Genomic DNA, 72,089 nt, shown 5'->3' with positions numbered 1-72,089 from the left:
TAAGCTCTCTACCAGGACATGTAAGGGTTTCCTGAAGAGACTAACTGAAGACAAAAGAACTGCACCAGGAGTCAGTGACTGACCATAGTACCATGGGATGCCATTGTCATCAAACGTCCCAGAGACAGAAGGGTGGAACCATAGAGTGAGGAGAGACAAAACAGGAAGAGGTGAAACAGAAAAACCAGACAGAAGCAATGACAAAGAGCAGCATATGCACAGCCATCGTTTGGTATTCACGGGGGAACTGGATTTCCCTGCAGCTATCAAACTCCACGGATATTCGCATCCCTAGCTAGAGAAGCGTGGTCTACATAGAACCCATGCACATCTTCCCTCCAGATGCTATACCATGTTGTTGGGGAATACGAGGGAAATACCTAAGCATGCTCAGTCTGGAGGCAGCTTTTCCATCCAGTCACTGGAGCCCACAAATGAAGACTCTGCAGACAAAGTGGGATGGGATGAAAGTTGGGATGCTCAGCGACTATCTCTCCTTCCTCCTAAAGGGACCAAGGTTACTCTGCAGAGACTGAGTCTCTTACACAGAGCCAGGGAGGCAGGGAATGTGTGTAAATACACCAACACACAGGAAGTTGTGGAGCCCCAGGAAGTCACAGTTAGGACATAAGAAGGTTGAAAATAGGGTTCTGGACCTGACTCTCATTACATGCTATAAATAAGGATTCATTTCATTTCAGTGTATCTAAGGCTTTTCAGTGAGATAATATGAGCATGGTAGCAGGAAGCCAAATCTTCCTACATCTCCATGGCTGGGGCCATACACTCAGGAAGCCCAGGGTTCCATCCCATGAGACTCAGAAACTGGGCATAGTGGGGCCCACCTGTAATCCCAGCACTCTGAGGTAAAGGGGAGAGGACCTTAAGCTCAAGGGCAGCCTGAGCTTTCAGTGACTTTGAGGCCAGCCTAGGCTACGTGAGAACCTGTCTCAAAAAAAAAAAAAAAATCATGGTGCTGGGAAGAGCTCAGCAGTTAAGAGTCCCCTGCTCTTCCAGGGGACGCAAGCTCAGTGCCAGCATCCATGGCAATGGGTTCACAACTTTTTGTAACTTGCTCCAGGGGAAACGATGCCCTATTTTGGCCTCTGAGGGCACCTCCACCGACATGCAAACACTCACACATATACATGCTATCACGGTAGGGAAAGTCACAGTGGCATGAAGGAACGGCAGGAGAAAGACATGCTGGTCTCCATACCTCCATGTGCAGGACACAGAGAGGAACGATCCAGAAGTGGGACTGAATTACAACCTTCAAAGGACCACGTCCAAGTTCCTGCCAGCTAGATTCCATTTCCAGAACATTCTAAAACCTCCCATCTCTTCGGGTCCTGTCTAAAGGTACTGCAGTTCTCTGGGGGCCCACACTCAGGTGATTCACAGGAAGAATGATGCGAACATGCCCCTCGGTTGTCGCCAGTCCACACTGGTGGTGTTTGGGGACCACTTGAAGAAATAATACCCAACCCAGATTCCTACCATGCATAAATCAGTGGCTCGGTTTCCCATTCTTCCTTTTGGCTCTCAAGCTTCCCCTCCATTGAAATACCTTTATAATAAACACATGGGCAATCTAAGATAAACAGACTCTTAAAGAGCAACCCCCAAGGTTGACCTCTGGCTTCAACACGAATGTGCACACAAGTGCATTTACATACATGCATATGTACACATATACAAACACACATCCATACATACACATACACACACATCTACACACAGAGACTCACACACATGCACATATGTACACACATATACACGAGTATACACACGAGTAGACAGATGTTCACATGCACACACACATACACACATACACTCGTCTCATTTCTTCTCTGTTTTCCCATTCACATGTATTCATGCACTCTACCCACCCAGGCAGTCTATTATCCTCCACTTTACTTCTAACACCCCAGAAGAGTGTGACTTTTCCTGGGAATATGTGAGCAAACATATCACCCTAGATATAGAAATCAGTAAGAAGCCAAGGAAGCAATTCTACTAGTTCAAGTTTGCCTAATTAATGCCATTGACAGAGATGGTTCAAAGGGAGTTGCATCTCCAAAGAGCCCACACTGACTTGGATGATGATTCATGAAGGATGGAGCCCTGGAACCCTCTGCAGGACTTGCAAGCAGTTCAGCAGATTGGACCTTATGGAGATGGTCTTTACTGCTTATACAACCTGGGAGTAGCAAAGTTATGTAACCCTGTAAGTTTCAGGGCTTTCTAAGACTTTTGAGTTGTTCATACTGAGGCCTAAAGAGAAAAAAAAAAGTTCAAAATCAGTTCAGAGAATATTTCTGTACAACACCAGGCATGTCCCCACACCAGAACTTTTGCACCAGCAATATTTCCCTTCCCCTGATTATTGCATATCTCTCTATCTCTCTCTCTCTGTCTCTGTCTCTCTCTCTCTCGCTCTCGCTCTTGCTCTCTGTGCTCTCCTTTTCACCTTTGCTCAAAAAAAAATCACTTTTTCAATAAGAAACCCTTCTGAACACTAATTTGGAAGAGCTGTGTCCTTCTTGTTGCTTTTGGCTTTGCTTTCTCGATACACCTTTCTAATACCAGAGTTGCATTTTTTCCTTCACTTATAACTTCCTAGCATACTGTCCCCTCCTTTTATGTGCTGTGCTGGCTCTTCATCCCGTACATCTCCCTGGGATGTGAACTCTAGGCCAGTGGGAATTTTCACTCCTTCTTTCCCTGATAAATCACACAGAGAAATGCCAGGTGCAGAAAAGGTCTTCAGTAAACAACGTTTTTAACAAACAAGCGGGAAAACATTTTGCTGGAGATCGGCAATCTCTCTCATCAGACTCTATGTTTGCAGCCGCTGGTCAGAGTCCCTTGTCTGCAGCTCGGGGATTTGAAATATGAAGATGTTTCATTTTGCTAAAACGGTTGTCATTTTTTTCCAGTCTTATCTGCTCTGTGTGGAAACCTTCTTCTTGGGAGAATTCCGCTGATCAGTTACCACTGAGAGCAGCACTATTTTTCTTCCCAGTCTGGACTGAGATAATAACCGTGCAGGGCCACTCGGGACATTTGTATCCTTAGCTGCAGAGTCCCAAAGATAGGCAAGGTTGTACCTACAGTAACAAATGGCCCTGAAAGTTCGGTGGTTTCAAAAGCCCAGAGTTTGGGGCTGGTGAACTGGCTCTGTGAGTAAGAGTGCTTGCTGCAAAGTGTGAGGGCTTGAATTCCCATCTCCGTTATCCACATTAAAAGTAAAGAAGCAGGTGGAGCTGTCCCCTGTAAGCCCAGCACTGGGGCATGAAGAGCAGAGACAGGAGGATGGCTGGCACAGAAAGAGATCCTGTCCCGAGGGGAAAAACAGAGTGTAACAGACCTTCACATATGTGGACAACACACACACACACACACACACACACACACAGAAACACATACATATATATATGCACACATATACATATACATACAGAGAAAGAAACACAAATATATATGCATACACATACGTATACCCAAACACATACAGAGAGAGAAACACACACACACATATATATATGCACACACATATATATACACAAACACATATATGCATACATAGAGAAGTTCACATATATATGTACATGCATACGTATACACAAACACACATATATGCACACAAAGAGAAACACATATATGCACACACGTACATATATACAAACACACAGTGAAAAGCACATATATATGCACATGCATATATATACACAAACACACCCATATATGCATGCACGCACACACGGTCCCCCAAATGCATCCATTGATAGTTTATTTTCCACGTGTATTTCTATCTGAAACCTGCCTCTGGTCAGAAGATCAGGACGATTTTTGCATCAATTTAGAGAGTATTGATGCATTCCCCACTGCCCCCATGTGTATTGGAAGGCATTTAGCATTTCCATTAATATGAATTGACAATATTGATATTTATCAACACCACTCTGTGCCAGGTGCTGTTCTGGGTGCTGTAGATCTATCAAGGCAAAGGGACTTGGAGTCTGGCTCACTGGAATTTGGAGTCTCAGGAGAGTTGGATGCTAATGATGCAAAGACATCAACAGTGGTAAAGGCAATGAAAGAAGCTGCAAGAGAGAAAGATGGGAACCACGTCAAACAGCGTGAAGTTAGCCTCAGTGGTCAACTTGACACAACCGAGAATCATTTGAAGAGGTTTTCGAATAGATGTCTACATTACATTGGTCTGAGAAGATGTCTATGGAGGGTTGTCTTAATTAATATCATTGATTTGGGAAGACCCAGTCCACTGTAGGTGGCACCAAACCCTAGGCAGGAGGTCTGAACTGTGTGGGAATGGGGAACTAGAACTGGGCACAAGCAAACTGAGCATGCGTGCATGCAAGCATTTCTCTCTGCTCTTGACTGCGGATGTAACGCGACTGACCAGCTGTCTCAGGCTCCTGTTGTGACATCCCCTCAGTGAGGGACTGTAACCTGGATCTGTAAGCTACAATAAGCCCTTTCAGCCATAAGCGGCTTGTTTCTGGGGTGTTTTATTGTGGTAAGGAGAAAAAACCAGAATAGACAGGGATTCAGTATCAGGGCAGCACCAGAGGGGTAGCGAGAGCCCAGACTAGCGCATTCCACAGAGGCCGTGTGGAAACTTGTTCCCCAGCTATGAGGAGTGGACAGAATTTATAAACGGTGGGACTTAGCAGGGGGTATTTGGGTCTTTGGAAGTGTACCCTTGGAAGGGAGGTTGGCATCCCAGCTCCTCCCCGGCTCTAACTCCCTGCTGGCTGGCCATGAAAAGCACAGACCTCTTCCGGCCATGAGCTCCCATTCCATGTGTGTGATGTGAGGCAGACACCTATGAAAACAGAAGCCAGCATTTGCTCCTTACGGGTTGGTTGTTTCAGGGAAGGTGGCCATGTTGTGTCAGTCCGGGGATGGCTGTGACCACACCTGGGACAGGGTCTGAGAGGCATGCTCTGTCCCTTCAGTGAGAACAAAAGAAGAAGAAACAGCTAGAGTTGGCGTTACATGCCTGTGTGTGACTGAAGAAAATATCTGTCCTTACCAGAGATGTTGGGGCCCAAGTCTAATGGTCCAGACTCAGCCAACGCCCTTCAATAGGCCACTTACAGAGACAACGAGGAAAAGCAGGAAAATAGATATATACTCAGTGTAGTCATATTGGCACAAATCGAAATCTGGCAACCCCAAAAAAACTCTCAAGGCTGCCTTTGGAATCCTGACGTGAAGCAAGACATTATCAAGGTGTGGTCCTGCCAATCACTAGCCAGTCCTTGTCTCCCCTTCAGCATCTCCTGCAAGGCGGTATAACAAGTTGTCAGAACTGTGTGCACCCTTTTCCTGGGAGACAAGTTCCTGCCTGGCTAACACCAGGCTCCAGCCTTCTCCTTTTATTCCCAAAGGAAGATTTGTGGGGAAAACTTCAATATCTTAAGGCTGTGGTTTCAATAGCCTAACAGTCATGAGAGATAGAAACCGGTCAGGCAGATTTAGGGAAAGGGGTACCTCAAGAACATCTTGAAGCCAACCCTTATCTGTGGCCAGAACCTGGACATTCCCTTGGCTGGTTCTGTTCTGACCAGAGACCAGTGATGTCAAAAGTGCTTAGCGTTCTGGCTCGCGATGCTTCCTGCCTTTTTACACACCCCAAATGAGCTCCTCAGTCTGGAAGCAATACAGGGGGCTATGACCAAAAACACCCCACAGCTGGAACAACTGGACTGACCCACTCCTGCCTCTGTCCGGTAGAAAGCTTTCCTAACTCCTAGCTGAGGAGTGTTCCAGTTCCTTTTTCTGTAGCTGTGGTGTGACCCCCTGGCAAAAGCAGCTTAGCGGGGAGAGAGTTTAGCTCACAGATCCAGGTTCTTGTCCATCACCGTGGGGAAGTCAAGGCAGGAACTACACACAGCTTGGCACGTCACCTCCACAGTCAAGAACAGAGAGAAATGTGTGTGTGCTCGCTTGTTTGCTGGTGCTCAGGTGAATTTCTCCACCCTTGGAAAGCTCAGGATGCCCTGCCTGAGGATTGGTGCCACCCACAGTGGGCTGGGTCTTCCTGCATCAATGAATTGAATTAAGAAAATCCCCACATACAAGCCAACAGGCCAAACCAACCTAGGCAATCCCTCACTGTGACTCTTTCCCCGGGTGGTTGTCTGGCATGTCAATTCACACTTAAAGCTAACACTTAAAGCTAACCAGGGACCCTCAGTGAGTGCCCATACTTAGGACTTAATCCTGCTGTAAAGGAGTTTGGCTTGCTTCCTGTCTCTTAACCTCTCACCCAAAGTAAATTCCTTCTGAACACTCACCCTCTCTGTCTGTGGTCCTGAAACTCATTTTTCAAGATCATGAGGTAAAGACCTGGGTCAAATGTGACTTTGGTGGTGGTTGCTTTTCCTCCTCTCTGAGCTACTCACTGCCCACGTGAAACAGTAAAGATTCTGTCACTCTTAAGGGTCCCCCACTTTCCTCAGTATCAATATAGCCAAAGGGAGGGGTACAAATCTCTTAAGAAAAATTAACAATTCTGTCAGGTTAGTTACCACCCATGTGTGGGAGTTGAAAACCCAAGTGTGGTTATTTATGCACATCAAAGCCTGGCCAATTTTCCTTCTTGTTAATTAATAGATGGTAATAAAATAACCATTGATTTTAATTAATACATTTATTGATGTCATTTCATGTCCACCGGCACATATACATGCATTTTGCAACTGCTGTTTTGCAGCTAGGGCTGTGCCATGTCCCATCACTCCCGGTCATTTTGCAAAGAGCACGCCATTCAAAGGCTGCCACTCACAACCGTGCATCTCCTCCTCTTGAGCTAATCCTGAGACGTGCTCCCACTCAACAGATGTGAGCATTGTAACTTTGAATAGAATGCACCAACCGTTCCCCCAAAGCCCTCCTCCTAAGCGCTCCTCACCTGCTGGAACAAGCCATCACCCCGCAGGGGTACCAGCATCCAGCGTGGTCCGGCTTTATGTTTCTGCGAACGTAATGAAGGAACAGTGCTTAATTCTGTTCTAATTTGCATCTCCCTGATTACTGACCACATAATCGGTTTCAGATCGAACTAAAGCAGCGAGTGGTCCTCAGTGAGGGACAATTTTTTTCCCCACTCACGGGACGATTTGGCGCTGTCTCTGGACACGTCCGGTTGTCACGTGGTGTCGGTTGGTTAGAGACCCATGGATGCTGCCCTGCATCCCACAGTGCACCTGGCCAAGAATGTACTCAGTGCCAATGAAGAGAAACTCGGGACCCTACAAACTGCTTAATAAACACTGCTATTGTATCTAAACCGTGGAGCAGAGACACATCACTTTGAAGCAGTCTTTGGGGTTATTATAAAAAAAGGTCATAATGAAACATTTCCCAGCTAAACCTCGGCTTTTATACACACGCTTTGGAATATTGCCCTCCGACAATGAGTGCTTTGAGTCACACTGGCCGAGGGGGGCATCCTGTCATGGCAATTAGCAATATGGCTGTCTCCAGTGTGGTCATATGGCATAATATAACTAACCATTGCCATCTTGAGGTAGAGATTGTCTTGGTCCAGTAGCTATGGCAACAAAATAGGCAGAAAGTTACAGAGGTAGCCTGGTCTATGGGAATAGTAGCAAAGCTGTTGACTCTCCTTGGTAGATAAAGGAAGGGGAGGGTCAGAGGCACTCAGCTGGGAATCCAGCCATTACTTCCTTCTATCCTGTCCTAGCTGCAAGTGGTCTTGGGAGATGCCAGGGTACCCAGGACATGGGATACTGACTAAAAGGGGGACCCCACACTGCCCTTTGCATAAGGTTGTCTGTGATGCTGGGATGGTCCTCTGCCATGAGGCAGCTGCCTTGGGGTCATCTCTGCTCCTGTCAGTCACCCTCACCTGTGCTCTGAAGGAAGTGCAAGCTGGTTTTGGGGGGCGTCATTGCCCTGGTCTTTCATCGTTGGCCCGTCTGGGGTGAAATGGACATTTGTTCACGACTCCGCTGGAGCAGTTCACACAACAACGAGTAATTAATAACCCAAGCTTCGTGTAGCAGGAATCTGTAAGTTATACAGATCAAGACCACACATTGCTCAAAATGGCTTCCTGGCCTTCCCTGCCCCTCCTCCTCCTCCCCGCGGTGAGTGTGGTTTCTTCACTGTGCCACCTCAGACACCCCTTAACTCCCTTTAATTCTCCAGCAGATTTTCTAAAGTGCCGACTCAATTATTCAACTTTCCTGCCACGTAATGAAAATTTATTCCCCTCCAATTTCCCCCCCAAACATTTTAAGCACAAGAATTAAACTGTTCAGGAAATAAATATTTATGAATATTATGCCCAACCCCTGATTCTCTAAAAAATTATGAAGGCAGGTGCTGTACCAAGCCAACAAAAAAAAAATGAACCTTGAAAACAAATTTCATTGCCAAAAAAAAAAAATCTCCCAGATTAACGTCTATGAACAGGAACCTGGAAAGGGCCTCATCTTCCTTGGTTCCATTTAATAGAATCCCACAAATAATCAAAAGAACAAACATTAATAAAGGAACAATAATGAGCCAAAATATTTGTTCCTCCGCCTACTTTGCTAATAATTCCCACACAGATGCCAAAACCCATCTTACAACGGCAGCCTAATAAAATGAGACAGCCTGGGAGGATTTAATATGGCTCCTGTCTTTGCTCCCTTTGAGGGCCCAAGGGAAACATCAGTAAAGAAAGTTGGAGTGGGAACGGAGGTGGGTCTTACCCGGATGTAGCTGGCTGGCTTGCACCACCATGCCACAGCTAGAGAGTACAGTGGAGGATGGCCTGAGTCTGGGTCACCACGGGCTCTGGTTGCCACCCTATACCTTGATCTGATACAGTGAGTGAGTCACATGAGAAACTGAGTCGGGGGTAGGGATGGACAGATGACGCAGTTCAGTTTGTAAAGTGTTTCCATGCAACTTAGGAATGGGAATTTGAATCCTCCAGATGTGGCAATGTGAATCTGTAACCCCATTATTGAAGTCTGAGTCTAGGGACTCACTGGTCAGCCAGTCTAACTAAACTGACACCAGCCAGATTCAGTGAGAAACCCTGTCTCAAAAGATAAGGTGGAGAGTAAGTAATGAACACACAACACCAACCTCTGTCCTACACACACACACACACACACACACACACACACACACACACACGCTCACTCACACATACAGATAGAAATACAAGGGTGAGGGGAGTAATGGGGATATATCAGTCCCCCTGTTTTAAGCTATTTTCATTGCTGTAACAAAACACCCAAGGCTGGATACTTTATAAGGAAAAGAGATTTGTTCAGCTCACAGGTTTAAAGGCTGTAAGTCTAAGGTTAGGCAACCCAATCAGTTTGTCTTCTGGCTGCATCACAACATAGAAGGAGGAAGAAAACGAGCTGCTTGCAGAAGGGGTCAAGTGTATGGTGTGGTTAGTTCTCTCAAGAGGCTAACCAGGATCCCAAGAGACCTCCATCAATGCCTCTGATGACCCTCATGACCTGACCCTAGACTTTGCTGTCCTACAGTTTCTGCCACACAGGGAGCCAAGGCCCCTGAGCCCTCAGAGACTCGGTCACATCTTAACCTTATGCCTTCTAGTACCGGCCACGCATGTACGTTAAGTTTCAGTTGTTAAATCCTATGCAATCAGGGAAGAACTTTCTGGAATCTCTTGACTATTTCGTTTTTTTTTAATTGATTTCACAAATGAGCGGAGTGAAATCCTCCTCTACAAATCTGGGTTCATGGTGGGCTGTGACTCTACCTCACCTGTCGGCCAATGAGCTGTTAGCAGATGGGCTGGTGAGCTCTAACTGTCAACACCTACCTTAAGTTTACATACATACACACATAGATGATACATAGATAGACAGACAGACAGATGCGATCCCAAAGGTTTGCTCCAGCACTGGGGAGAACTGGAGGCAGGCTGCAGCTTTTTATTGGTGAACATCGCTATAAACTGGGAAAGGTCAGAAACTCAGAATAACCAGAGAGGACAAAAGAATTTTAAGCAAAGAAAAAAAGAGTCCTCCGTATCCAGGGTCTTCTGGCTGTTTTGGTGTGGCTAAATCGTGGGCACTAGGAGCAAGAGACGAAAGAATGGAGCATATACCACCTACTCCTTGTTCAAATCAGAGCAGGTAGGGCTCTGAAAGCATGCACAGATACATATGTACATACAATTGAAAACAAAAGATAAAAAAATAAAAGCAATGTTCACACAGAAAGATCTAACACAAACTGAAAATGATTGAGGAGAGACACTAAAATCATGGAAGGAAAACTCAACTGGAAAATAGAACAATAGCAAATAAAAACACAATCTTAGAAGGTTCTAGAACTGCCACAAGAGGCTTGACTCGCAGGAAATGTTTGAGAGAGCCTGACCAGTGGTGGGGGAAGCAGAGTGTGTCATCCAGACTGACTGAAGTCAAAAATCACAGAGAGAGACAGAGAGAGACAGAGAGAGAGAGAGACAGAGAGACAGAGAGACAGAGACAGACAGAGAGACAGAGACAGAGACAGAGAGACAGAGGGAGAACAGCAGCCAGAACAGGTAGCTCAGGCCCATCAACCCAGCTTCTCAGAAGGTTAAGACAGAAGAATGACATGTTCAAGACCAGCCTTCGTTACAGAGTGAATTAAAGGTCAGTCTGGGCAAATCAGTGAGACACTATCAGAAAAACAAAAGTCGAAACAGGGTTAGTGATGTACCTCAATGGATAGACCACCTACCTAGAATCCCTAGTGAGGGACTGGGGTATAGCTCAGTGATAGAGCACCTGCCTAGAATCCCCCAGTGAGGGGCTGGGGTGTGGCTCAGTGGTAGAACCCTTGCCTAGAATCCCCCAGTGAGGGGCTGGGGTGTGGCTCAGTGGTAGAACCCTTGTCTAGTGCATTCTAGGCCCTGTTCCATCTCTAGTATCTTTGGTCACCCATCCCCACTGTAGACAGAAAGGATGAAGACAGTATCTTGGAAGGATGGAAGGTGACCTTAAGTCTTGCCACTGCTCTGCTTTCTCTTTCTAACACAACTTTTTCAAACAGAAAGAACTCACTATGCCATTTTTGCTCATGGCGACTGCAATCTGTGGGTCTTAAAGAGCTTTCAGAGACAAATTGGAAGACTCCTCATTACCCTCTTCTTCTGCTTAGCTTACACTTAAAATGCGTAGCTCCCCGTGCTTCTCACCCTTGGCCACACTGAGCAGTGGTCAAGGATGGCAACCATTCTAAATGACACAATTAAAACTCTCTTAACACACATAATAGTCAATGATGCCTCGGTGACCTAAGTCACCCAGCAACGACAGCACAGATGGAAAAGTCATTGCCATCGGCACTCACGTCACACTAGCCCAGAGGTGGGATCACTCGATGTGGATCTGGGGGTTTTTAAATAGTTCTAATCTAAAGTCATTAGAATATTTATACAAGGGCTGCAGAGGTGGGAGACAGGCAGGTCCCTGGGACTCACTGGTCAGCCAGCCTAGGCAATCAGTGAGAGACTGACCCTGTCTCAAAGAATAAGGCAGACAGCAACTTGGAAAAGGATGCCAACATCTGGCCTCCACCAACACACATCCACATACAAAAACATGTACATATACCATACACACATGAACATGCAAACATCTGAATAACAATCTCACTCAAGCTTTTCTCACTGAAATGAACATGTATGCCATGCTACATGCTACACACGCTGCTTACACATGTGAGGCTGTGAGCAGTGGCAGTGAGATGGGAAATACTGGTTTCATTTTAAAAACCCACTTAAAAATATACTGGTTCCATTAAAAAATGTTGCCATAACTGGTCTAGAGCGATATTTATTAAAGGTATGTGTGTAGTGTGTGTCTATGTGTGTTGTGTGTGTGCGTGCATTGTGTGTTTGTCCATGTGAAAGTGGGCAAGCAAGCTTTAGCCAGAAATATTGAAGAAGCTGGGCATGGGGGTGCACACTTTTATCTGTGCACTCAGGATGCAGAGGCAGATGGATATTTGTGAGTTCAAGACCAGCCTGGTTCTACATACATCGTGACTTCCAGGCCAACCAGGACAAAGACTGGCCAAGCTACTTAGGAGGTTTAACCATCTGGAGAGGATGTCCTCCAGCCTGCTGAGTTACCTATAGGCTGTGCAGTACAAGGTAAAATGTCCAAGCCCACTTCTGGGTTTGAAAACTTACCAAATTCACCAATCTCTGAGCCCCAAATCCCACAGTCTGTCACGGTAAGGTGGCTCCCATCTACCGCCATGGGAGTTTGCAGTGTGTCCTGGTACATCTCAGTATAAACAGTGTGGAAGCTGAGATAAGCGGAAGCCCCTAAGACCTTCCCCCAGGTGAGCCATTCCCTCCAACAAGGCTCTGTCCTCCTCCAGTTTCTGTAACTTCCCCCAAAGAGAGCCACCAGATGAGGACTATGTATTCAAATAGGTGAGCCTGTGGGGAACAGTTCATGTTTAAACCATAGCACATAGCACCACCAATAAACCTTGAGGACAGATGCTGAGTGAAACAAATCAGTTACCAAAACACAAATAATGTGTAACCCCACTTCTCTGAGGTTCCTTGAATTGTCAAATTCCAGTGGAGAGAAAGAATGGAATGGGTGGAGACTGTCCTGGTTTATCTGTCAACTTGACACAACCCAGAATCACCTGGGGAGAGCGCATCAGCTGAGGGATTCATCTGAGTCAGGTTGGTCCGTGGGCAGGTCTGTATGGGAGGACCCAGCCCACTGTGAGCGGCACCATTCCCTAGGCAGGGCTCCTGGACAGGTCAAAGGAACAGCAAAGAGGCAAGTGAGAATCCATGTGCTCATTCTCCCTGCTCTCGACTATGGATGAGTCACTTTAAATTCATGCCTCAGCATCCTCACAGATGCTGTAACCTGGAGTTGTGAACCAAGCAAAATCTTCCTTTCCTGAGTGACTTTGGGCCCAGGCATTTTACCACAGCAACAGAACTGAAACGAAGGGTTGTGGGGAGAGTGTTCGCTGGGATAGAACCCTAATTCGGGGGATGGTGTTGGCGGGTTTGCAACATTGCCAATTGCTTAAAGCCACTCAAATTCTCACTTTGAAACGGTTATCATGGTGAGTTTAGGCCGTGTATAATTTACCGCGCTGCCATAACTCGCAGTAGTTGTGAGTGAGGAGACGGATCTGGGTGTAGGAAAGACTGGGTCTCATTATAACCCCCGTGATTCTATTTGATTTTAAAATTGCACATAACGCTTTGATAAATGTTTTAAAATTTAAAAACCAAGCAGGGTAAGTGATACCTTTTAGCTGGAAGGAAAGTAAATCTTATGAGAATGTACCCTTTCATCTTCTCTCTCTGTCTGTCATCTTGACAGCGTAAAAAATAATGAAAAATCCTTCCCGGAAAGCAGCAATGTCAGAGAAAGACTGAGAATGGAGTGAGCCGGGGAGCACACCAGGGGATCTTTGTCTCACTGAGAGAGAATGCTTTACCTGGCATAAAAGCCTGCTCACAGGCGTGCCTTGCTTGCATTTACACGTTTGCAGGATGGCTTGGAAGCCCTGCCTTCTTTTCCTTCACTTTAAACACGGGGAAGCAGAAACATGAAGAGAATGCTTAGACACCCCAGAGTAGAATTCTCAGCAGACTAATCCAAGACTTCACAGAAGACCAAAAGAACGAACTTCCGCCTGGTGTGGTTCACAGATTCACATCTTGGCTGCGAAGGAACAACTAGCAAACCTTGCAGGGCCTGATCATCTATCTACCACCGACATGTTATCTATCGTCTACATACCGATCTATGATCTGTCTATCCATGGACCCATTTATCTTTATCTATCAATCTATCATCTATCTATCTGTCTATCATTTTTTATCTGCCACTTGCTATTTATCAATCATCTTTCTATTATGTTTTATCAATCTACCATTGTCTATCATTTTTCTATTTATCTATTGAAATCTATGTATCTGTATGTATACTTTCGTATCTACACTCTATGTTTCAAGACATCATCTATCCATCCATTTATCACTGCTCCATCTCTCTATAAATGCTTTAAGAAGAATCACCTACATCACCTATCTGTCCACCTATCTATCCATCCACCCAACCACCATTTATCACATTTCTATCACCTGTATATTAATCTACCACTGATCTTTCCATAGATTCATGTGTTAATTACCTAGTTAGCTATATTCCTATCATCTATGACTTACCTTTCAGCAATCTTTCTGTCATCTACCTCCTGTTGTATTGTCTGTTTGCCTATCTCATATCTGTCTATAGTGCGACCAGACTTCATACCTGCCAAGACAGCACCACCTTTCCTAGTCCTGTGGTAGAAGCTTATCGTCCATCATCGGTGGCTTGTTCACATAGCATCTCCAACACTAACTGACACTTCTCTTTCCAGAAGGCCTGATAATGGGGTGACGTGGACAGGGAGAAGGAGAGGCTGGGCGTGGCTCCCCTGGGCAGTGGGAGGAAATTGGTGCCGCCCCTGAGCCTGCCTACCGCTGTGGATGACCAGATGCACACAGCTTTGTTGGCTCGACAAACCCACAGAACTCTCAAATTACTTCTAGGGTTCATCAGGAGTGTCAAATCCCTGCGGGAGAGTTTGAATCTTATGTGGGGAACATCCTGGTGAAGATTTTGTTAAAAAAAAGCTGATGCTCAATGCCCCCTGCCGTGATAGAAAAACAAACTGCCTTGAGTGAAGATGCAGCAAGTGGCGGCTTCAATGTTTGTGTCTTTTTCTTCCAACAACAGACCCTTAGGAATGTAATAAATGAAAAAAACGATAAATGACATCTGGGTGACCCTACTTATGCCTGTAAATTCATCACTCAGGAGGCTGAGGCAGGAGAATCATTGTAAATTAGTAGCCGGCACTGGCTACGTAATGAGATTCTGTTCCCAAAACATAAAATGTGTCTTAGTTAGGGTTTCTGTTGCTGTGAAAAACACCATGACCGCAGCAACTCTTCTAGAGGAAAATATTTAATTGAGGTGGCTGCTTAGTTACAGAGGCTCAGTCCATTGTCATCATGGCAGGGAGCATGGCAGCAGGCAGGTAGACATGGTGCTGGCTACACCTTGATCAGAAGGCAACAGGAAGTAGACTGTAGCACAGCTCTGTATAACCATGTAGGTCATGGCTTGGGCATATATGAGACATTAAAGCCCATCCCCACAGTGACACACTTACTCAAACAAGGCCATACTTACTCCAACAAAGTCACTCCCTATGAGCTTATTGGGATCAATTACATTCAAATTACCACGTTGGGGGGGGGGGAAGAAAGAGAGAAAGAGGAAGGAAGGAAGGAAGGAAGGAAGGAAGGAAGGAAGGAAGGAAGGAAATAAGGCACACGTAAAAGTTTACTAAAACTTAAGTACTGAATTTCTACTTCTCAATAAAGATGGTGACGGACGTGGATCTTTGACATGAAGTATTTTGCTGACATTTACCATTTGTTACAGATGCCAGGGGATAGAATTTCCCACGCAAAGAAGAAAACAACCTAGATGCCCCTCAACCGAAGAATGGGTAAAGAAAATGTGGCCCATATTTACACAATGGAGTGTTCTCAGCAGTAAAAAAAAAAAAAAAAAAAACAATGACATCTTGAAATTTGCAGGCAAATGGATAGAACTAGAAAAAAAAACCATCATGAGTGAGGTAATTCAGACCCAGAAAGACAAACATTGCAGGTACTCAATCATAAGTGGATATATTTGACATAAAGAATAACCAGCCTACAGTCCGCAATCCCAGAGAAGACAAGACATACATGGATCCCCTCCCTGGGAAGGGGAAGTAGACTGGATCTCCTTGATAAATTTGCAGCATGGGGGATGGGAAGGGGGTAGGAGAATGGGGAGGGGAGAAGGAGAGGAGAACAAGAGGGATCGAGAAAGTCAAATTGGGTGAAGGACAGAGAGGGAGAGCAAGGAAAGAGATACCTTAAAAGAGGGAGCCATTATGGGATTAACGAGAAACCAGGTACTAGGGTAAGTCCCAGAAATCCATAAGGAAGACCCCAGCTAAGAATCTAAGCAATGGTGGAGAGGGTGCCTTTACTGTCCTTCCCCTGTAATCAGATTGATGACTACCTTACTTGTTATCACAGAACCTTCATCCGGTAACCAAAGGAAGCAGAAGCAAACACAGAGATCCACAGCTAAGCACTGGGCCGAACTCCTGGAGTCCAGTCATAGAGAGGGAGGGGTGATATTATGAGCAAAGGAGTCAAGACCACGATGGGGAAACCCACAGAAACAGCTGATCTGAGCAAATGGGAGTTCACAGACTCTAGACTGACAGGTGGAGAATCTGCATAAGGCTAAACTAGGCCCTCTGAATGTGGGTGAGAGTTGTGTGGCTTGGGCAGTTTGTGGGGCCACTAGCTGTGGGATCAGGATTTATCCCTGGTGCATGAACTGGCTCTTTGAAGCCCATTCCCTGTGGCTGGATACTTTGCTCAGCCTGGATACATGGGGGAGAGCCTTGACAGAGCCTTGACAGAGGGGAGAGCCATGGCAGACCTCACCCTCTACGAGGAGTGGATGGAGGGTGGGGTGTGGAGAAGGTGGGGGGAGTGGTAGGTTGGGAGGGAGAGGGAACTAGGATTTGTATGTAAAATAAAACATAAAATTAAAAAGAAGAAAAGCTACTATCGAAGCTTCAGTGTCTTCTCCAGCAGCGACCTGCCATTTTGAGAAGGTTGTGCGTGAAGACAGGGGTCCCGCGTGTACTATCACAGCCCTGGGGGAAAGTGTGGATTTTCCTTCAGCTCCAATGTCTGCTCCCATCCTCACCCAAAGCACCTTGTTCACACACATTGGTGTTACACATGCTATTTGTGTGACTGTTGTATTTGTCACGTTTCTCATTGTGGTCGCAAGCACCTGGTAAGAGCAACTTAAGGGAGGAGGGTTTGTTTCAGAGTGCATCATGGCAGGAAGGCGCAGTGGCAGGAGCCTGAGGCGGTGGATCACATGGCATCCATGTAGTCAGGAGGCAGAGAGATGAATGTGGGCACTCAGCTTGCTGTTTCCTTTTTATTCAGACCAGAGCCATAGCCAGTGGGATGGAACTGCTCACATTAGACTTGGTCTTTCATCTTCAGTTAAGACCTCTCTGGAAACACCCACATGGACATACCCAGAGACCCCCTAGAACAGAGGCTCTCAACCTTGCTCATGCTGTGACTTTTAATACAGTTCCTGGTGTTGTGTTGACCCCCAACCATAAAACTACTTTTGTTGCTACTTCATAACTGTAATTTTGCTGCTGTTCTGAATCATAACGTAAATATCTGTGTTTTCTGATGGTCGTAGGTGACCCTTGTGAAAGGGTCATTCAATGCCCCCAAAGGGGTCTCGACCCGCAGGTTGAGAACCACTGGTCTAGAAAACCAAAACCTGATAAAGAATTCATTAAATCAGCTGGCACCAAAATACTGGCAACAGCTGCCTCACACCTGAGAGCCTGAGAACCCAATAGTTTCTCAGACTTTGAAGCAGGGTGCCTCGGCAGTCGGAAGAGTCCCACAGTAACTATTTAACACCAGAGAGGCTGACATCCCGGTAGGTGTTCGACCTCAAGGCTGGGTGCCTGAGCACTCCCCATCTGGTGCCAAAACACTAAAGATATCCCAGAAAGCGACTGGTTCTTAGTGATCCATGAAAAGTTGGAAATGCTGGTCACGTTATCAGTGAAGGAATCAGCAACAATGAGTTAAATCAACTCGGCTTAAAGAGGCAAGCCAAGGGTGAAGCAGCAAGTGATCTTATTTCTGCCATGCCTCTACCATGTCTCTTATATATCTGGGCTGCTACCAGAAGGCACTGCCCATAGGGGGTGGATCTTCCCACATCAAAGCAATCAGGACAAGTTCTCCATTGAGGTTTCCCACACAGGTGACTCTAACACGTGTCAAGTTGACATTAAAACCAACCATCGCCCTGTGTCTCCTTGGTGACTCTAAGTCCTGTCAAGTAGACAGTGAAGACTGGAGATCGCATATAAAACTTACATGTTGACTTGCCTGCAGAATTTCCCAAGTTCCTAAGTGATCCCGGTTTAGTGTCCGTTTTGTTTTCAAGGTAAACTGAGGCACAGTTAAGCACCCTTTTAAAAAGTTCATCTGAGTAAAGAATGGTTTATGAATTAATAGATCCAAACCAGAAATGGATGGGCCATGCCAAAGAGATTTGTATAAAGACCTAAAACAGAAGGGCAAGGGATATGGCCCTGTGGGCAAAGCACTTGCTATGCAAGCTTGAGGAAGTGAGTTCAAATCCCCAGCACCCAACTAAAAAGCCAGGTGTGCATGTGCATACCTATGACCCCAGCACTGTGGAAGATGGAGACAAGTCTGTGATTTGCTGGTTCCAGGGTCAGTGAGGGACCCTGCATCAAAGGAATAAAGAGGACGGTTATAGAGCAAGGTTTTCAACGTCCACCTCTGGTCTCCACATCACATTTCACAGGCCTACACATGCATGCAACACGCAGTTTTATATATACAAACACACACACACACAGGGAGAGAGAAAAGGAGAGGGAGGAGGGGATGGGGAGAGAGAGAGAGAGAGAGAGAGAGAGAGAGAGAGAGAGAGAGAATAACTGAACTGTAGAAAACACTTGCTTAGTTACAGCTGTAGAATTCTCTTATTGGTCTGTCTCCTGCTGATGCTCCCAATCACACAAATACTTGGCCACGTCTGATTGACTGGCTCCTGTCCTGTTTTTCTCTGATGTAGGCCTTTCCAAGAAATCACTCAACTCCAGTTTTATGGATGTTTTTATACCAAGCCTTGTCTGGGCTGCTGGTGAGGCTGCCTGGCTGTGTCCACTCCAGGATGCTTCTCATCCCTGCTGTCCCTTACATTAACAGGTCCAAGGTCAGGAGATGTTCCTTGTAGGAAATCCAACCATTTCAATGACAGCTGGATTTTCTTTCTCATCTAACTGCTACAGTCGGAGCCCCCACAACTCCACCCGGTTGGAAGGGAACCATCTAAGATCATCATGACTCTTACTGAAAGTTCAGCTTAAAAACTCAATGTGGCAGTTAAAAACCGTCTTCACACCGTGATCATAGCCTCTGGGTGGTGAAGGAGTCATGGTCAAGGTGAAAACTTCCTTCTGATCGAAGTGAAGGATCACAGGACCAAAGTATACTGGGGGCCAGTTGTGCTGGGTATAATATAGTTTCCAATGACAACATCCTAAAATAAACACTAATATAAAGCTGCACCCACTGCAGTTTAAACAGAGTGAGCTGCAAGAATAACTAATAGATGGTGATGGTAAATTGTTTACCGTGTGTGAGCATATTTGTGTAGATGTGCGTGAGGTATAGGAACATGCATGTGTGTGTGTGCTCACAGAGGCCAGAGAAGGAAGTCCTTCTCTATTGTTCTCTGTGTTATTGTTCTGAGACAGGGTCTCTTGCTGACCCTGGAGTTAGGATGGTAGCCAGCAAGCCCTAGAGATCCTCCTGTCTCTGCCCCCTCACAGTGTGTGGCCATGCCCAACCTTTTTCATAAGTACTAGGATCGAAGTCCAATGTGCAGGGGGCACTCTTACCCACCAAGCCATCTCTCCAGTGCCCCCCAAAATCATTTAAAGACTAATACTTTCTCACTTAACTTCCTACCATCAAAACATTTTAGAAACGTTTGAATCTTGAAATATCTTTATTCAAATGAAGCAGCCTGCAACCACGCTGGGTCTTCTTTTATTTTGATTTTATTTTAGTCAATGAAGCATCTGAATTGTAGACACATTATTTTCTTTCAAATCAGTTATAAGTTTTTAATTAAGGTAATCAAGCAGTTTCAAAAGACCTGCAATGCTTGACGATCCTACCACAGCACAATTATTGGGAATAAGGGCTGCAATCAAGAAGGCATTGAAATTTGTCCCCACAAAAGCCTTTCAGGAAGTAAACAACTTAAATGGCACAAGCTCAAACCACGTGCGAAATTTAATTTTAAACTTCCAAGACTGTGATTGGGAATAGCCAAAGCTGTGGGAGGGGAGGGGCATCTTTCGATGGAGACAGTTCTTATTCGGGATTTGATAAGTTCATACGGAGTCCCTGTCATTTCCTAGTATGTTTGATTAGCGACACACTCCAAAGGATCTTCAATACGGGAAGCTCACTTCACAGATTTCAACTCATGAAAGTGTTTGTCGACAGAAGGTAATCAGGAAGAGAAAAGACAGAATCCATTTTTTTTTTCTAAAATCTTAGACTGGTGTTTGCCTATTGTAACAATCTTACAGTGTTGACATTGGGTCCTGGCTTCCATTAACCACAGTTGCTCTGAGTTTACCAGACACCTCCAGATCTGCAGGGAAGTGTTTACACAACTTAAAATATTACGATTGATGGAGAGGAATCAATTGAACATGTCAAGGTTTTCAAATTCAGTAACCATAACAGTCACTTTGACAAAGATTGCAGGCAATTTGATGGGAAAAAAAAAACAGCAATATTCTAAAACTTTGTTTTCAGAACAAATACTAGTGATGCTGCACAAAAACAATTACTACAGGGTCTCGGTCTAGCAGCCCAGCCCAGCCTTCTACTAGGGAAACTGAGACAGTAAGATCATGAGTTCAAGGCCAAGCTGGGCAACTTGGTGAGATCTTCTCAAGACAAAATGTAAAAAGAGTCCTGGCACTCTTGAATAAGAGGTAGAGCATCTGTCTAGAGTCCCTCCAGTGAGAGGCTGGGGTGTGTGACTCAGTGGTAGAGCACCTGCCTAGAATCCCCCAGTGAGGGGCTGGGGGTGTGGCTCAGTGGTAGAGCCCCTGCCTAGAATCCCCCAGTGAGGGGCTGGGGTGTGGCTCAGTGGTAGAGCTCCTGTCTAGAATCCCTCAGTAAGGAGTTGGGGTGTGGTTCAGTGGTAGAGCCCCTGCCTAGAATCCCCAGTGAGGGACTCGGGTGTGGCTCAGTGGTAGAGCACCTGCCTAGGATGCACAAGTCCCTGAGTTCAATATACAATGAATTCACCCCCACCTTCAAAAACAATATTGCTTAAAAAAATAGATATTTAAATAGTCATCAAGAACAAATATTATCCCCACATCATTACGCATTATGCTTATCAAATCAATGAACATAAAGGTTTTAAGGTCATCTTCAAAGCCCGGGGATTTATGTTTTTAAAATATATTTGGAAGGAACTAATTTCTGGTCTACCAACATAAAGAAACCAGTTTTTCAACCAATAAACAAAGCTTAAAAATTGTCTAGATTTCTCATCCTCAAAACTTTTTTGGGTCCCAAACCAAAATTTAAATGACAACCGCATCCACAATGGTTGTTCTAGAAGGTGCAGCAATATTTTAAAAAAATACAGAATATTCTTTAAGTACCACTTCATCAGGTTTTTGGATCTGAAGATCCATTTCATGGCTTGCTCTGATTGCAGCTAAGGTGGCCAGTTCCCAGCTAAAATAACTAGCGCTTGATAATATTATAAATTACAGTTAAGGCCGTCTAACTGTTTTGATTCTGCTCATATTCATCCTAACTCCTGCCTACTATCAAGAAGAATGCCAAGGAGGCAAGCAGGGCACACACCCATAAACCCATGCTCAAGAGTCAGAAACAATATTACTGCTACATGGGGACCCACCTGAGCAACACAGTGAGACCTTGTCTTTCAACAAGAGATGGAGGGAGAGAGGGAAGCAGGGAGGGAAGGAGGGAGAGGAAGAGAAGAAGAGGGTAGAAGGGGAAAAGCAGAGAGAGGGGTGGCATTGGGAATGGATATCCATTATCAGTAGACAACTTGCATATGGAATTAATTTGAAAATCAATCATCACTAAGAATAATTGATTGCCCCTCTGCAGCCCATACCTTTCTCAAATACACAAAAGACATCACAAGCCCCTATCCCCATATCACAAAGATATGTGTGGTTCATGTAATGTCCACGTGCTCAAAGGGATCTCCCAGTCTCGGTGGAAATTAACTGTCCCTTTTCTGTGTTCTCTGACATGTGAAAGTGAGGTCAACAGAGACACTGGGGGCCATGTGGTGGGTAATGCAGCTGGCTTCCTGGGTTGCAAGAGTCTGAGAGTTTACACTGGAAAACGACCATGGAAGAACAGGATTCTGAAATACAGAACATGGTGCAGGGAGCAGAGCTCTGGGGTTCTCAAGAACCACAGGTAGGGACATCAGAGTCAGCTGCAGGGAATCTAAGGATGATGGTCAATTCCTGCTTCTGGGTCTTTAAGCAGCAGGGAGCCTGCTGGGATAGCCCAGGGATTGCTGGGAAATTCTCAGAGAGTTTGCTGTGTGCTCCTATACACCAAACCTAGCTGAGCTCAGCCTGACCATCTAGAGGGCGACCCAAAGGGCAAAGAGCAATTAGCCACAAGAAGATGAAGTTAGTTGAGGGTACGACTGAGCAGTCGGCCGCTGTGAGCTGCTGGGCAGAATTGGAAACAGATCTGGGACAGGAAGCAGAGGCTAGGGATGTGGCTCAGAGGTGGAGCACTTGCCAGTAGCTTGGCTATCCCGCTCCAAGGCCCACCCCCTCCACCAGTGAGCAGCTCAGCCAGCAGTGCATCCTGAACCCAAAGCTTCCCAGCCTCCTGAAACAGCGCCACCAACTGGAGACCAAGTGTTCAGATCCGTGAGCCTGTGAGGGTGTTTCACAGTCAAACCACAATAGGAGGGTCTGTTTTACCACTGGTTTCCAGCAGGAGAAGTTGGAAGACGGCGGTTGGAAGATGAGTGTGATCTCATCGAAGATTAATTAGGCAACAGTGACAAAAAAACAACAATAACAACAACAAAAAGCCTTTGTCCGGAAACACCCCTACTCTCCAATCAGAAAGACACAGGTGTTCACAAATAATAGATGCATAGATACTTTGGGGTACACACCCATAAAAGCCCCTTCCCGGTACCCCAGGCTCTGAGTGACACTTACTATCGTCATCGTGTTGTCATTATGAGCAAGGTCACGATGAACATTCTCCAAGAAAGTCTTGGGGACATCCGCGCTCAGCGTCCTCTGGGTCCACAGCTGGCTTGGGAAGGCTCTGAGACGGCATGTGGTTCAGTGGAGAGTGCCGGGGTTGGCATTCCAAGGTGCAGGGTTGCTGCCACTGTCTCTGCAGTGTATGCTGGTTCCTGCTCATGCCCTCTATCTTGCTAAAATGCAGCCAAGCTGTTGCCTTAATTTGCATATCTATGATCATTAATGAGGTTGGTCATCTTTCCCTGGGCTTAGTGCCGGGAAATCAGCTCAGGTGGAGCCCAGGACTGGAGGTAGAACAACAGATTTATTTCTCCAATTTCTGGAAGCTGGAGATCGGAGATGAGGGCTTGTGGCCTGGGTTGTAATGTGGTAATGTGGGGGGTTGGTCTGGACTCCTGGCTATCTGAGATGAGGGGATGTGGTGGGGATGTAATGGGGGGGGTGGTCTGGCTTCCTGGCTATCTGAATGAGGGGGTGTGGTGGGGATGTAATGTTGGGGGTTGGTCTGACCTCCTAGCTATCTGAGATGAGGGGGTGTGGTGGGGATGCAATGTGGGGGGTTGGTCTGGCCTCCTGGCTCGCCCATGGAGAGTGAATGCCTTCTGCTGTGCCCACCTGCTGTGGAAGGTGGGATAGGAAAAGGGGGAGGGAGGGACAAAGAGGAATGGACAGGGAGAAGAGAAATGGATGGAGAGGGAGGGAGAGAAAGGAAGGGAGGAGAAGGAAAACAGAAGGGGAGGGAGGAATGAGAAGTGTGTGTTTCTGAAAGCATCCTTCAAGGAGCCCGGAGCTAATCAGAGCTAGCCAGCCTTAGCCCAGAGATCCCCGGCTCTGCACAGTGGTGGGATCACAGATGCTGTACCACCTCAGGCCAGCTTGTACACGGGTGCTGGGATTCCAAACTCCAGTCTGCTGCTTATGTGGCCAGTGCTTTACCTACTGAGCCATCTCAAAGAAAGGAGGAGAGGGAAGAGGGGAAAGGGGAGGGATGAGGGAGGGCACACACTGATGTCTCTGCTTAAAGAGAACCAGTGCCATCACAAGGATGCTAACGTGGCATCCTAATCACCTTCCCAGGGTACCATTTTCACATAACACAATGAGGGTTCCCAGTTTCGACACAGGTTCTGGGCAGCAGCCATTCAGCATCAATACACCCAATCCCAGTCCCAAGTATGCTTCTTGACACCATCTAAAGTTTACTAATTTCCAATACAAAGGTCCTGGGGACCTGTATTGCCTTCTTTCATCAAGGATAGGTCAATCCCTGGACTCACTGACCAGCCAACCTAGCTGGCTTGGAGAGTCTCAGGTCCAGTGTGTGACCTTGTCTCAAAGAAAGTGCATAGTTCCCAAACAATGACAGTTCAGGTTGTCCTCTGGCCTCCACGGGCACACACACACCCTCACACACAATACACCTGTGTATACCAACATTCACACACACACACACACACACCGATAAAATAAAACTCACTCTGTGCTAACGGTTTCTTTTGCGCTACCTTCTGCTTTGAATTCTTTTTTACTCGTTTTTCCTCCAAATGTCCCTTTTTCTAACGGCCAGATAAAAATCAGTCAGGCACATTTGTTTTCACTGCCCCAGAACTACTGTGGGCACAGCACCTGCCTTCCCACTTATAAAATATATGTGATTTCTTTTATTCCACCCAAGTTGAAATGTATCATTTTTTTTATTGTTATCCAAAAGTCAGCAGAAAGAATCCGTGGCAGAAGAGACTCTTTAGGCTGCAGATGGGGACAGTAAGAAATAAAATCTGAGGGCTGGCTTTCAAAACAAGAGTACCTTGAGCCAGCCTAGGTCCAACTAAAGATGAGCAAGAAACGCTCAGCCCTCCACTGGCAGCCTGCTAAATTAGCTCAAATTCTTGCTAAGCTAGCCAGGCCCCCAACCCCAACCCTGCCAAAACAGAGACTTAGAGCAGGAATGGTCAATGACCAAGCTTGCCTGATGACCTTCAGGTGTGACCTTCAGATGTGACCTTCAGATGTGACAAGGTCATGTGCCTAATCGGCTTCAATATGAACAGGCTATAAACATAAAGATGCATCCATGTGCTGTCTGTGTTAATAGACAAATATGCGTGCCGGGTGGAAAGGTGGTGGGGAAGGTTGTGCCCTCCCTCTTCCTCAGTCAGCTGAAAGTGGGTGAGCGGGGGACCTTCTGTGTTAGGCTCATGAGAGCCGTAGTCTGCTCTGAGCTCAGACGCTGGACTTTGCGAAATCGTAATGTAAACTGGCTTCCTTCAGCTCCTCTGAGTCCCCAGGGCTTGTGACTGAGTGGCGGGTGATCCTTGCTCCCCACAGAGAACAAGATAGAACAAAAACAAACCAGGTTGTCCACTTGACCACCTCGCATCAGGTGGCACTCTGCAGCCACCCACTGGAGCAAGACCCGTGTGTAAAGTTTCTGGACATGGAGGCTGGGGAGAGGGCTCAGTGGATAAAATCTCTACAGACTGGGAGTTCAGATCCCCAGAACCTAAAAGCCAGGTGGGAGTGGCAGGCCACCGCTAATCCCAGGGGAGGAATCCTTGGAACAACAGGGCTGGCCAGGTGAGCTGCTCAGTGACTTCTGGGCTCATCAAGAGACCAGAAAATAGGGTGGAGAGCTAGAGGAAGACACATGGTATCACACACAGGCACACAGGTGCACACGCATGTGCATGTCCATACATATGAACACACACAGGAGAACACACACAAAGTTTCCAGACACTTGGGAGCCAAGGCAAAACATTTCATACACAGACAAGGCAATGACCCTGTCCATGTCTCTCCTGCCCCTTCTGTCCCCTTTTGCACCCTTCCTAAACATGTAAGGTGGTGACTAGTGCCCGTCCCCTGATGTGCCACAGCAAGCTTTCCTGTGGGGTGCCCCAGACTACTGCCTCAGAGCCAATCGTCTGGAAGCCTCGAGACTGAAGGTCTCATTTATCATGCTCACTCCAGTGAGGCGGGAATTCATACAGGGCCTCTCCAGCACAGGGTGGCTCTGTTCCTCTGCCAAGCCTAAGACTGGAGGAACTCAACAACTGATCAGTGAGAACATCCAGAACAGAGCATTCCGGTACAGCAACATGTGTCCCGTGCAACTAAGGACCTGATTTTTAAAACTGCATTCTGGCCAAGAGTGGTGGGGCACACCCTTCATCCCAGCACCTTGGGAAGCAGTGGCAGGTGGATCTCAGGGAGCTCCAGCCTGGTCTACACAGGGAACTCCATGACAGCCAGGGCTACATAGAGAGATCCTGTCTCAAAATAAATAAATAAATAAATAAATAAATAAATAAATAATTTATTTAAATAAATAAATAGAAAGAAAATCTAATTTCAAGTAGCTTAAATTTAAATGGTCGCAAGTTGTTCATGGCCAATATTTTTAGTAGTCACTGATCCAGTTAGATGACCCTATGAATCTGGCTATTGACTTGGATCCAGCTGCGCTGGAGATTGTGTATATGTGTGTGTGTATAATGTGTGTGTCTGTGGGGGGGTAAGTGTGCAGTGTGTGTGTGTGTGGTATGTTTGTGTGTGGGTAGTGTGTGTTTGTGGGGGGGGTAAGTGTGAAGTATGTGTGTGTGTTTGTGGGCAGATGTTGTGGTATATATGTGTATCTTTGTGTGTGTGGTGTGTTTGTGGGGTGTGTGTGAATGAGGGTGTGTGTGTGTGGAGTGTATGTGAGTTTGTGTGTAGGTGTATGTGTGTGGTATGTATGTGTGTTTGTGTGTGTGTGGTGTGTGTGGTGTGTGTGGTGTGTTTGTGTGTAGGGGTATGTGTGTGGTGTGTGTTTGTGTGTAGGAGTATGTATGTGATGTGTGTGTGGTGTGTTTGTGTGTGTATTTAGTGTGTATGTGTGTGTGTGTAATGTAGAGGCCAGAGTATAACCTTCAGTGTCATTTCTAATGTGCCATGCACTGTTTCGTTGCTGTTGAAGCAGGTTCTGTCACTGGCCTGGAGTTCTCCAATGAGACTGGGCTATCTGGCCAGTGAGGGCCAGGAACCCACCTGTCTCCTTCTAGCAAGTGCATGCCCCACACCCAGCTTTCTTAATGTGTATTTTGAGGGTCAGGTTCAGGTCCACATGCTCACAGGCAAGCATTTTTACTGACTGAGCTATCTCCCTAGCCACAGCTCGTGGATCTCGTGAGTTCGTTGCTGTCACAAAACAGCAGAGATAGTCCACTTATAACAAGGAAAGGCTCGTTCTGGTTCCCAGGTCCGGATTCTCGGCGCATGCTCACTTGGCGCTGTTGTGTTAGTCCTGTGGCAGCACCGCATAGCGTGGCCGAGGGTTCACCATAGAGCTGGTTGTTCACATCATGGCGAACAGGAAGCAAAGAGAAAGGCAGGGACGAGGGGCTTGGTGTCTTAGTCAGGGTTTCTATTGCTGCAACGTGGACCCAAGAGCAAGGTGGGGAGGAAAGGGTTTATTTAGCTTAAACTTCCAGACCAGGGTCCATCACTGGAGGAGGTAAGAACAGGAACTCAAGCAAGGCTGGGATCTGGAGGAGAAGCTGGTGCAGAGGCCACGGAGGAGTGCTGCTTACTGGCTTGCTCCCCACTCCCCACCCTTCCCCACCTGGCCTGCTCAGCCTGTTTTCTTATAGAAGCCAGGACCACCCACCATGGTCTGGTCCCGCCCCCACTGATCACTAAATGAGAAAATGCCTTACAGATGGATCTCACAGAGATCCCAACTGAGACTCCTTCCTCTCTGGTGTCTCCAACTTGTGTCAAACTGACACACAGAACCAGTACAATTGGGTTCCACACCATAATCCCCTTCAAGCTTACCACCCCAGTGACCTAGAAATTTCCTGCCAGGATCCACCTTCCAGCTGTGCTACTCTGGGACCATGCTGCTAACACGCAGACTTTTAGGGGGCATTCCGGATTTGACCTTAGGGTCATTATTGTCTCAGGTGGTCCAGTTTCAAGTATCTCTCATCACAGCCACATGTAACTCCAGCTCCAGGAGATCTGGCGCCCTCTACTGTCTTCTGCTGGCACCTGCACTCACATCCACATACCCCCACACAGACATAAGCATGCACATAATATTAAAACAATAAAAATAGATCTTTGACGTCTATATAAATTGTGCATAACACATTAATGACATTTGAATAAAGCATCATTAATTGTACTCTACTGCTACCTAATTACATTCTATAGTAATAATTACTAACGGTAACATTTATTGTAAGGAATTGACTAACTCAGTTGTCCAAGCTGGTAATGCTAGAATCTGGGTGTGCATGTGTGCACATGTGTGCTCATGCATATGGAGGTGAGAAAACAAAACTCTGATGTCATCCTCAGTTCACCTTTCCCCTTGTTTTTGAGATGGGGTCTCGCACTAGCTTGGAGCTCACCAAGCAGATTAGATGGATCACTTCCTACAGTTGCTGGCATGGCAAACCTGCACCCCCACACCTAGATTTCCACATGGGGGTGGGGGTACGAGGATTGAGCTCAGTTCTTCATGCCAGCCCCACCAGAATCTGGGAGGGAAGCCAGTAGAGTGAGAACTCGGTCGGGACTAAGCTGTGATCTTGAATCCTAAAGCAGAATTTCTTCTTCTTTTAACCTCTGCTTTTGTTCTCAAGCCCTGAAACAGATTGGGCAGAGTTGAGCAAAATACCAAGATTAATCTCCATTACTGAAAGTCAATTGATTGCAGCTGTGGAGTCAAACACGCTTGCAGCGACCCTAAGATGAGCGTGGGACTGAGTACCTGGCCACACCAGCCCAGTAGACATGTTACAACCTCTACACAATGCAAGAACATTTTGAGGAGAATATTGCCTACATTTGGGATGGGTTGATGGCTCGGTATTAAACACTTGTCACACAAGCGTGAAAAGCTGCTGGTTCAGCTCCTTAGTACCCATAAAAGCGCCGGGTGGACATGGCAGCCTGTCTGCGATGCCAGCCTCCGGAGATGGAGACAAGGCATCCCCAGGGTACGCCGGCTACTGGACCACTCTATCAGTGAGCTCTGGGTCCACAGAGACCTGCCTCAACGACTAAGACAGAAGAGTGATGGGAGACCCATTCCCTGGGTCAGCCTCAAGGCCTCTACGGACACAACCACATACACATGCACACCCACTTGAATGTCTGCATACGTGCAAACATGCCTTCATGTAAATGCACACACCACGCACATGACAATGAAAAAAGAAAAAAACACATTTTGACTGAACTCAACGCCTCGAGCATGTTCACACACACACCCTCACCCTCACCCATGGGCGTTGCATATTTATCCATAATGATGATAATCAAACCATCGTAAGCAAATGCAAGCATCTTGGAGGGGGCGATATTCTGTCTTAGATTTTATTTTTGTTGTTGTAGTGAAACAAAAGGGAGCAAGGGTTGGTTTGTGCTCACAGTTCCAGGGAGCTGTCCTTCATAGCGGAGAAGTCATGGCAACAGCAACATGAGTGGCTGGTCATGTCACATCCTCAGTCAGGAAGCAGAGAGAGATGAATGCTGGCGCTAGCGCACTCTCATCTATACAACCCAGGTCCTTCTGACACTAAGCATGGATCTTCCACCTCAAGGGATCTAATCAAGAATCTCCCTCACAGGCGTGCCCGGGGCTTGACTCCTAGGCGATTCTAGAAGAGCCACCCAGCGGGGTCAACCATCATACTTGGGAGAGTGAAGAAGTCGGCAACTGACGAATAACAAGGGAAGAGATCACATTGCCCGGCTCATTTCCCATCACTCTGACAAGCAAATCAATGTGATTATCCTCAGACCCAGATGGCCCTACCTGTTGTCACTCTCGGGAACCCCACCCTTGGCCACTCTGGGGCTTGGGACCTCCGGTAGTCCCTAAGCATGTCAGGCAGGATCTAGTTCCCTTCCTATGACAACATTCACAGAGCATTCTAGAAGCTTCCTCTCCTATATACACTGCCCCCATCCCATGCTGCCTCCCAGGCTCAAATACACACTCACCTAAGTATCTTACACTGTCTTTTTGTTTTGGTTTGGTTTTGGTTTTTCGAGACAGGGTTTCTCTGTGACTTTAGAGCCTAAAATAATCCCCGAGAAATGGCATATAAAGAACAAGGGTTACGAACAGGTGTGAAGTCAGCAAAGCGCCTTATCTTTTCAGGAGCTTTTTTTTTTTTTTAAAGATTTAATTCATTGTGTATAGTGTTCTGTCTGCATGTTTGCCTGAAGGCCAGAAGAGGGTGCCAGATCTCATTACAGATGGTTGTGAGTCACCATGTGGTTGCTGGGAATTGAACTCAGGACCTCTGGAAGAGCAGCCACTGCTTCTAACTGCTGAGCCATCTCTCCAGTCCTCACAGCTGGACTGGTGACTCCTAGGACAGCCAGATTAAGGTGGCCCAGCAGTCACTAGCAGGTAGCTGAAGCATCCCAGAGAGCAAAGAGTCTTCAGAGAGTCAAGGCTGAGAAAAAGCTACTAGCCCTAATTTTGGGGGAAGTTCTAGAGTGTAGATTTAGTTGGGCAGCGACCAAGGCCACCAACATAACTGTTACCTCTAGCTTCTGGGTTCTGGGCTGCTGATCCTGGGAACCTGGAGCTCAAAGTGTGGCTCTGAATGTCTCAGGCACTTAGCTTAATAGGAATAAGTCTAAGGAAGGCACACTTTGCTTCTCTGAGACTTCTGCCCACACGGAAGAGGATCCCCCAGCCCACTGAGAACAACAGAATGAACAGTATGCAGTTTGTGGTCTTTCAAAGAATAGTTCCCAGAGCTAAAGAAGTAGCCTAACTGATGGAGTATTCCCCTAGCACACACAAAGCCTTGGGTTTCATCCCTGCATGCAATTGACTCAGTATGATGGAGCATGCTTTGTAATTCCTACACTTGGAAGGTAGAGGCAGTAGGATCAGGAATTCGAAGTCATCCCCTCTCCTTGCTACATAGCAAGCTTCAGGTCAACCTGAGCTATGTAAGGCCTTGTCTCAAAGAAAAAAAGGGGGGCAGGGTTAGACAGGAGGTTCAGTGGTTAAGGGCAAGGGACCTGAGTTTAGTTCCCAGCTCTGACCACCTGTAACTACAGCTTCCGGGGCTCCAATGCCCTCTTCTGGTCACTGTGAGCAACTGCACACACATGTACAAACTCCACATAATTAAATTTTTTTAAAAAAAAATTCTATACATTTCAAAAGTAAGGTGCCTTAACAAGCTTAATTTATTTCTGAAAACTCTCGTAGTAAAAGAAAAAAGGAACAGTTAAGTGAAAATTTTTCATTTTCATAAGAAAAAAAAGGCACATTATGTTCCATCCCATATGAACCACCTAAACAATTTTCACAAGCAAAATATATATAGATTGAAAAAAGAAAACAAGGTTAGAAAATAATTCTTCTTAAAATAAATTAATAGTTTTTCCATAACATGAAATGTAATAAGATTTTATTATGTGCACTTGTGGTTTTCTTCCCCCACTTCCAGGTCTTGTTTGCCAATTTTTCAGCATTCTAGAGGCTGTGGGTAGCTGAGCCTGCAATTCCAAATCAAATTACAAACACGACACCACCTTCAGGGCAAACTAGAGGCAAACGGAGGTGGGGATGCGGGTGGAGAAGCTACCGAACAAAACTGTAGAGGACTGTATCCACCAAACAGACAAAAGACAGGTTGGGATCCCCTCCTTCCCTCTCAGCCAGCACATCTGGGCAAAGCAAAACATTTCGGGTTTTTTTGTTTTGTTTGGTTTGGTTTGGTTTGGTTTAGTTTAGTGTTTTTAAGAGAGGGTCTCATGGGGTCCAGGCTGACCCCAAACTCACTATGGGTCTAAGAAAGACCTTTAACTACTAACCAGCCTGTCTCCACCTCCCAAGTGCTGAGACAACAGTATGAACCACCACATTGTGCTTATGCGAGCTGGGGATGGAAGCCAGGGCTTCCTCCAGCCTGGGGGAGGGTCCCACTGAAAGCCCTAGCTAAGCCCTCCACTCTCAAACCAAAGTGTGCTACCGAAAGACATCGTGCTGCAGGTTCCCTTGCAAGATGACTCTGTGGGACAACTTCTGATGTCATTGGAAGATTGACTCTTTCCTAGACTCTTGGTGGAAATTCCAAGTGTCATCCCATACAGACAAACCCTGAAGCTGCCTGGCCTGCATAGTGAGTTCAAGATCAGCCCAGGCTACACAGTAAGACTCTGTCTCCAAAAAAAAAAAAAAAAAAAAAAAAAAAAAAAAAAAAAAAAAAAAAAAGTGGGGGAGACAAATAAGTTGTCTCCAGTGGATAGTGGAGGTGTGATCCAGCGTGTGTGGTGCACTCCTCACACTGTCCCTGTCCTTCGAGCCTCCTTCAGAGACTGCCTGTGTTTGGCATGTAAACAGGTGTGATTCAGAAGCCTAAATCGCTCTTGTTATTCCTCAGATGGAGCAGATGCCCATGGCACCAGGAGGCTCTGCTTCTCACACGGCATCTTTTGATGATTCTCTTCCAATGTCGCTTATTGATCCAGGGACGAATTTTAGCACGTCATTGGGGAGCTGGCTTGTGTGCAGCACTTTAAACCAAGGAGCTGGGAATGTAAGGACAGCTATAGAAAAAAGACAGAACAGTGATCTGCAGGGAGAGCACCTGCTGCCCAATGCACTCCTGAGGACCCAGCCGAGGACTCATTCTGATGATAATTAGGTGCTTAAAAACACTCAGGGTGTCCAGGGTGGGCAGTGGTGGCACACACCTGTAATTCCAGCACTCAAGGGGCAAAAGCAAGTGATATCTGTCATTTCAAGGCCAACCTGGTCTACAGAGTGGGTTCTAGGACAGCCAAGAATACAGAGTAAGTCTGTATCAAAAAATAAAAAAAAATAAAATAAAAGGCCAGGGTCAACAGTTTGATTCAGGAGTATAATACCTGCTTAAAATCCCTCCCAGTTGAGGAGCTGGGATGTGACTCAGTGGTAGAGCCCCTGCCTAGAATCCCCCAGTGAGGGGCTGGGGTGTGGCTCAGTGGTAGAGCACCTGCCTAGAATCCCCAGTGAGGGGCTGGGGTGTGGCTCAGTGGTAGAGCACCTGCCTAGAATCCCCAGTGAGGGGCTGGAGTGTGGCTCAGTGGTAGAGCACCTGCCTAGAATCCCCAGTGAGGGGCTAGGGTGTGACTCAGTGGTAGAGCACCTGCCTAGAATCCCCCAGCTGGGTGTGGTTCAGAAGTACAGAAGAAGCTCTACCTCTGCCTATGGTCAGGTTGCTAATATTCCCCTATGGGGTGGGGAGTGTGGTGTCCCTCACCACTCCCTCCAGCTCAGCTGTGTACAGTCTTCATGAGTATCTGGAGGCAGGGGTGTGTGGTATTGGAGGTCTTTCAATACCATGGCTTCAAGATGAGCCACCGCACCGTGAGTAGGACTTGTTGGCAGTATTCCAGCTACTCAGGAGTGCCCATGCCCTCTGTCTCTGGGGTGAATAGATGTTTCTTTATACTTCCCCCAGAAAACTCCCACAATTACCTATCCTCCATGGGAATTTGACTATATAATGAAGATTCTGCAGTGTTTTTTGGGCAAGAACATAAGCTGCTACCTTCCTTCCCCCACAAATCCTCTCTGATGTGGTGGTAGGTATCTGAGCTTCTCTCCCTGAGTGGCTTCCTTGGTTCTGTGTGTGTGTGTGTGTGTGTGTGTGTGTGTGTGTGTGTGTGTAGAGGGCAGTATGGCTGGCGACTTCCTCTACCACCCTCTGCCTTGTTTCCACGAGGCGAAGTCTCTCACTGAACCTGGAGTTTCAGTGGGTTTCATCTAGACAGGCTGGCTGCAGAACTCCCAGGATGCACCTGTCTCTGCCTCCCCAGCGCCAGGGTCACGGATGCCCTTCTGCTTTTGCCTGAGTACTGGGGATTTGAACTCAGGTCCTCATGTTTTTCCAGCAAGCCCTCTACACACTGAGCCATCTCGCCGGCCCCTTCCTTATCTTTCTAGGACAGGTAGTAGTGGTCATGACTAAGTGCAGAACACGTGGCAGAGCTCAGCACAGTGCCTGACGTGTCCTGTGACTGGCTGGTCTATAGTACCCTCCTTCCTCTCTCTGTAGGGACGGGGTATTCATTGAGACTCACTTCCAAGCCCAATTGTCTAAGAAGGAGAACTAGTGTAGAAATGAGGGCAGTTTTAACAGAGTTTCCTTTACCCATTTACTCAGCCTATCAAGCAATCAATATTTACCCCTAATCTCACCCTGGTTATTATATCTACTATAGGCACCATAGGTACTGCAAAAAAGAAACACAAGGTTTTCTTCCTTTGGGACCCCAAGACAACTTCATCTCACCCGCTGAGCATTCTGACCTAAGTTCAAGGTCAAGTGCTGAGATGATGACTCAGTGGGAATGTACCCAAACATGAAGACCTTATTGGCCTTATTGGCTGCATTGGCCCAGCCTGGAGCAAAAGCCTGGTGTGGCATGTGTGCCTGTAGTCCCAGAGCTGGGGAGGCAGAGACAGGGGTGATGTAGGAGGGTCATCTGTCTATTGTTACTTTCATTGATTAATAAAGAAACTGCCTTGGCCTTTGATAGGACAGCAGCTTAGACAGGTGGAGTAGACAGAACAGGATGCTGGGAGAAAGAAGCAGAGTCAAGCAGATGCCATGAAGCTCCGGCCCAAGATGGACGTAGGTTAGAATCTTCCTGGTAAGCCACCACCTCGTGGTGCTACACACATTAATAGAAATGGGTTAATCAAGATGTGAGAGTTAGCCAGTAAGAGGCTAGAGCTAATGGGCCAGGCAATGTTTAAATGAATACAATTTGTGTGTTGTTATTTCGGGTGTAAAGCTGGCTGTGAGGGAGCCGGGCAGGACGAAAAGTAGGCCTGCTTGCCTTCCCACTACAACGGGGCATCCCTTCAGCTTACTGACCAACCAGTCTAACCGAATCAATGAGCTCTCCATTAGTGAGAGACAGCTGGGTGTGGTGACGGACACCTTTAATCCCAGCACTCAGGAGGCAGAAGCAGGTGGATCTTCATGAGCTCAAGATCAGCCTGGTCTACACAGTAAGACTGTGGAAAGAAGAGGAGGAGGGAAGAAGGAGGAAGAGGAGGAGGAGTGAGGAGGAGGAGATTTACACACATAGGTCTATAAACCAACACACACATGTGCATTTACAGCACACACACACACACACACACATACACACACATATTAATGGATTAACATTCAAGGAGAGGCTGGGCAATGGTTTAGATGTAGATTTTCAGACCGTGTAGACACTCACTGTGTTGGTCTGAAGGTTCTAATTTCCACATGTGACAGCCAGAGGAAGTTTATGGCTCGGCATCCTGTTTCCTGGGAGACACAGGAGCAGCTACGTGTGTCCTGCAACCCAGGCAGTACTCCCCAAATGTAGCTGATGACATATGAGCTTTCTCCGTGGGGCAGCCTGGTGGGGTCCCCCTCATTCACAGAGACCAACCCGTTACCTTTCCCTCCGAGCTCTTCCACAATGGTGTCTGACGACGTCATTACTACCTTCAAGACAATGGCACGGGCTTTTTGTTAGGGCACGGCTGCCCCTAATAAGGAAAATGTTTTTGCCTCACAACAAAAGTGGTTCTCCCAGGGGCAGCTGGCTAAGGCTTGAGACACCAACCACACCAAGAATGCAGACACAGGCTCTGCTCAGCGGTGCATCCATTTTATTATTATTATTAATTAAATGTTTTCATTTATTTTGCCCTCCCTCCTCTCCTCCCATCCCCCCACACCTCCCCTCTGTACCCCGCCCCATCCACTCCTCCTCTGTTTCTGTTCAGAAAGGGGCAGGCCTCCCATGGGTGTCAACAGAGCAAGGAATATCAAGTTGAGGTAGGACTAAGCTCCTCCCTTTGTAGTAAGGCTGGGGAAGGCAATCCAGTAAGAGGGATAGGCTCCCCAAAACCAGCTCAAGCCTTAGCGACAGACCCTGCTCCCTCTGTGGAGCATTCTTAGAGTTCTCTTACTATTGTTTTCTTTTGTAAAGGGGTCACAGGTAGCCCAGACTGGCCTTCAACTCAATAGGAGCAGATACTGACCTTGAACTTCTGCTCCTCCTGCCTCCATCTCCCAGTTGTTAGGATTACAGACATCACTAACTGTAAAATCCAGGGCTATGGCCGGGCAATGATGGTGCACACCTTTAATCCCAGCACTCAGAAGGCAGAGGCAGGCAGATCTATGTGAGTTCAAGGCCAGCCTGGTCTACAGAGCGAGTTCCAGGAGAGCCAGATCTATGCAGAGAAACCCTGTCTTGAAAAAACAAAACAAAACAAACCAGTGCTAGGAATGGAACCCAGGGCTTAATGCGACGTTAGGCAAGGGGAATCCAGCGTTTCAGGCCTCTATTTCTTGGTAAGCTGTCACACTGATCTAAAAATACGTTGGGAGGGCCAGGGAGGTGGATCTCTTAGTAGAGCGCTTGCCTGGCAGGCGCAAACCCTGGGTGTCATCCCCGGCACTGCATACACCAGATGTGGTGCACATCTGCATTCTCAGCACTCTGGAAGTGGAAGCAGGAGGATCAGAAAGTTCACAGTCATCTTCAGCAACGCAGTGAGGACAGACTTGAGACACATGAGACTGTTTCAGAAGAAAATGCAGTAGAAGTATGTCATGTGTTCTCAGCATAAAACTAGATGACAAACACAAGAAAATATTTGAATGTTTGTGGCTGTTCATTACCTTGAAGTGTGAACTAAAGAAAGAAGAACTCCATGCTATGAGCACTATAAAGGGCTTGTCCAATTTGTCCTAACCCTAACCCTAACTCTAACCCTAACAATACAGGATGGAAGACCGCCACAAAAGGTGAAGAAAGGAAAAGGAGACAGATGTCCCAAGGATTCCATTTGACTTGGAGGTGGCTGCCGAGTACACAGATCCTTTCTCCTAATTGTTCCCTGTGGTACTATGTCATCAAGCACAAAGACATTCCTTCTTGGAGAAACCTCAGAACGACCAGGAGCAGTAATTGAACAGAATTCAAAGTTTATCCCAAAGCCATGGAGAGATCAGCTGCATGAACGAGCTTCAGATTCCTCAGATCACCCGCAGCATGGAGAAATGAAGGCTCTAGCCTTTGTTTTTGAGGGTTTCCTCTTGTCAAATGGATTTCTGTTTGTGTGTTGGAGGTGGTACCGGTACACGTGTGCACAGAAGCCAAAAGGCCGCTTCCAATGTTGTTTCTCGAGTGCTGTCCTCCCTGTGTTTTGAAGTGGGGTCTCTCACTAGCCTGGAATCCACCAGGTAGGCTAGGCTGGCCAGCCAGTGAACCCCAGGGAGCCTCTGTCTCCACCTCCCCAGTGCTGGGATTATAAACACATGTCATGGAGGTCTTCATGTCTGAGCACAAACACACTTAATCAACTAAGCCAGTGATTCTCAGCCCTCTAATCGCTGTGACCCTTTTATACAGTTAGATCCTCATGCTTTGGTGACGCTAACCATGAAATTACTTCATTGTTACTCCATATCTATAACTTTGCTGTTGTTATGAATCATAATGCAAATATCTAATATGCAGGATATCTGATATGCAGCCCCTCTGGGGATCGTCCCACACAGATTGAGAACTGCTGAGAAGCCTTTTCCCCAGATCCCAGATTTACACTTTTGAAAAAGGGGCCAGGCTAACTTCTGTCTTCTCTTGTCTATATTAGTTACTTTTCTGGTTATCATATACAAATATCTGGCCAAATAACTCCCAGGAGGAAGGGCTGGCTTGGGCTCACAGTCTCAGAGGGTTTAGTCATTCATGGCAGGGAAGGCATAATGGAGCAGCCCCTTGGCAGTGGGGACATGAGGCTGGTTCACATTGTGACCCCGACCTGGAAGCAAAGAACTAGAGATGGGTATTAACTTTCAAAGACACATTTCTATTGTCCTAACTTCTCCAGCTATGTCCCACTTTCAGAAGGCTCCACAACCTCCCAGAACAGCACCACCAGTTTGGGACCAAGTGTTTCAACACAGAAGTTCATGGGGGACACGGCACATCCAAAGCATAATGCTACCTGCTGGCCATCTGAAGCTACCAGATCTGTCACGTGTTCTGAGCCAAGCTTCATGTCTCCAGCATTGCCTCAGAACTTGAGTGTCTGTAATGGAATATTTTTTAAATACTTACATGGAGAGGTCGAGAGAATCAGTGGGCTTTCTCCAAAGTAGGGAACACTGCAGGTTATAACCTACAAATGGTGCAGAAAACATCCTAATTGGGGCGACAGCTGTGAGTGTCTGAGGCCGCCAGCACCAAGCTGCCCTGCCTGCTGAGCTTGGGAGTTTTCCCTTCTCCGTACCTGATGTTTTTGAGGAATTAGACTGGGGTGAAGGGCGGAGAGGCTGAGAAGGCAGCGCAAGAGCCCACCTCTGGGTAGCTTGGGCGTTAGGGAGGTAGACCCAAGGAGGGGGTAACACCTTCAGCTGGGGAGAAATGGTCAAGGCAGCTGGGACAGCGGGGCAGGATAAAGCTCAAGGTTCTAGAAGCTCTGCACTGCGGCGTGTTGCAGAGTGCGACGGGGTTTTATGTTTTGTCTGTTTGTGTGCATGTGTGGGTGTGGGGGAGTGTCCGTGTATGTGCACCACATATGTGTCTCTGTGTCTGCATGATGGCCAAAGGCCACGCTCAGATGCCATTCACTTTGTTTTGGATGTTGTTAGTGTGTGTGTGCGCGCATGTGCATATGTGTGTGTGTGTGAGTGTATGTGTGTGTGCATGTGTGTGTGATATGAATGCCCTACCCTCAGATACCAGAGGGCATTTCATTCCCTGGAGTTGGAGTTACAGGCACTTCCCGATGCGGACGATGGGAACAGAACTTTGGTCCTTGGGAAGAGCAATATCTGCACTTAAACAGTGGGCCATCTCTCCAACCTCCACCTTGGTTTTGAAGACAGGTTTCTCATTGGTATTGAGTTCACCAACTAGGCTAAGCTAACTGAGCAGCAAGACCTAGGGATCCCTCTGTTGCCTTGTCCCTGCTACTAGGGTTACAGTCCCAAGCCACCATGTCTGATTTTTACGTTGGTTCTGGGAATCAAATTCAGGTCCTCATGCTTGGGTGACGAGCGCTTTACTGACTGAGCCCTCTCCGCAACACTTATTTTTGTTTGTTTGTCTGTTTTACCTGCTTTTCAGAGAATGTGTGGGAAAATTCTAGAATATTGTGTGTAACTCATAAGGAAGATGCTAAATTAAATGGCCGATTTGGTTTCTTTTAAGGCTTGGTGTCTGCTGTGATCAAGTTTGATACCACGCTTAATTAGAATTGAATCACACTTTATATAGCTTGGGCTTAGGGAGCTGTGCTAATTATTCCCCCACTGCTATGACAAAATGCTTGACCACAGCGAGTTAAGCATTGAAAGTTCTCTTTTGATGTGAAGTTCCAGGGTCTACAGTCCATCCCTCTTCTTTCATGCCACACGTCTGTATACTCATAGACTATGCATGTTCATACAACATATTCATATAGAGATACGATAGAATAGACACATCCGTGCAAAATATGTCCATACAACATCGTTCTGGCTGGGGTCTGCTAACTTGACACAGACAGAGTCACCTGTGAAGAGGGACCCTCAACTGAGGAAATACCTCCTTCAGATCAGCCAGTCGGCACGTCGGTAGGACTTTGTCTTGATTAACGAGGGACATGAGAGGGCCCATCTCCCTCTGGGTAGTTCCATGCCTAGCAGGAGATCAGAGAGCAAGTTCAAAAGCAAGCTGAGCAAGCCGTGGGGACGAAGTCAATAAGCAGCATTCCTTGGTGGCTTCTACTTCAGTCCCTGCCTCCTGGTTCCTGCTTGATTTCTCTCAGGGATGGACTGGTACCCGGAAAGTCCTTTTGGCCATGGGTCCATCACAGCAACCAAGGACCCTAAGTAAGACACCATGTAATACGCATATCCGAGTAATATACATTTGTATAACATATAGAAATATGTCTAGATTACGCATGAGAGAAAACATGTTTTGTATCTCCCTAACTTACCCTTTCTTCCTCCTCCCTCCTCTCAGTCCCTTTGTCTCCCAAGGCAGTTATCCCTCTGTTTTCAAATCAAGCACACATACACTTTTATATAAATGCAAGTAGATGATAGATTGATAGATGGATAGATGGATGGATGGATGGATAGATAGATAGATAGATAGATAGATAGATAGTTGCCATACATGGAAGCATGCCATGTTCCTCTGAGCCTGGCTTATTCATTTAGCACAATGATCTGCAAGCCACATGATTTCCTCCTTCTTGGCTGCTGACTAAGCCCCATTGTGTGTGTGTACTATGCTTTCTCTACCACTCCGTTGACAGGCGTTGAGGCTGCTTCCACCGTTCGTCTGTTGCAGACACTGCAGCGATAGACGGGCTTGCAGTTATCCCTGCGGCGCTCTGGCTGAGTGTCCCTCAGCCGTCTACCCAGGACAACAGCTGGGTCACATGTGGTCCTTCTAATTTTAGTCCTTTGAAGAACGAAGCCTATGAATCTCTGTAGGCTCGTAACAGCCCTACAGAGGAGGCTGTGGGCGTGATCTTTCACCTTCCTCTGAACTGTGTGCCTTGCGGGGAATCAGGGCAGCAATGCCTCTATGGAGCATTTCATGCTGACACCTAGTCCAGGGTGAACATTGGTGTCTGACAACTGTTTTCGCCGCTGCGGAGATATTTCGGCTGATACTAAATGAGTGTTCCCACCTGTGCCGAGCTCCCAGACAGAAATATACTTAAAGAGAATTGCCATCCAAAGCGGGAGAGGAGCTCCGCACAGCGTGAAGACTGGCTCTTTGAAGTAAGCCCTCACTCCTGAAGGCAGCTTCAGATACCCACACATGGGCAGCGAACGCCTCATTAAAAAAAAGGAAAACCTCAGTCATGGACTTCTGACTTCCAAAGGAAACCTGGGTTATCTAAGACATTTTAGAGAAAGGAGAGGAGGCTTCCAAGCCCAAACTTTTTGATAAGCCAAAACAGTTCAAAGAACATCCCAGAATGCACCCGGGGGCACTTCCCTTTGAAGTTTCCATGTGGCCCCAGAGGGTTTCTGTTAGGAAGCAAAAACTCCACCATAGGAAGCTGTGGCCAAAATGAGTCAAAAGTAACCTGGATGGGTCAGTTAGTGACGTGTGAGGGCCCGGGTTCAGATCCCCAGCACTGCTGTAAGAAGCTGCATACAGCTACATGTGCCTGTGATCCCGGCACTGAAGACAGATACAGGAGAATCCCTGTGGCTTGCTGGCTGGCCAGCCTAACTGAATCAGTGCGCTCTGGGTTCAGGGAGAGACCCTGCCTCAAAACGCAAGGTGGAGAGCAGTTAAAGACAACACTCCGTGTCGACCTCTGGCCTCCACCTGCAAACACACTTGCACACACAAGCCACATGAACATGTGCATACATGGACACGTACATGTAAAAAACCACTTGGCCTACAGACTTTACATAAACAAGTAGGAGTTCAGACTGACTCACAGACCCCAAGTTGGGGCATACTTATAGCACAGCACTGGGCCCAGGATGGGCAGTGGAGGCAGGATTGTTGGTTCTGGGTCACCCTTGGGTATATAATGAGACCCTGTCTCAAATAAAGGAGGGAGAAGGGCTGGAGAGATGGCTCAGAGGTTAAGAGAACTGACTGCTGTTCCGGAGGTCCTGAGTTCAATTCCCAGCAACCACGTGATGGCTCACACCCATCTATAATGAGATCTGGTGCCCAGAATATATATATATATATATATATATATATATATATATATATATATATATATATATATATAATTAAAAAATAAATAAAGTTTAAAAAATAAAAAATAAAGGAGGGAGGGAGGCCAGGACAGTCCTGTGAGGGGTGGTAGCCACAGTGTCCTTAGAAGCTGAAGAGCCATTATGTCATGTGCTTTCCTGAGACCACACCACCAATGGCAGAACAGTGAGGACGCGGGCATGTCTCCACCCTACGTTCCCAGCACCGCAGCAGGTCTGCGAGCTGCCACTGTACATAGGGTTAAAGTGACACCGTATATGAAGGATGACATTTGTCACACGATGTTGTCTTTGTGTCCAGAGTTTCTGACTCTTCCGTTATTGACCTTGTTAATGACAAGGCTGCAGGCAGTCAGTTGAGCATACAGCCTATAACAGCCAGTTCTTTGCTTTCACTGACCCCAGGGTCAGCAGACATTATCATTCTAATTATTTCCTTGTTTCCCTACATCCTACAATGTCCCTGGAAGGATTTTTAGGTAACGAAGAGCTAGAGACCCTTATAAATTAGTGGAGAAGTTAATAAATGGGTGATGTTAAGTCTTTAAACATAAACCAGGAGGTCTGGGGCATGCTTGCGTGGGTTATTAATTTGATTTCCTTCTCTTGCCTGCACTTAAACAAGGCAAATAACTCATCTCTTCAAAAGGCCAGAGGTGAACTTGTGGGCTGTGTGAACAAGCACCTTTAAATCCTAACCAAATGTGGAGGGGGCATTCCACAAACAATGCCCAACCACCCACTCTGCACAGTACATTATTTGAGAAAAGAAAAGAAAAGAAAGGAAGGAAGGAAGGAAGGAAGGAAGGAAGGAAGGAAGGAAGAAAGGAAGGAAGGAAGGAAGGATAGGACTCGATCCCCATCTTTCAGGAGCTGCCGACCTCTGAGGGAGTCAATTATAAATGAAGCCGTCACGTAAGAAATGTCGCCTGAGCGAGGTAGTGCGGTGGGCATCTGTGACACAGCATAGGCACAGTGAGGGCTGGAGTGGAGGCAGGAGAATTGGTGGCTCCAGGTCACCCTTAGAAAGAAAACAGAAGAAAGAAAAACAGGGACTGGGCAGCGAAGGGAGAGGTAAAAACGAAAGACATGAGTGTCCAGGGCATGTGTCTCCTTCTGCTGTTTTCAGGGCCGATTGGCACTGGCCTACCTCAGGACCCCTGTGCTGTTTTACCTCCCACTCAGAGCAGGCCTCCCCTCCTGTATTCAGCCTTCCCCAGCCACACGCCTGGGGCCCTCTTGCTAGTCTCTTTCATGGCCTGCTCGCTGTGTCAGAATCTGGGATGCAATGATTTGTTTGTAGTTAGTGAAATCTTTGTCTTCTCAAAACTGGAAGCATTAAAGGGTCCCTCCTCCCCCGTGTGAGTGTGTGTGTGTGTGTGTGTGTGTGTGTGTGTGTGTGTGTGTGAGGGGGAGATGTCGCTCTGAACCCTGAGCTTATTAATTTTGCCAGGCTAATCAGCCAGCAAGCCCCGGGCTGCACCTGTGTCCACCTCCTCAGCACTGGAATTATAGGTACATGTGACTCTGGCAGCATTTTTTAATTCCAGATGTTCTGCTGATCAACTCAGCACTTGGGCAGAACCATCTCCCCAATGCCCATGTCTTTTCTCGGCTCAGAACTGTTTTCCTTCCCTTACACTTCGCACAGCGGGAGCTCAATAAATACATATGGAACGAACAGACGACCGAGTAACTGGATGGAGAGGCGCCAGGAGGGGCAAGTCGTGGGTGTGCAGCAGCCCCTCTTCCTCCCCGTCTCAAGCACAGAAAGAATATCAGCATTGCTTTTAGTTCTATATGGAGGTGTTGGTACAATCTTTCATTTTGAATTCTAAAAGCGCAAACAAAGTGGCAAATAAATAAATAGAAAGACAAGCCGGCCTTGCTGGGGGGGGGGGGGACTTTGCTGCGGTGGTGAAGGACAAGGTTGAAAGGATGAAATAGAGTCTAGATATGGGCTCTCATAAAAGCCGTAGTCATGAAATCTGTGCTATAGGCACCCAGAGGGACTGGGGGCCATTCAGGGCAGAATGGAGGCCAGATCTGTACACGGATGGCCATTTGATTGACAACATTACTCTTCAATAAACGTCCCAGCAGCCACTGGATATCCACAGGGGCATATTCATCCTGACACCTGTCTCACATATAAAAATTTTATCTGGAGGAGCTGGGGAGATGGCTTGGTTGATAAAGTGCTTGCCACATCGACAGGAGGACCGGAGTTTGATCCCCCGGAACCCATGCAAAGTGCCGGATGTTGTAGTAGCCGCTTCTTATCCCAGCATGGCCCAACTGGTGATCTCCAGGGTCAGCGAGAGGCATCGTCTCAAAAAATAAAGTGAGAAGCAATATAGGACAATATATCAGCTACTAGCCCCCACATGCATCCCCCTACATACACAACACACACACTACACACATACCTGCATGCGCACACACAACACACATGCAACATACACAACACACATGCAACATACACACACGTGCCACCATGGAGGCAACATACATGCAAACACACAACATATAAAACACACACAACATAATGCATCACATGACACTTGTACCCGCCCGTGTGCGTGCACACATAAATGTGCATGCATAACACACAACACACATACAATGCACTCACGAATATCAAGCATATTTTATATGAGGCAGGTTATGGATCTGAAGGTTAAGAGGTCAAACCGAAGCCCGTTTCCAGAAGGAAAAGGGGCAAGCTGCTTTCTGAACACCGGGGTGCACGGGAAAGTGTGTAACGAGACAGAGAACACTTACTTTAAAGAAAAGCGCTAGCTTGACTTTGAGGCCTATCTGAGCTCACAGTGAGACCTCGTCTCGAAAATCCTTAAAAGTACAGAAGCTCTGGTCGTCACATGATGTCATGGAAGGTGAGTGAAGGCAGCTCCAGATGTGGGTGAGGTATTTGTAGCACAGATCTGATGAAGAAGAAAAAGGGAACTGAGCATGGTGGCGCACACCTTTAATCCCAGCATTCAGGAGGCAGAGGCAGGTGGATCTCTGTGAGTTCGAGGCCAGCCTCAACTACACTATGAGTTCCGGGCCAAACCAGGGATACATAGGAGACCCTGTCTCAAAAGGTATGCACACATACCCACCCCCCACCACACACACACACACACACACACACACACACACGGGGGGGGGTGATTAAATAAACCACACATTGTTTTAAAAGTGAGGTATGGTGGCACATGTCTAGAATCCCAGCATGGGGAGGTAGAGACAGGTACATCCTTGGTGCTGCCAGTCACTCTAGCCTAATCAACAAATTGAGACCAGTGGAAGACCGTGTCACAAGAAACACAATGGCCCCTGAAGAATGGCATCCAAGTTAACCTCTTGACTTCACACACACATACGTCCCACATACACATACATGAAAACAATTGGCAGTTCCTGAGGAATGACACCCAAGGTTGCCCTCTAACCTCAGTATGTACACATACATGCACATACATGTGCACACACATACGCACTCACGAATTAACTGACGAACTAAGTTTTAAGTTGGAATAGACTGCTGCAAGGTTCTAGACCTGTGGGAAGCAGGAACTAGCTGGGTCCTTGAAGGAACTACCCTCCCCCATCTAGTTGCAGGTCTTGACTTCCTGGCCACCATACAGCAAGCTGCTTGTCTCCTCCATCACACCCTTCCCATGATGCTCTACCTCATCCAGAGGTTGGATCACACCACCCTGAGATGAAAACCTCTGAGCAGACTTTTCCCACATTAGCCTGTTATCCTCAAGTCAAAAAAAAGAGTCACACAGTTAATCGCCCGGTTGTCCCTGCCGCTTCCCTGTTGATTTGTTCTGCGCTCACTTGGTTCAAAATGAATTAAGACACCAAAGTTCACACACAAGCACACACACACACAAAAAAAAATGGGCTGGGGAATATTTTATCTGTTCTTTTCTAGAGATGAGCTGAAAGGTCGTTTCAAGTAATTATCGCCCTGATAATTGAGCAGATGGCAAACACCGAATCCCTCATCCCCACCTGTCAGCTTCTCTGTGGCTAATTCGCTTTCAAGCACGGGCAATTTATTCTGACTAGATTTTATTTCATGATAGCCACTTATACTCTCTGCTTTTCCAGGTGCTCGAGGAACTGAATTCTGAACCATTTTTATCCCACACTTTTCTTCCTGTAGGAGCTGGGGAAATGGACATAGCTGCGAACCTTCCGCAGACCGCCCGTGACGTCATCACTGGGCGCGGCTGGCGTGGGCTGGCAGCCTTGCTCCTCAGGAGTTGCCCACCTTGTATCCTGAAGCAGCGTCTCTTTCTGGCCTAGAGACCCCCAGTCAGGCTCGGCTAGCTGGCTAGCGTGCCGCCGGATTCCTCCTGTCTCCATCACCCCGTACTGGGATTACGAGCCTGTGTCAGGATGATACCTCTCCACTGTATGTCTGGGAATCGAACTCAGCTCCTCCTGCTTGTACGATGTTCTAGATTCCGCTTTGCTGCTGTGATAAAACTTACCAAAAGTAACTTAGGTGGTGAAAGGGTTTATTCTACATTACACTTCCTGGTCACCGTCTATCACTAAGGGAAGGCAGGGCAGAACTCCAGCAGGAACTTAAAATGGAAACCAGGGAGCAATGCTGCTTAGTGGCTGGCTCATTCTTAGCTAGCTTTCTAGGCGGGACCACCTCTGCCCTAAGGGATGGTGTTGTCACAGTGGGCTTGGCCCTCCTTTATTAAGGACCAATCCTATCTATGCAATTCCTCATTCAAGGCTTTCTATTCAGGCGGCTCTTGGCTGTGTCATGGTAACGGTTAGGACGTTAGGACATTAGGACGTACAGCAAGTATTTTTACCAATGGAGCTATCTCCTCAAACACAATCACATCATTGTCATTAAGCTGACTCCTCAGACACAATCGCATCATTTTCATTTCTGACCCTCACCTGCAGCTGCCTCTCTCGCTGCGCCCCATCGGTCTTTTCCCTGGCAGTACCATACACATAGCTATAACTAGCTTTAGCAGCAAACACATGATAGTCCTTCAATCCATCTCCCTCCGTTCTCTGATGAACTAACTCAAATAAAGACCAAACTCAGTAGAAGTAACCATTCTTCATTTTTCATCCTGACTGCCATTTTCCTTATCTTTTGTGTCTCTGGGTGTGCATGTGGTACGTGTGCACATCTGTATGCTCATGTGCGTACACACACACACACACACACACACACACAAACACACGCCATGCACACCCAGAGACCTGTATGCATGTGGGCATACAGATGTGCACTCACACACATGCACATGTGGAAGTCAGAGGGAGACGCTGAATATCTCCCTCTATCTGAATCCTTCTTATTCCTTTGGGGAAAAGGGATCTCACTGAACTGTTTCAGCGAGGCTGGCTAGCCAGGAAGCTCTAGGGATCCAACAGTGTACACCCTCCTTCTCCCCTCCCACCCAGGGCTGGGGTTACAGGAGCGGGCTGCCATGCTCACTTTTACAGAGGCTGGGGATCAAACTCAGGTCCTCGTGTTTGTACTTGCTGTAGCTCCTTCCCGGTCCATTTTTTTTTTTTATATCTTCTCTTACCCTTTTGCTCTACCCTCCTTTTCAAAAATTAAAGATTTGATTATTTTATGGTGTGTGTGCATGCGCAAGTCAATTGGAAGGAGACATTAAATTCCCTTGAGTTGCAATTACACCTATTTGTGAGCTGCCCAGTGTGGGTGCTGGGATCCGAACTCTGGTCCTCTGGCAGAGGAGTAAGTGCTCCTAACTACTGTGCCAACTCTTCAGCCACTGACTGAGTCCTTTTCATTAGAATTCTAAGAGTCGGCCATGCTATGCCAATCCACCTCTCCCAGGAGGCCCGTCACCCAGCACGCCAGGTGTTGCTCTGTGCACAGGTCATTACATCCAGGGAAGGAGTGAGTAGCCCATTCACTCTGAAGGAATGAGGGCAGAAACTGTCACGACAACAACATATAATCACTTAATTTGATGCAGAGCCAGGCCTGAATATAAGCACCTCTGATTTAAAGGAGAAAGGCAATTAAAAGCAGTTGCTGGAATGTTCTTTCAAGTCAATGAAGTCATTCAGTCAGTCCATAAAAATGACTTGCTTTTGAAAGCATAATTTAGTTCCTAAGTAAGAAGGGGGGGATCAGAGATTGGCATCCATGGGGGGGAAAAAAGCAAAACAAAGTAATCAGAACTACTGGGAAATCTCCATGACCCCATTGACTTTGTAGTTTCATTTTGTCTTCTAATCTACTTTTTGGCACATTGGTACATTTGTTATTCATCTTGCAAACCCAGAATTTTAACCATTTTTGGACTACTCCTCGTCTCTTTGCGAAGAGGAGAGACGGAGAAATAAGATTGCTCCTAGGACCGGAGCAGAGATGCTGGGTCTCGCTTGCCCAGCCTCCCTTGCAGCTAGAGTTCACACAGGTACCCAACCCTTTCACATATGCCTGCTGCTCCATGAACCTTTTCCTGGAAAGACATAAACAAATATCCACCCTCTGCATATAGGACACCAGCAGAGCAATCAATGATGTCCATCTTGGGGAATCAATATGTTTCTTGGGCTTCCCCACAGAATATGGGTGAGGGGTGACTGAAAACAATATAGGTGAGCCAGCTGCTTCAAGGCAAAGTCTCACCCTAGAGTGACTGACAAGCAGAAGCATGAGTCTCCCTTTCAGTCAGTATCCCGTGTCCTGGGTACACTGGCATCTCTCAAGATCACTTGCAGCTCGGAGAGGGCAGGAGGAAGCAATGGCTGGACTCCCTGGTGAAGCTCCTCTGACCCTCCCCTTCCTTTATCAACCAGAGAGCGTCAATTTTGCTATCATTACCATAGACCTGGCTACCTTGAATCTTTCTGTTTATTTTGTTGCCATGCCTACTGGGCCAAGGTAATCTCTATCTCAAGATGGCAAGGGTTAGTTATGTTATGCCATATGACCACATTGGAGACAGCCATATTGCTAATTGCCATGCTAGGCTGTCCTCTCAGCCGGTGTGGCTTAAAGCTCTCAGGGTTGGAGGGCAACACTACAAAGCAGGTGAACAAAAGAGGAGGTTTGGCTGGGAAATGTCTCACCATGACCCCTTTTGACAATAACCCCAGAGATTGATTGAGAATGATGTATCTCAGCCCCACAGTTTGGATGCGATGACAGCATTTATCAAACACAGTTTGAGAGTCCTGGGTTTCTCCCCATAGGCACTGTGGACTTCCTCAGCCAGGTGCACTATGGGATGCAGGGCTGCGTCTGTGGTCTCTAACCAACCAATACCACGTGACAACCCAAGTGTCTGGAAATGGTGCCAAATCATCCCTCAAGTGGGAAAAAATTGTCCCTCATTGAGGACCACTCGCTGCTTTAGTTCAATCTGAAAACGATTGCGTGGTCGGTAATCAGGGAGCTGCAAATTAGAATAGAATTAAGTACTGTTTTCCCATTGGATTTGCAGAAACATAAAGCAAGATCACGCTGGATCCTGGCAGCCCTGCGGGAGGGCGGCAGCTTGTTCCTGCAGGTGAAGAGCGCTTAGGACCAGGGATTTGGGGGAAAGGCTGGAGCACTCCATTCAAAGTAACAAGGCTCACATCCGCTGAGCAAGAATGAGGACCCAAGCTCAGCCCCCAGAACCCATGTAAAAAGCTGCACACGGTGGTGTGGGCTTGTAACCCAGGTTCTGAAGAGGTGAAAGCAGTAGGGTATCTTGAGGCTTAATGGTCAGCCAGCCTATCTGGTGAGTTCCAGGCTGCATGTTAGACCTCCAGAATGGATTAACCCTTCTTGGCTCTAACCTCGTCTACTTCAGCCCATGCCACTCTACCTTAGCCACAGTTCCACTTCTGTGAGTACAGTGTTTTGAGATTTCCCGAACAGGTGGGGTCATGCGGTATTGGCTGACTTAATTTAGAGCGTTGTCCTCTGAGTCCATCCGGGTTCTCTGTCTCGGAGTCTTCTGTGACAAATCAACTTACGGGAGAGAGGGCATGCTCGAGGGCACAATTTAAGGGTACAGTCGGTCGTGTGGAGCGGGCACACTGGCGGGAGCTTGAGGTGGATGCCCACATGGCATCCACAGTCAGGAAGCAGAGAGAGGTGGATGCTGGTGCTCAGAGTGATTTCTCCCTAGACCAGAATTACAGCCTAAGAGATGATGCCGCCCACAGTGGGTGTGGCCTTTTCCGTTAAGCCAATCATGGTGCTCTCCCGTGGACACGCCCACAGGCCCATCTCCCAGGAGACTGATTCTACATCTCATCAAGTCGACAACTGAGGTTAGGCATCACGGTCTCCCAGATGACAGCATTTCTTTCTGATTTCTTTTGGTGTGCCCGGGCTTGGGGAGGGTTGTGTGAATGTGCACGTGTGCATGCGGGTGTGTGCACCCACGGTGGGCAGAGGAGGACAGCATCAGATGTCCTGTGCTGTCTCTCTCCACCTTACCCCTTGAGATTGGGTCTCTCACTGCACCTGGAACTAGGCTGGCGGCCAACAAGCCGCGACCATCCTCCTGTTTCTACATCTCCTTACAAGCAGGGGCAAACATGCCTGATTTTCACCTGGGTTCTAGGGATTTGAACTCTGGTCCTCGCGTTTGCACAACAAATGTTCTTGCCCACGGAGCCATACAAAGGACTTGTTGGGTTTTGTTGGATTTAATATTACCTTAAAATTCACTTCAGTGAATTACAAGATTCTAAGATCAAAGCCATAACATAATAGACACTGGAATTCCATTGTTATTCCCTTCACACACTTCTTCCTGACTCCATTAATAATCATCTGTAAGCAATTTCTGGTTTATAATACTGAAGGATGTGTCTGTGTGTGTGTGTGTGTGTGTGTGTGTGTGTGTGTGTGTGTGCACCTGTGTGGGTGTGTGTGCTAGGAGGAAAAGAGAGAGAAAGTAAGGGAGAAAAGAGGAGAGAGAGGGCCTGTGAAATCATTACACTGTGTTAGTCAGGACAGGTTACTGTTGAGGTTGGTTTGTTGCTATAATAGAACACCCCAGACTGAACAATTTTTAAATAAAAAATCTTATAGTTCTGGCACTCGTTGGGCATCCAGTGAGGACTTCGTGCCGGTGAAGAGACTCTGCAGAGCCCTGAAGCATGGCCAGTTAGATATCTCAGATTCTTCGTCTTGGATGGGTGCGCATGGGTGTCCAGGAGCCCACAAGAACTCAGGGTCGTGTAACACTAGCTTTCCACTCAGGGGCGAGCAAGTGGATGGCTTGGCACATATCACGTCAGGCAAACTGACAAGCTCTTATTTTAAATGATGGGATTCAACTGGACTTAACCACATCTCTTTTTTTAAAATAAATCCCAAGGTGTCTCTACCCTCATCTGTCGCATCTTTGGAGTCCACTCATCTGCCAGGGGATATTCATGCTGTGACAAATGACATCATGGTGTGTGTGGAAAGACAAATGGTGCGTGTGGAAAGACACACCTCTGCCGTACTGTGTGTCCTTTGGATATGAAGAATACTATTCAGCCTTTAAAAAGGAAAGGTCTGGGCACCCCTGCCTGAGCATGTGGAGGCCCAAGTAAGCCATGGCTCTATTTGTTTGAGGTGAGATCTCTCAGTTTTTTCAGGAAAAAAACTGAGTCCTGAAAATAGTTGGAAACCAGCTTCAGAGGCCCTCATGTCTCCACCTCCCCACAACCCGGAAGCCCAGCTTCTCCCCTGGGCACTGGGATCCCGACCCTGCTTCTCAGAACTGTACACCAAGCACTGCCCAACCTCCTCTCCATCCCCCTTAAAAGCAGTCAACAAACTGAAATCAGCGGATAGAACTACACATAAGATTGGTAGAATTCACGTATAATGGAAAGAATGACAGCACACATTTTGGAGTTTGGTACTTCCACCCTGCTTTCTGAGCATTCTGGACCCAAAGACAAAGTAATATAAAATTGCAACTAAATCTTCAACCATGTTTAGTTTTCCTATTGGCAACTAATGGCATTGATATTATTATCATAAAACAAGCCCATGACTATTCTAAGATTTTCACCATAAAGGAAATATAAATACAACAGGGTTGAAGAGATGGTCAGCATCTAAATGCACTTGTTGCTTCTGCAGGGAAACTGACTTCAGTTCCCAGCACCCACACCCATCAGGCAGCTCACAAATGCCTATCGCTCCAGTTCCAAAGGACCCAACACCCTCTTTTGTCCCCTGTGGGCACCTGTAACCACAGGCACACACCTACAGACTCACACAAAATTTTGCACATAATTTTAAAATTAAAATCAATCTTTAAAAAAAAACTTAAAATTTAGAACAGTGTACAAACTGTCAGGATTTGACCCTAAATATTTAAACTAATTTGGAATGATTTAAGGTTAAATAATTTGTATTTAAAAACCTACTCAGGAAACTGGTGCAGGAGGATTGCCATGAGTTTAAGGCCAGCCTAGGCCGAAGAGAATTTCCAGGTCAGATTTGAGCTACAGAGCAAGGCCCTGTCTTGAAGAAAGCCCCTCCTTCCTTCCAAAGCCCTCATCCAGGCCCTAAGTTATCGAGCAGCGCCGTGTGTCTTAAACGCCCGTCCAGAAAGCATTTTTCAACTTGTCCTTTCGTATTAACTTCTAACTTAATAGCAATGTGATCAGAGCTCAAGGGCCGTGGGAAACCTATTCTGTGAGATTTATCGAGGCCACCGTGTGGCCCAGCGGCTATATGATTAATGTCTGTGGGTCCCCGTGTATTTTCCATGTCTCCAGCACCGAATGCTGCATTCTGTGTGGTCCTGGGGTCACAGTGCAATGCTTGCCAGCCTCCTGTATTCCTCCCCACTTAATGTCGGAGGGGCTTATCAATAATCGAAGGAATTGTAAGGGTGTGTTTCTTGATTTCCTCGGGCAATTCTTGATGGTTTGCACTTCATCAATTTAGGGCCATTTTCCCAGGGTATCTGTGTTTGCAACATTGCACCTCCTTAGTGAAGGGAACCTGTTATTGTTGTATAGGAACCAGATCCACACCATATGCATTCTCTCTCCCTCTCTCTTTCTCTCTCACTCCCTCTCTCTCCCTCTCCCCGCTTCTTTCTCCCTCTCTCTCCCTCTCTCACCTTCTCTTTCCCTCTCTCCCCTTCTGTCTCTCTCTCTCCCTCATTCTCTCCCTCCCTCTCTCTCCCTCCTCCTGCCTCTCCCCCCTTGTCTTTCTCAGTGTCTGTGTGTGTGCAGATGAACAAGTATGTGCATGTGGATGCCACGGAACCACATCCTCTGTGGTTCTCCAGGTGCTGTCTGCCTTGGTTTGGGTTTTGTGTTTCATAACCCACCGAGTCCAAGTCCAGTGTTTCCTGTATAGGTCCTGGTGTGAGATATTCACTGTTGTGTAGCGAATGAGGGGGTGTCCTAAGGTGGTGCAGGAGAAGTATCTGTATTCTGTCAATCATATTTTAATAAAACGCTGATTGGCCAGGCAGGCAGTATAGGCGGGAAAGCCAGACAGGAAGTAGAGGTGGAGCAAAGAGACTGGGAACATTCTGGGAAGCAGGAAGCTCCCTAAGCAGTTCTGCCCAGATCACCGGAGAGGAAAGATGTAAGCTGCCCCGCTGGAAAAGGTACTGAGCCATGTGCTAATGTAGATAAGGATAATGGGGTAACATAAGTTATAAGAACTAATAAGTAGCCTGACCTAATGGGCCAATCAGCTTTATAACTTATAGAGATCTCTGTGTGATTGATTTTCCTTGAGAGTTGACGGTTGTGGGGTACCGGGCGGGACAGAAACCCCAACAAGCCAGCCCTCATGCTACACTAAGGAAAGCTGACTCTTTCTCCCCCGGATGCCCTCGGTTGTCAATAGCCCCTCAGCTAGGGATAGGACTCATCATGTCCCCACTCCTTGCTGGAACTTTGACTGGCCAGTTCTTGTGTAGGTCTCAGGCACTGAACCACGGCTGCTGCAACATCATGCATGCAGCCATCCGTGTCACCCTGCTTCTTCCTGGACACAGGCCCTTGCGTTCTCTATGCCTCCTCTTCTGCCATGGCCCCTGAGCCCTGCAGGACACCTTGGGTTTTAGAGACAGCATCTCTCACTGGCCTGGCTCTCTCCCAGTCAGCCAAGCTGGCTGGCCATCGAGTCCCAAACATCCACCTGTCTCCCCCTCCCCGACAGTGTTTTCCCTCATAGTCTCTTCCACCCATCCCATCCTACAAAACTCCGTATTTTCATTTTCAAACCCTATGTGTTCTGCTTCATAAACAACGCACGAGAACAGAAAACAGAGAAACGACCTCCCCTGACCCCAGGAGCAAACTATGAAAGTCACTGTCTTCTATAGACAAGTCTTGGATTTAAGGTTTATTTCTGTCCCTGCCCACATCATGTTTCCCCAGCTAGGACCAGGGACACTAGATGGGGAAAAGCAGGTTTGGTTTGGAAGAACCTAAGGAATCCATTTGTCAAATAAAATGTAGGAACTGCTGCCACCCTCCCTCCCTCTGCCACCTTCCCTTTTTACTCTTTCACTTCCCGGAAAGACAGACTTAGGACTGAAATTAAGGGAGAAGGTAGAGCCAAGAGACCCAGGGGAAAGCTACGCCTCAGATCGAACAGATACCCACAACTGGCTAACATTGGGGGGCTGGGGAGGGGGAGTAGGCAGTCTTATCCTCAGGGAACTACACCTTGGAACTAACACAGAGACCCACAACTGGTTAACATTTGGAACGGGGGGGGGGGTATGCGGTCTTAATCCTCAGGGAGCTATGATGCCCGTGTCAGTTCGTCAGAATCTGCAATCAGCTGGGAGACAGGCTTCTGGGCACGGCCGGGGGGGATTGTCGTGATTTCATTGCTTGACGTGAGATCCTCCTTAACCAGAGTTGGAACCGTGGCTTAGGCAGGGGGTCCTGGGCTGTGCCCATGAGGACGGTGAGCTGGACACGAGACTGCATCCCTCCATCTCTGCTTCCTGTGTGTAGATGAGACACACATCCCAGTCATTTTAAGCTCCAGCTGCCTCAACTTCCCCACCGTGTTGTCCTCTTGAACTGGGAGCTGAAATAAACCCTTTCTCCCTTGAGTTGCTTTGGCCAGAGGATTTTATCACAGCACCAAGGAAGAAAACTAAGACAGAAGCCACGGGGGAGTTGGAGCCCACAGAACTCTGGTCTCAGCCACAGTGGCCAGGCTGCAATCCCAAGGATTTCCACAGTAGGCTGAGGTGTGCAATCACGGACAGCAACCGTCTTGTGGGTACAGTGAGTGGGTGTGGCAGAACCTAAGAGACCGAGAGTTCCTATCATCAGGAAGGGGAGACACAACCTCTGACCCATCTTTCTTCTCCCACACAGGCCTCCCATAGCCATTCCTCTGTGGGCTCCAGATGAGCTCGGGGAGCCAGGATTGGAGCGCTCTGTGCTGAAAGGGCTACATTTGTAGCCATTGTTGAATTGTAACAACATAAGGCTTTGGAAACAAACATAAATACTTGGAAAGGATAACATGAATGTGTCTAGGATAGAACCCAGAATGTTGCTGCACATACTAGGCCAGCACTTTACCATGAGCCACACCCCAGTCCCTCACTGGGGGATTCTAAGCAGGTGAGCAGGTGCTCTACCACTGAGCCACACCCCAGCCCCTCACTGGGGGATTCTAGGCAGGGGCTCTACCACTGAGCCACACCCCAGCCCCTCACTGGGGGATTCTAGGCAGGGGCTCTACCACTGAGCCACACCCCAGCCCCTCACTGGGGGATTCTAGGCAGGTGCTCTACCACTGGGCCACACCCCAGCCCCTCACTGGAGGATTCTAGGCAGGTGCTCTACCACTGGGCCACACCCCAGCCCCTCACTGGGGGATTCTAGGCAGGGGCTCTACCACTGCGCCACACCCTCCAGCCTCCTTATGGTTTTCAATTGTGAGATGGCAATCTGTATCAGATACTTTTCTTGTTGCTATGACAAAATGCCTGGCATGGGAGGCTTGAAGAAAGGGGTCTATTTTGTTCACAGTTTGAAGGAAGAGTCCATCATCAACAGGAAGGCATGGCAGCAAGGGTTTGAGGTGGCGGGTCACATTGCATCACAGTCAGGAAGGAGAGAGTAATGGACGACCGTGCTCAGCTCGCTTCCGCCTTTTATTCAGCCCAGGACCCCAGGCTAGGGGATGCTGTCGCCCATGCCCAGGGTGGAGTTCCCACGTCAGCTGTACCCCTTTGGAACTGTGCTCACTGACACTCCCAGGAAGTGTCTCATAGCCCATTCTCTATCCAGTTGAGTTGAAATGAAGATTAACTATCGTACCATCTAATGAAGAAAATTTTCTATGTAAATCCTCTGTGGTCACTTTACCTCATGTGGCAACACTGTATGCAGGAGTCAGGGCTCCAGCCTAGGGCAGTGGGTCTCAGCCTCACTAACACTGAGACTCTTCAAGAGTCTCGTGCTGCGGTGACCCCCAACAACAAATGATTTTCACTGCCACTTCATCACTGCAACTTTGCCACTGGTGTGAATTATAATGTAAATATCTGATCTGCAACCTCTGTGAAAGGGTCCGTCAGCCTCAAAAATGTCTGAGCCTCCAGGTTGAAAACCGCTGGCTGAGCCCTTCTTACCCTACAGACCTGTCCCAAGGCTGTAAGGGTACAATTACCCACGCAAGAAAATGCAGGGATTTTCCAGCATTGCTCTTCACGATAGAGCAAATTTTAAATAGTGGAAACGTCTATCAATAGAAGATTCCCTTCATGTCACAGCATGCTTCATAGCCATTAAATTTCGGCACGTCGATAATGACATAGAAAGATGGGGGGGGCAGTACGATTCTGATTTTCTTTTTAAATAAAAGACAAAAACAGTTTTATTTTAGCTGTATAGGTGTTTGCTTCTGTGTTGTATATCTGTGAATAGCACCTAGGTCCTCTGGAAGAAGAGTCAATGGCTCTTCCCTGCTGATTTTTCTCTCTAGGTCCTTTTTAAAATTCTTATTTTTAGGCAGTGTTTCATGTGTTCTGAGATCACCTAGAGCTTGCTATACTATATAACTAAGGATGGTATTGAAGTGCACGCATGCACATGTGTGTGTGCGTGTGTGTGCATATGTGTGCATGTGTGTGTGTGATACATGTTGGCATGTATGTACCTGTGTGTGCAAATATGGTAGAGGCCAGATGCCAATGTCCAGTGTTGTCCTCTGTCACCAGACGCCAATGTCCGGTGTTGTCCTCCGTCACCAGACGCCAATGTCCGGTGTTGTCCTCCGTCACCAGACGCCAATGTCCGGTGTTGCCCTTCGTCACCAGACATCGATGTCCAGTGTTGTCCTCAATCACCTTCCACTGTTTTCTTGAAATAAAGTCTCTCACTGAATGTAGAACCCACCTTTTCAGTTAAATTGGCAAGCCCAACAAGCCTCCTGCTTCCACCTCCCTAACACTGACGTTATAAATGCTTGCTGCCACACTTGAGCATTTACTAATAAAGGTTCTGGGGATCCAAACTTGGTCCCTAGTACTTTGCCAACTGGGTTAACTCCACACACTTCATTTCCTTTTATTAAGAAATAACGTATAGAGTTAGAAAGGCAACTCAACAGTTAAGAGCACTGACTGTTCTTCCAAAGGACCCAAGTTCAAATTCCCAGCACCTCCATGGCAACTCACAACCATCTGTGACTCAGTTTCCAGGGGAATATAATACCCTCTTCTGGCCTCCATGAGTATCAAGCGTATGTGTGATACACAGACATACATCCAGACAGAACATCCATACACATAAAATAAAATAAAAATCTTTAAATGAGTTCAAGTGGGACCTGGTGGTTCATATATACACTCTCAACACTGAGGAGGCTGAAGCAAGAGTTCCAGGTCAGCTCCCATGCATTCGAGGCTCATCAATGCTACACGCAACTGACTCCACCAATTACGTACATAACAACATACATACCTTGAAAATCCCCAGAAAAGGTATTCATCAAAATGCCAACACCAATCGATGATTAGAGTTATTGGAAATCTATCTTTCTTTACACTTCTCTGCATTTTGAGAGTTACTTTTGAAATTAGCACAAAGTACTATAAAAACGTTTCCCAAATAAAAGTTCTAAGGAACTCGATGATTAAAAAAAAAAAATTCTATCAGCATTTTGAGGAATAATTGATCTGTTTAGTGGCCTGTATTTTCTCAAAATTAGATGTCCCCGGGGAGCAGGGACTAGCTTTCACTTCCTATATTCTTCCCACAGCCCCACGGGTCACACTGCATGGAGTAAGAATTGCATAATAGATGTTGATTGACAGGAGTATTTAGATGTCGGACTCTGAGGCGATATTATCGAACATCACTAAGAACTAAATTGCATGGCTGAGCTTTGGCCCTCCAACCTTAATAACTGAAAACTAAAGCTGTCAAGTCACTGTGTTTTATTATAAATGATTCTGCCTCCCAAGACTCCTTCAGCTTTGAAATCTTGCTAAGGGTTATTTCTCGCCCCGCTGTTTGCTTATGGGCAAGTCTTCAAATGACGTCACTATCCCACAAGTCATAATGAGAAAGACCAAATTGGACCATGTTTTTGGAAAAGCTCTGCCAGGACACGTGGTCTCCGATCCGGGAGCTGAGTCTGTCTAGGGAAATGGCAGAAGGTGATAAAAACCTCATTTGACATTTTGAGTATCGGCGCTCATTTGTATCTGATGTCTGTTGCTGCATAACAAACTGCAAATCTTCGTAGCAAAGAAAAATAGCACGCAGGGCTGAGGAGGTGGCTCAGCCAATAAAGGGCTTGCCATGCAGGATGGTTAACTTTGTCGGCTTGACCCAACCGAGAATAAGCTAGGAAGAAAGCCTCAATCAAGGAGTATCTACATTGGGTTGGCCTGTGTTGATGTCTATGGGGGATTCTCTTAATTAAATATGGGAAGACTCAACCCACCGTGGGTGACACCATTCCCTAGGCAGAGGATCCTAAACTGTGTAAGTGAGGAGGAACTGAGCCGAGCACAAGCAAGCCAGCAAGGAGTCATTTGCTGCTCTTGACCGTGGCTGTGCTATGATCGTCTGTCTTAGGCTCCTGGCACTGTGACCTTCCCTCACTGATAGACTGAGAAACCTTTCTTCACTAAGTTTCTTTTCATCCGTGTATTTTATTACAACCAGAATCAAAACTGGGACACCTGGCAAGCATGAGGACCTGAGCTGGACCCTCAGAACCCATGTAGAAAAGCCAGGCATTACAGTATACAGTTGTAATCCCAGTGCTGGCCGCTAATCTAGCTGAATCAGTGAGCTCCAGGTTCAGTAAGAAATCCTGTATCGAGAAATAAGGTGAAGAGCGATTGAGGAACCCAACTTGACAATGACCACTGGCCTTCACATGCACACATACATACATGCACTTGCACATACATGTGTGTACACATGAACCCATACATACCTATACCAAACACAAGGAAAGGAAAGAAGAATATCATATGCTTGCTAGGTTCATCTGGGAGTCACTGCTGCTTCAAACTATGTGATGTCACCAGCCTCACCCACCACCATCTCCACTTCCAGGATATGAGCTATGAACTTCATCTAAACACATGTGTTCTCTATGGTGGTCCAGGTTTCAGGATCAGAACTATTTTTGAGGAAGCCATTATTAGAAAGAAAGAAAGAAAGAAAGAAAGAAAGAAAGAAAGAAAGAAAGAAAGAAAGAAAGAAAGAAAGAGAGAGAGAAGAAAGGGGGAAGGAGGGAGGAAGGGAGGGAGGGAGGGAGGGAGGAAGGAAGGAAGGAAGGAAGGAAGGAAGGAAGGAAGGAAGGAAGGAAGGAAGGAAAAGAAAAGAAAAGAAATTTCAAATGTCTCCCCCATGCCATGTGTACTAACTTCCTTTCTTATATCTTTGGGACTTTGGGGTGTGTGTGTGTGTGTGTGTGTGTGTGTGTGTGTGTGTGTGTCCATGTGTACGTGGAGGCCAGAGGACAACCTAGGTGCGATTTCTCAGGAGCCATCCACCTTGTTCTTTGAGGCAATGTCTCTCACTGGGTCCTGAGTATCATTAATCAGGCTAGACTGTCCGGCTAGCAAAGCCAGGGATTAGCCTGACCCCACCTCCCAACGCTGGGATGAGAAGCATGTGCCACCACGCCCAGCTTCCTACCTGGGTTCTGAGAGCCGATCAGACCCTCCTGCGTGCACAGCAGGCATTTCACCACTGAGCCATCTCTTCCGCCTTCAAGGATGCCTCTTTTTCCTCCTTCCAAGGTCCTGTAGTTTTAGTCATGGCAGATGCTATGTTTTTTGCCTTGAAGAGGGAAAGAGAGAGTAGGGAAGTCTAGATCAGGTTCATCCTGTACTCAAGTTCTGAGCAAATGTTTCCTGAATGTTCAGCTTGTCCACATGCAGAGACAGAGACAGGTAGAGTCTGGTGCATAGGCTCAAGCAGCAGAGGAGGTGGTCACACTGTTAAGACAGAGATGCCCGGCCTTTCCATCCAGTTCCCGTCACTCACAGGACTTCTGCAGACCCAAGTGAAAAGCCAGTGTTGTCAATAAAAGAAGCCCTTAATTTCTTGATGTGTAACCTAGGCGATTGTTACCATAACCCACACAGTAGAGACAATGCCTCTACCAAAACAGGTGGGAAACCAGTCACATGGGCCCCAACTGTGTGAACCTCCAAAGTTAGAGATCTCCCCTGCTACTGAGAGCTAGTGAGCTAGGCTTCTTTGGTTGTTTTCAAGGTGACAACCAAGCATTTGACCCACCCTAGCTACTGCACATGAAGGCATTGTGAAAGAAACCAAGTTTCCCTGTGCAGTCACAAAGACCAGCACACGGGGATACTTGCGCTTTACCCTGAGAGCTGCAGGATTTCGGATGAGACATCTTTCCAAGAACTTCTTAGAGACATGTCTCCACCTTCCTCTCCCTAAAGGAAAAAAAATCAGTGTATCTGCAACTGTATCCAAAGTTCCTAAGGGAACAACACAAAATTATTCATTTTGGCTCACGTTTTCTCAGGGCTTGGTGCATGGTCACTGTAAGACCGTAATGTCAGAATCTAGCTATGGCAGCCTTCCTCTCTCACCGATACCACAGGCACACTGTCTGACCACCCATGGGGTTAATAGCTCTTCTAATGAACTCTACCCCCAACAGTTCACCTCAGTGACCCTGTGAACCTACATCCGAGACCTTCTGATTACATGGCTCCATGTACCTGACAGAAAGACATAGTGGCCAGATCATGTGGTGGGCATGGTTCTTAACATTATGGAAGATAGCTGTGCAGTGGTGGCGAGGCTGGCAATGGCGGTGCACGTCTTTAATCCCAGCAGTTGGGAGGTAGAGGCAGGAGGACCTCTGTGAGTTTGAGGCCAGCCTGGTCTACAAGAACTAGCTCTAGGACAGGCTCCATCTCAAAAGAATAAAAAAAAATTATGGAAGACAAGAAATAGGCAAAAAGGAAGTGGCCAGGAATAAGATACCTACCTCCAAGGACCCAACTCAAGCCCACTCCCCATAATAAACTACTACTTTCAGCTAGACCCAACTTCCAAAAGTTTCTGGAAACTCCCAAAATGATGTCATCAGGAAGTCAGTCACCATGTCAGCCTAGGGGTGGGGTGTTTCATATTCAAAGCACAACAGCAGTATGGGGTGCAAACTGCCTGTTTTGAGAAAACGAACATCAGTAGACATCTGTTAGCTTAGCTCTCCTCTTGAAGGCTCTTTGGAGAAGAGGTGCTGTCTTCCGGCTTGTGTGAGCAGAGCTTGCCACATCTCAGTCATGACACAGCCAGGACAGGGAAACAGAATCCAGATGGTGCGGCAGTTTGAACATAACTGACTCCCATAAACTCATAAACAGTGGCGCTCTTAGGAGGTGTGGCTTTGCTGGAGGAAGTGTGTCACTGTGGGGGCTTTGAGATCCCTTTTGCTTCAGTTTCCCTCGGTGTGACAGTCCCTTGACTTCCTGCTTCCTGCGAGATGCAGGGCTCTCAGCTACTCCCCTGGCACCACGCCCTCCTGCATGCCGCCATGCTCTCACCATGATGATAATGGACTGAACCTCGGTAAGTGTGAGCCAGCCCTCTCCACCAAATGTCTTCCTTATGAGTTGCCATGGCCATAATGTCTCTTCCCAGCAATAGAAACCCTCAGCAAGACAGATGACTCAGTGGACAAAGCACTCACTGCAGGAGAACCTAAGATCAAGCCCTCAGCATCCACGTAGAAAGCCAGGCATGAGAGCACACGCCTTGAACCCCAACACAGGGTGGGAAAGATGGGGAGATCCCAGTGATCCAGCCAGCCAGGCTAGTCAAATCATTCAACTCCAGGTTCAGTGAGGAACCCCACCTCAAAGAAGGAGAACGTGATTGAGGAAGACACCTAATATGGACCTCTGGCCGCCACACGTGCATACGTGGTCAAATACACACACACACACACACACACACACACACACACACACACACACACAGAAAGAGAGAGAGAGAAATATACACATAACTAAAAATGAAATAAGCCTTAAGTAAGGATGGGTGTCTATACATAAGCAACCTTTCTTGTTGCCATGGCAAAAGTAACTTAAGGGTTTATCTTAGCCATGGTTTGATAAGCTAGTCTATCGTGGTGGGCAAAGCATGGTGACAGGAGCCTGAGACAGCTGGTCACACGGTGCCCACAGTCAGGGAAGCAGGGTCACGTGGCGTCCACAGTCAGGAAAATAGGGTGGGAGGGTCTTGCTTTTTTTTTTTCTCCTTTTCAGTTTTTTCATTTTTATTCAACCTGGGAAGCCATGAGATCATGCAGCCCACATTCATGGCGAGTGGTCCTCTGCAGTTAACTCTTCCTAGAAAGGCCCTCGCAGACACTCCCAGAAGTGTATGCCTCTTGGGTGATTCTAAAGGACATGAAAAGCAGTCGCCACACCACCTCCCAGACACGGGCCAACGGCTGAGGACCAAGTGTTCAAACACAGGAGCGTGTGGGAGGCGCTCAACCCCAAATATAAAGACTAAAGGCCTGAGCGCCTCCAGCACGGTCAACCACAGCTGCTGGGGGTGACTCAGCCCTCTGGAGCTGGCGTAAGTTCCGAATAGCTGAGTGGACGCTCCGCCAGAACCAAAATAGAATTCTTCAGCGAGAAGACAGCTGAAGGGGCCTCAGAAATCTCTGGCAACCCATATGCTGCAAAAAGTGCACTCTTGCCTTGCTTCCTGAATTTCAGAGCGATCTTCCCCCGGCCTCCCTCCGTGAGCGTTTTGTGAGCCAGCTTCACTGGATAGCACTGGTGATGGGGGGAGGGGGTAGCTTCAGGGTAACAGGTGTGAGGGCACAGGGGGCACCACATTTGTGCGAGACCAACTGCAGGAAGGCCAGGTGTTTAGAAACAACAAATGAGCAATTGATCCAAACTAAACTTATCTCGACCCAGGCAAGGCCCTGCAAACTGCAAGCATGATTTGTAGACTCTACATCTTTGATGCTTCATGTCTGTCTGTCTGTCTGTCTGTCTGTCTGTCGACAGAGTCTTGCTTTATAGCCCACGCCAGTCTCAAATTCATAAACCCCCTGCCTCTGCTTTCTGAATGCTGGGATTACAGGTGTATGCATCACCATACCCAGTAATCTCTCTCTCTTTCTCTCTCTGTGTGTATGTGCGTATGTGTGTGTGTTATGCATGTGAGTGTGTAAGTATGTACATCCATGCACATATAGGGAGAGAGATCAGAGCAGAATGCTGGTTTGTTTCTTCAGTTACATAGTAAGTTCAAGGCTAGTCTAGGCTACATGAGATTCTGTCCCAACACAATATCAAGAACAACAAAAATACACTGGATTTGTCTAAACGCCACAGCCTAGTTAGTCACCTTCTTTTGCTGCTGTTATTGTTGTTGTTTGCGTGTTTGTTTTGAGACAGGGTTTCTCTGTGTGGCCCTGGCTGTCTTGAAACTTGATTTGTAGATCAGGCTGACCTCAAACTCAGAGATCCACCTGTCTCTACCTCCAGAGTGCTGGGATTAAAGGCATGGGCCACTATGCCTAGCAACCTTATTTAAAAAAAAAAAAAACAGGTTTTGATACAACACTTAGGCTAGCCTTGGACTCACTATACAGCTCAGGCTGACTTCGAGCTCATGACCTTCCTCCCTCAGCATCCTGAATGCCAGGGCTGCAGACGTAAACCCACCAGCTCTCCAGCACTCTGATTTTTCTAATCAGTTGCAATGTTACCTCTCTCTCTCTCTCTCTCTCTCTCTCTCGCTTGCTCGCTCATCTGCTGCCACATGAGCTAACTATCTCCTTTTTGCTGCATTTATTTATTACTTACTTACGTTGTGATGAGTGTGCCGGTTCTTCTACCATGTGGGTTCCAAGGATCAAACCCTTGTCCTCAAGCTTGGCAACAAACACCTTTACCCATGGGGCCATCCCACAGACCTGAGACCACCTCACCTGATGGAAGCTCTGCAAATGTGGCCAAAATAGTGGAGGCTGACGCAGGAAGCTGGGAGAGGGTTTGGAACTTGAAGGTCAACTTGATTGGATCTGGCATGACCTAAAAGACATATCCCTGGGTGAGTCTGTGAGGGTGTATTAACTGAGATGAGCCCAGAGTCAGTGGCACCGCCCAGGGTCTGAAGGGGAGGCTGCTTGCTTCCCCGCCTTGCCTTCTAGCTGTGAGCGTATTTAGCCTCTATTGCTGCTGTACCACCGTTCTTCACCCAACATCAGAACCCAGCCCCTTCCGCCTTCCAGTACGGTCTGAAGATCAGCAGCTCTCCAAGAACCATCCAGGCCTGTGCCACCAGGTTGGAACTGCTGAGGCATCCAGCCTCACAGAGTGAGAGCTTCCGTCGGGGCTTCTTCGGTGTGCACATAGCCAGTGACGGACTGCCCAGCCTCTGTTGTGACAGCCATCTAGAGAAACCACCTTCTGATAAGGAGTCGCTCTATCTACCAGGCCTGTTCCTCTAGCAAACCCTGACTAACACTTCTTCGACTCAGGGTTCCCATACCCACAAAGACCTTCCCGGCATCTAAAGAGGCCAGGCTCCAGCCATTTTTCTTTACAAACAAAAGCAATGCGGACTTCAGCCTTCATCACCAACGAAACGATGCAATCCTGAAAGTTGCCGAGTCAAGACACTGCATCATGAAGGATAAGCAAAACCTGAAGGAGGTGTGTCTGAGGCCACAAGAGAAACATGCTCCCGTTCTGGCTTCACAGCAGCCAACTGAACAATCTCTGGTAGGTAGCAGCCCACCGAGTGCCCTCCACCAGGGCCAGGATTTTGTCCTTTGACCTGAGGGAGAGTGAGAGCTCCACTTGTCACCTGGGGCTTCTAGTTTCCCTTCTCCCGCTGCCTCCCCAGAGTCCCTCCTAGCAGCAACATGAGGTCTTCACTGGCTGGTTGACACAACGGTGTGGTCAGCATGACAAGAGCTAACTTCTGGCTCTGAAGAGATGGCCATTTGGTAAAGTTTTGGCTGCACAGGCATGAGGATCTGAGTTCAGTCCCCAGAATCCACGTAAAGTCCAGGACATGGCGGCACACACTGGAGCTCGCTGATGTAGCTAAACTACCAAGGCCAGCAAGTACAGGTATCCTTCTGCCCTGCCTCTCCATTACCAGGACTACAAGTGCATACCACCATGCCCGAGTTCCCTATGTTCTGGACATCAAACTCAGGTCCTTACGTTTGTACGGTAAGCACGTTAGTGACTGAAATCTCTCCCAGCCTAGATTTTCTTAGTGTGTTTTGTTCTGAAACAAAACATTGTTCTGTAGCACAGGCTGGTCTTGAACTTGTGATTCTCCTGCCTCAGCCTCTTGAATTCCGGGACTGAATACACACACCACCATGCCTGAGTGGATCATCTACTGTGTGTGTAAAAGTTGAAGTGGTTTGGAGGTGCTGCAAGCCCAGAGCTGCTGCTGGGTCCTGAAGTCCAGCGCTGTCCAATGATGTCTTCATCCCTGCTAAATGATTTTCAGGTGATCTCATACTACAAAACCTTGCCCCTGGAAAGACAGAACAAATTTCCTCCATGACCAGGCAGTGATGGCACACACCTTTAATCCCAGCACTCTGGAGCCAGAGTAAGGCAGATCTCTGTGAGCTTGAAGCCAGCCTGGTCTACAAAATGAGTTTCAGGACAGCTAGAGCTGTTACACAGAGAAACCCTCTAAAAAAAAAAAAAAAAAAAAAAAAAAAAAAAAAAAAAAGATTCTTCCATTAAAAAATACTGAAAATCGGGGTCAGTGAGATGGCTCAGTGAGCAAGAAGGTTCTTTGCTGTCAAGTCTGATGACTCTAGTTCAACAGCTGGAACGTACACAATAGAAGAAGAGAATCAGTTCCCTTAAGTTGTCCTCTGACCTCCACATGCGACCGTGATGCATGTACACACATGCACTCACATGACTAAATAAACTAACATTTTAAAAAGCATTCCAGTTCATTGAGACAGATAACATTTTCCTGTTTTCAAATGTATTTTACACACATACAGTTGTTACAGGATTCATACAGCTTTATACTTCCTGTGTTACATTCGACCTCATTTGTTTCTTACCTTCCCACTGAGTCTTCATGACCACTCTTGGAAGGTTTTTGTTGTTTGCTGTTTGCTTGTTCGACTGGTTGGTTGGTTCGGTAGTTGATTGGTAGGTACATTGGTTGAATGATTGATTGATTAGTTGATTGTTTGGTCGATTTATTAATGTTGGTTGGTTGGTTGATTGGTTTGCTAATTTGTTGGTGGGTGGGTGGGTGGGTGGTTGGTTGGCTTATTGGTTGGTACCTATCTAGGCTTGTTGGCGGACTTATTTGTTGGTTGGTTGATAGGCTGGTTGAATGCTTAATTGCTTAATCTACTGGTTAGATTTTGATTGATTAGTTGCTTGGTTTGTTGGTTAGTTGATTGATTGGTTAGAGAGCTGGTTGGTTAGTTGGTTAATTGATTGATAGTTTGGCAGGTTGGTTAAATTTTTAATTGTTTCTTTTCCCCCTTATTTTTAGAGCAAAGTTTTTCACCAGGACCTGGGGTGACTGTTTATAGGCTAGGCTGGCTGGTCAGCAAGTCAATGAGATCCCCTGTCACTGCGTCCCCGCCTTTGGGTTTACAAGAGTGCACCAGAAGTCCTCTCTGTAGGTTCTAGAACTGACCGCAGGTCTTCATGCTTCCACAGCAAGTACTTCACTGGCTAGGCTCTCCCCCAGCCCCTATGGCTATCCTTCTTAATGTCCACATAATATTCCTTGATTCACTATACTGTGGCTTCTTTTCTTTCCTCCTTCTTTTTAACATTTAAATTTTTTTCTAATTTATGCTACTATAAATAACAATGCAATTAACATCTCTATTTCTTCAGCTGGATTCAAGCATTTTGCGAATTAACAGCAAGTGAATAGGCCTTCTGTGTCATTGCTTTTTTGGACAAAAATGGAATGTCCTGGTTTCTGAACAAGGAACAATCTAAATTTAGGTTTCTTGACAGAGCTGTGTGACAAGTCGAATAGCAATGACAGAGGCCCAGCCGTGCTTCAGAGAAAAGTCTATTTAGCTTGTTTGCCCTCGTTGTGGGACAGACTAAGTCTCACGTTGCTTCATTTTAAAGTGACTCTCAAGACTGGAAAATTTACCCTTGAAGGGATTTTTTTTTTTAGTAATGTATTGTATTTTTACTTTTTGTCTGTGTGTGTGCACGCACATACATGCACATGTGCATGCGTGCATGCATGTATGTGTGCATGTTCACGGGAGTAGGGATGCATGCATGCCATGACACATGAGTAGAGGTCAGAGGGAGTTCTCAAGGGTCAATCCTGGCCTTCTGCCTTGTTTGAGACCAGGTGTCTCGTTTGCCACTGTGCACACCACGCTACCTGGCCCACACGTTTTTCAGGAATCCTCTTGTCTTCCCCTTCCTCGTGCCTCAGAAGCACTGAGATTACTGGTCTGCACTACCATGTCAGACCTTACATGAGTTCTGAGGAGTCGAACTCAGGTCCTCGAGCCTGTTTGGCAAGTGCTTTACCCACCGAGCCACCTTCCTAGTCTCAGAACTTTTTTTTTAAATAACATCGTTTTGGGGGTTGTTCCCTTATGCAGATTTCATTGCGCACAGCCAAGTCCAGGATAACTCACAAATGCATCCTTTCCATGTTACTTGAATCCTGGTAATGCAGTCGACAACCTCCGGGTCCCTGAGGCTTCGGTTCTGGGACCCTCCATAAACACCGGACTCCACGGACATGCAGGTCCTTGCACGAATGACTTGACGCATGCACGCAACGCATGCACGTCTTCCTGCACACTCTCAGTCAGCTTTGCACTACTTAGAACAACGAGCACAAGTTTAGAACGACGAGCACAAGTCAAGTCTGTGTAAACAGCTGCTAAATGGCATTGTTGAGGGAAGAACAGGAACGACAATTTAAAAAAAAAAAAAAGATGGTCAGTTCTTTGTGTGTGAGCATGCGTGCAGGAGATATGGAGGCCAGAGGACAGCTGTGCTGTCCCTTGGGAGCCATTCAGTCCTCCCCTTCCTCCCTTCCTCCTTCTCTTCTTCATCTTCCTGCCTCCCAAGTGCTGGGATTAAAGACATGCCCCCCACACACACTAGTCTTAACTTATTTTTAAAAGTATGTTATTTTAAAAACTTACAAAATACATGCACACACACACACTCACACACACACACACACACGCACACTCACTCACACACTGCACATACTTGTGGTAAAACTAGGCACTAAGAGGAGACCAAGCTACACCATAAGCAAGAGGCCCTCGAGGCTGCTGGGTGACCGACCAGTGGGTGCTCCAGCGGCCTCTCTGACCTGGCTCCTGCTAGTGTCCCAGCCCTCTGGGTCTTCTGAGCGACAGTCCCACACCCTAGCCCTGGAAAGTCCCCCACAGGCAACGCTAAGTGTCAATTGACTAAAACTCGGGCTTCTACTGCCACCTTGTGGTCCCTTGTTGCTTGCTCACCCTCACTTCTTGTCCCATGCTCGCAACAACAAAAATAATGACCTCACAAGCTTGACATGAAACTAGCCAGCATACATGTCATGTGCGTAGTACGTCAGTCCCTTTTTAGCATGACGCTAGGTCATCCACGTGACTGCCCGCTGACTCCAGAGCTCTTCTCATCTAGCAAAAACTGAAACTTGACCCTCTTGAGCTAACTACCCTCACCCCAGCCCCTGGCACCCACCATTCTACTTTCTATCTTGAGGAACTTGACAACTCAAGGGATTTCATTAAAGTGAACTAACACAAGACTTGCCTTCTGGTGATTGGTTTATTTCATTCAGAATATCCACAATGCTCATCCATGTAACAGCGTGTCACAGAGTGTGTCTTTCTTACAGACAGAATGATAGGGAGATGGAAACAGATCACTGACAGACTGGTGATAGATACATAGATGAATTATAGATAGATGATAGATGGATAAATCGATTATAGATGCACAGATACATAGATATAGGTAGATAAAGTATACATAGATATAGGTAGATAGACTATAAATTATACGTAGATTATAGATAAATAGATGATGAATGGGTAAATAGATAATAGAATGACAAATGATAGCGCTATAGATAAATGGATAGAAAATAGATAGGTAGGTGACAAATAAATACATGGATAGGTGATAGATTATAGATGAAGGGAGAGAGAGATACATATATACATACATAAATGGATAGAGCCCATATTAGTTTATCCATTCATCTAGAAGTGGCCTCTGGGTTGCTTTCACCTTTGAGCTCCTGCCTCCTGCATCCACAATGCAGGAAATCAGAGAGAGGAAGAGAGCAACCAGAGAGAGCTGCAAGATCTGAGCTTATTCCTCCCTTTCTAAAGGACACGTGAACCCTGCCACTTCCTTTCCCCTCTCGGCTTTCTTCCAATAAATGAAATTGTCTGAGTCCTTCTCTATCTCTAATCTGGTTAGGACATGTCCAGTGCTCTTGATGAGCTCCGGGGCCGTTCTGAGGATCAAACAAGATTACAGGCCAGCAAGCACTCGAGTCTGAAGAGTTGCATCCACGACCAAGATTATCAGTAATCTCCCATTGATCTCTTAATACAGAAAAAAAAATACATTCACCTCCTCCCGAGGGGTTTTCTTCATGGAGAATGCTGGGTCTAGCCTGTCCCTCTGCCAACTCCTTAGCTGTCAAATTTGAACCTCTAACCCAGGATTCTCCTGGCCCTCAGAACTGACTGACAATTAGACCTCAGTGTAAACCAGAACTCACAGGTCAGTTCTAGATCAAGTGTAGATTTTGCTTGACTTGGCTCAAACAATTTCGAAATTCTTTTTATCTCGCTGATGATGTACAGAAATAGGGACAGTTACTTATTTGTATGTGTTTATACATGAGTGCACATGTATGTGTGCATGTGGAGCTCAGAGGACAAGCTCAGGTGTTTGGCCTCAGGCACCTTCCACCAAGCAGGTCAGCAAACTCCCAGAAACCCTACTGTCTCTGCCCCCCACCTCTCCATCTTAGAATTACAAGCACACATTAGCATACCCAATTGTTTGCTTGGTAGATTTGTTGGTTTGGGCTTTGTTTTTGCTTTTTTCTTTTTTTCTCAATTTTGGGTCTGGAGAGATGACTTATGGGTTAATAACACTGGGAACTGAATCCAGGGTCCCACATAGACTTGTACTTTACCAGGCCTTGAAGAAGCTTATTTGTTCCATTGGCACATTTTTCTTCTCCAGTATCCGTATTGAATGAGACTTTTCTTCTGAGTGGTCCAAGATCTCTTTGGGAGTCACCAAGCCTGGCCCAGGATGAACTTCAAGGCCACTTTTGGAGCTAGATAATACAATTACAACTCAAAAAGGAAAAAGCTGCCCATGGTAGCTCACACCTGGAATCCCAGCACCCAGGAGGCTGAGGCAAGAGGATTGTAATGATTAAGAACAACTTGGTTGGTGAAATGAATTCCAGGCCAGCCTGGGCCATGGGGTGAGACCCTATCTCAAAACAGAAATTGTAAGAAACGATGGTCAAGCTGTATCTTAAAAAAACATCTTAGGGGTCCCTGAAGCAAATGGCTGTGGGGAAGGAAAGAATCAGTAATCTTCAGAGGACAGCGGCTGGAGCCCAGGAGGTCCCAGAAGAGGCTGTGTTGGAGGTGGATATGGAAGAAGCGGGGAAGAGAGGGGGCAAGAGAAAAGGAGGAAGGATGGGAGGGAAAAACCAAGAGAGGGAGAAACTGAAGGAGGGGAGGGAGAAAGGAGGGGAGGGGAGAGAGGAGCGGAGGGAGGAAGAAAAAGTAGGAAGCCGACTTTGAAGCAAACACCTGTGTCACACCAAGAATACTAAGACATAATTGAACACGTGAGCCGCACAGGAGCTGGGTGGGTGGTGTTGCCTGGCAATGGGGAGATAATAATAACATGGGTAGTGTTTTTGATGCTCAGGCTGCAGCATTTCTACGGACTTTCCCATTTATAATCCGAAAACCCGCTGCGCAGCCAGAGGTGTAGGTGAAGCCTTGCCTGGAATTGCTAATACGGATGACAGACAGGCTTGCCTAAGGTCACCATCCTTGAATTATGGAGAAGAGACGTGTGGATTTGATTTTTGATAAAGATTTGGAGAAGTTTGACGCAGAGCCTCGGGGCTGAGAGCTGAGATCTGCAGCCTGAATTTTCTGCCCTGTATTTGACAGTAAATTAAAGTTGAAAGAGACGGAACCACTTTGCTGGGGACCTGTGTGGTATTCTAATTTCTGAAATAGGTGAAAAGAAGACCCATGTCAACAACAAAACAGAGCGGCCTCGAGACAGCCTGTTAGCTCCGTCCACAGTGATTGGCCATGTCCATCAAAGCTGCAAGAAGCAAGTGTGGGAATGCTAGGCAGTAGGTTAGCTCCAAGAGGGACTGCCTAACAGACCGTCCAAATTAGGGAATAAAAAGACAGACCCTCCAAATCAGGGCATGGAAATCAGCTCGGGACCCTAAAGCAGATGTGAAGATAATGGTGACAGTTGACTGATGATCAAGATATATAGGTGGCAGAAGGAGAATGGAGAGAGGGTTCAGTGGGTGAAGGAGCTTGCTCTGCAAGCTCAAAGTCATGAGTTCAAATCCCCAGAACCCATGTAAAAGGTTGAGTATGGCTACACATGCCTGTAATTCACACACTGGGTTATGCACTAGCCTCCATACACATGCTCACACAGTCACACATATGTACATACA

The 72,089-nt window shown here is 47.0% G+C and overlaps 2 long non-coding RNA genes across 2 annotated transcripts; both read right to left on the bottom strand.

The window, feature by feature from the left end:
• Positions 1–43,416: 43,416 nt before the first annotated feature.
• LOC148123100 (uncharacterized) lies at positions 43,417–49,790 on the bottom strand. The gene is made up of 3 exons (XR_015735300.1): positions 49,691–49,790; positions 44,619–44,779; positions 43,417–44,165 (listed from the first exon to the last, which is right to left on the bottom strand). It is a non-coding gene; the product is annotated as an uncharacterized LOC148123100 (long non-coding RNA).
• Positions 49,791–54,262: 4,472 nt separating this feature from the next.
• LOC125402159 (uncharacterized) lies at positions 54,263–65,991 on the bottom strand. Its single transcript, XR_007232554.3, has 4 exons — positions 64,300–65,991; positions 60,690–60,763; positions 59,994–60,137; positions 54,263–54,811 (listed from the first exon to the last, which is right to left on the bottom strand). It is a non-coding gene; the product is annotated as an uncharacterized LOC125402159 (long non-coding RNA).
• Between the last annotated feature and the right edge of the window lie 6,098 nt (positions 65,992–72,089).

Source organism: Myodes glareolus, chromosome 2, assembly GCF_982192425.1.
Source record: "Myodes glareolus chromosome 2, mMyoGla1.1, whole genome shotgun sequence".
NCBI classification, from domain to species: Eukaryota; Metazoa; Chordata; class Mammalia; order Rodentia; family Cricetidae; genus Myodes; species Myodes glareolus.
The sequence above is the reverse complement of the archived record's forward strand: the minus strand, read 5'-3'. Positions and strand labels throughout refer to the sequence as shown.